Below are 70,198 nucleotides of genomic sequence, written 5' to 3'. Positions count from 1 at the left end.
CCCACTTCTTACCACTTACCCTCTATCACTAAACCAGCAAACCACCTTGGGTTTTTGGCTCCATAAACATAATAAGCTCAGAACTCAAGGCCTTTGTATTGTCTCCCACCACGGCCAGTCCTTTTTTGGCCTAGATGACACTCTCTTTTTTATTCATGCCTTACCTTCCCTAACTACTTAAGCCTATCTTAGCATCAATCCTTCAATCCTCATCTTCAAACAATTCTATCTATAGCTCTTACCCCTACGTGTTTGGGGACGCTATTTGTCTAGTTCTTTATTATATCCTCTTAGCCTTGAATATAATCTCGTGGTATAAATTCTTGATCAATGAAAGATCCATGAATAAATAGCCAAAGTTAAGAATAAAAAGGTGACAGGAGCCCAGGCGCACGCCTGTAATCCCAACTACTCAGGAGGCAGAGATCTGAGGATCAAGTTCAAAGCCAGCCAGGGAACAAAAGAAACTAAGACTCTTATCTCCAATTAACCTCCATAAAATGGTAAGTGGGGCTTGTGTCAAGAGCTGAAGAGCTCAGAGACAGACAGCACCCAGGCTGAGTTCAAGTTCCATGACCCACCAAAAAAAAAAAAAAAAAGGATAATAAACATATACCAGACAGAATGAGGACTGTCATTAGTTAGGAAAGATCAAAAAGTCAGAAGATTACAGGTTTTCCCATTTCAGGATAAAACATGAACATGGCTTTTAGCACCTTCCAAACACTCTTGCCTCATTTCCTAGCATCTCTTGTCACTAATCCCATTTCAAACGCCAACCATGCTAACTGTGGTTCTCTAACAGAAAACAGACTTCTTTTCCCTGTTACCCTCTTATGCGTTCCTGCCCAGTCCACCTAGAATCCCTTCTTCCCTAAATTCCTTTCTAGCAAGTTTCTATCATTATCCTTTTAGGTTTCAGCTTCTGTACTGGTTCCTACAAGAAGCTTCCCAGACTTAAGACCACCTGCCTCCAAATGTCATAACATGCTACATCCTAACTGCCTGTTAACTTCTAGGTCTCTCAACTGATAAGGCCTAGAAACTGCCTCATTACTGCTGTATCCCTAACACTTACCGTAGTATCAGATACACAGTAGTCAAAAATTGCGTTGATGAATAAATAGAATTGATAAATGAGTCACTGGATACTACACTGCAGTTTTGAGAAAGTGTTTAAAAAGTACCTTATCTTTGAAAAAAGGGACAAAATCATATAACAAGCTAAATGCCTAGCTACGTCAAGTTCCTCAGTACTCACTAAAGATGCACAAGATGTATGCTACTTCACTTTGGCCTAATTTTTTTTTTTACATGTATACCAAGTCCTAAACTTTAAAAATGTATAGAGGTATTAATACTCTTACGATTTGTATGACATACCATTATGCTTTCACCATTCCTAAAGGAGCTATTTACCAAGAATCACCTGAAGATAACAGTATCATGAAAATGACCAGATAAAAACATCAGCAGGGAAGCTTGCTTTGCCTTGACAAATAAAACTTGTTTATCAGCCAAACTGAAATGAGTAAGTCAACACAACACTCTCCTTAACAGAATAGCTTGAGGCATAAAATAAAGTTGAAAATGATAATTAACTCAAATATCTCAAAATGATAAAAACATCATGCTAACAGACAGCACTGGTAACTGGGAAGATCTTACCTCTGTTATCATTTTACAGCTTTTACAGGGTCCAATCTGACTGAACAACTGAAGTATAAGGACTTCCGTTACATCCCTGGAGAGGTTACCTACGTATCTAAACAAGAAAAAAAATATTATCAGCAACTTTTCTTAGCCATGCCTTTAATAATATCTTTTAATTCATTATCTTCTATTTCATCTTAATAAAATTCCTCCAAGTATAAAGTTAATCCTATGACGGTAAGATTAACCCTTATTTGAGAAAGCAAAACTTGTTTTTACACCATTAAAATATTTCAAAAGGCATTTTAAACAAACCAGTATAACCTTGATATCCCAAAGGTATATTATCTCATACCCCATATAGCATATTTTTATCTTACTTTAGTGTTTAAAAATTCAAATAAGTCTTATTTTAAAATAATTTATAACACAGAAATTTGACAAATTCTGGTTCACTAAAATACCTGTTCACAAAAGGATTAGACACTAAATATTAGTGGGCTTGTCCTAGGACTCCCAACTAAAGCAATTACATAAGCAAGGAACAGAATCAAAGTTGTAACAAAACACACAGAAGGTGGTGGGTGGGTTTTATTTTATTTTGGCCTAAATAATACCATTAGCAATGACATGCCTTTATTACTTTTTTTTAAGGAGAACAGAGCAAAATCATAAAATTTCAGCCGGGCATGGTGGCACACTCCTGTAATCCTAGCTATTCAGGAGGTTGAGAGCTGAGGATTGAAGTTCAAAGCCACCCAGGGCACTAAAGTCCATGAGCCTCTTATCTCCAATTAACCACCAGAAAACTGGAAGCAGTGCTGTGGCTCAAGCAAGGTGTAGGGTAGTAGCCTTGAGCTGAAGAGCTCAGAGACAATGTCCAGGCCCAGAGTTCGAGTCCCGTGACTGACAAAAAAAATAAAATAAAAATTTAAAAACTTCTTAGTAAAAAATATATATATATAACTTTATGTAGATTTTTTAATAAAAGGATTTCTTTAGGAATTTAAGAGAAAACAGACAATTTCAAATATATTTCTATGGGTATTTAAATAAAACTAGGATTTTTTTCCTTGTAATTACAAATGTGTGTGTGCGCGTGTGTGCACGTGTATGTTATAAGAAGTTTCAAGAAATAAAAATTACTATGTCACTGTCAAGAGTTGACCCCTTTGGTTTATATTATACCATGGTCTTAACTTTTCTCAATAAACTGGGAAACTTTTAAGCTATTGTATTTAACAATAATTCCTTAAACTTGTTATCTGTCATGAACACCTGATAAACCAAACAGTACTTGTAAAATTTAACACAATTTCTTCTGGAAAGTAAAAGGACCTAAGTATTATTTTTCTGACTATAATAAATAACATCTGGAAACAGAGACAAAAAAAAAAAGCCTTGCAACATAGTTGCCACATTAGATACATTAAATGTTTAAAGATGGAGCATGCTGAAAGAGAAAGACTGAAAAAGCTAAGATTAAGCTAAAAACCAAAAAGACAATTTAAATAGTAGGAGGTAAGGATGAGTAACAATTTTCCAGTTTAGTTAGAAATTTCATTGTAACGGTTATTAATAACCTTAGGATACATGTTCTAAACTTGAAATACAAGTCCAATGTTATTAAAAGATAAGATTAAACTAGCTGACAAACTGGTTTAGGTATTACCATCTTTTCCTTACATTTAAGTTGAGCTAGCCTATACATAAGTCAGTGAAAGTTATATAGGATTATGAACTATCCATAGCCAACAACTTGCCTCTTTTTAACTTGTAGGTTTGTGTGCCTGTATCCATACAATAATTTGTTTTGTTCAAGGAAAATGAACAGATGATCTTGATATCCTAAATATTGTGCTGATCCAACCTAAAATTAAGCTAATAATTAGCTCAGAGAAAAGGACAATGGATAAGATTTTCACATGCTGAAAGCTAGCTAGTAACAAAACTGAAGTAGAATTACGTTAGTGAAAGACAGTTTACATGATTTTCACTCCTTCTTAAACATTCATCTGTTCAAGAAAAACTGCATGGGCATTAAAATCTAGGTTCCACAAAAGAAGAGGCCGCTATTTAATAGGACTTGCATTTAAAGTCAACTTATTTCCAATCAGTTAAAAATTCTGAAGAATTTCTAGGGGCCTTCACATATATTGTTAATCTGTATTTCTAACACTAGTGTCAGATAAAAACGTTTAGAATGCCATGCTATACTTAAGGCCTTCCACAACATGTAGAACATCTTAGTTTACTGGGATATAAAGAATACAATCAACTATATAATTTCACCCAAATTTCAGATTGTCCTTTCTTGATTTTTTTTCTTTTCCTTTGTCAAGTCCTGGGGCTTAAACTCTGGACCTAGGCACTGTCCTTGAGCATTTGTGCTCCAAGCTAACACTCTACCACTTGAGCCACAGCTCAACTTCTGGGCACATCTGGGCTGGCTTCTAACTGCAATCCTCAGATCTCAGCTTCCTCAGTAGCTAGGATTACATAGATGAGCCATTGGCACCCAGCTAGACTGCCCTTTCTTTTACCCGTAGATCTGTAATTCATGTATTTAAATCAATACTGTCTGGTTTATCAAAATAGCTTTTCCCTTTTGCAAGTGAGTGTTCAATTTCTTTCTGATGTGGTTATGAAGTAGTCAACATATTCTAAAATCCCATGATTTTAAATATATAATTTCTACCTGAAGAACATACACAAAATAACAGAAAACATCATATGACTTGAGTTTTTATATTGAAAGGTCAATTAAAAAGAGAAAACACATAGAAAACTCCAAAATGATTTTTAACTAAAGGGAAAAAAAACAGAGGCATACCTTACAGTCTATTTGTCTTCTAAGAACAGGAACTGTAGAAATTGAAGCATTAAAAACTGAAAATGATACCTTTATCCCTAGCATCAGGGTTAAAATCCAATTTGCAACTAGAAACTTGGCAGTTTCACAGTAGGCAGAAGTTCACATTGCTAAACTACTTCCTATGTCCAACTGGGCAGAATTTTTAAGAACATCATGCCTTGCAGAAAACTAATGACAGCTTTTGCACATTGAATGTGCTCTCACTCTAAAAAGGGTAGCCCTATGAAGGTTGAAATTACTGCACTTTTACACAAAACACTATGGCTAAATTTCCACAAACCTAACATTTTTGCTTTTGTTCTTGACAAGTTCTTAGACAAGAGATTTTGCAATAATATTCCTTAATAAAGTTCTAAAGAATTGTTCGATTTTCCAGTGTTTGATTTTAGGAAGGAGGTATGGTGAGGGAGAAATGCAAGTAATAGAACTAAACTGACCATCTATAAGGAATATTGACACACACATTTCAAAGAAAGAGAATGACTGAATTGCATGTGAGACTTGATTATAGCCACAATATAACCAAATCCATAGTATAGCTAGTCAACATTATAGTGAGATTTTTTCCATTATTTTATTCTGCTTTGTTCTTACATGTTCAGATTATACTCTAAATAATTGGTTTATTTCTTCCTTTTGATTAGCCTTAAAGTATGACAATGCATAGCATGGTCATTATTACCCAGGAATCCCAATTTCTACTGATTTTGGTGCATAAAAAGGATGAAAAAAAAAAAAACTTCAACAGAACACTGGTCTAATTAGTGCCATACCGTAGATTCAGATATACCATGGATCAAATCACTGCACTACAAAGACACATACAACACAAGCCTGAAACATGTGTCCTGCAAGGCTGGTCCACTTTCGACACCAGCGTGATCTCATTTGTTTGGTCTTTAGGTCACAAGTTGCCCACTACATGAAATACATTATACCCCCAAACAAATGTCAAGTGCGAATGGATAACATCAGAAAACAGACCTTACAGCAACTGTATAACAAATAGAACTTTAGTCTCAATATAAAAGCAATTCTATACCACTTTAAATACCATCAAATAAATTAGTAATACTATAGATAATGAATATTTAAAGACCTACCTAGGCTATAAACACCATATTGTTTTCTGAAGATAGAACCATATGTCTTAGCTTGTGTGTGTCTGCGGGAAAAAAACCTCACTAGTAACACACAGGCATTTTACAGAAACAGGTTAAGATAAGCTTTAAGAGTACATTCTTTTAAAGCATACTATCCACTTGAAAACCTAATCCATAGATCACAATGCAAAGTACAGGCTCTCTATGAACAAAACAAAATCTCAAATAATGTTCAAAGTTTGGATCTTAAAAAGCCATTTGAGAAGAAACATGTAAAATTTATACCTTTAAAAACCACTATGCATTATTTTCATTAAAATCTCAATTGTGAAATATTCACTTTTATCTCAAACTTTTATATTAAAGAGTTTTAAAAACTATATAAAAGTCAACAAACTTTATCAGATATGACAATGTCTGCCTGTAATTTAAATCACTCAGGATTTTTTTTTTTTAAAGACTTAGTGAAAGTATAATCATTGTTAAATAGTTACTGAGTACCTCTATGGTCCAGGCAGTGAACTAAGTGCCGGAGGGTTAAAACCTAGGAAGATGTAGCAGTCTTTGTCTAAAAAAAAAACAAGCAAACAAACAAACAAAAAACCCTTTCCCATGGACAACAGTGTGAGAAGACAGTTCCAGAAAGAAAAATGGAAGACAGAATAGTAAACATATACTGACATACAAGAATAACAGCTTATGATGTTTATTTACTCATCTACATATGCTTTATATTTTTAGACAATGGTAAACACAAACAACTCAAGTGTTTCAGAGAAAAGAGGCCGAAGAGAGATATAATAAAATAAATAACAATGAATTAGCTCATTAACCTACTGAAGAAGATCTCAGAGATGAAGACAAGCAGGATGTAAAGAGAGTTATAGGAAAAGATACTAAAAAAGCATATTACTTAGCACGACAAAACCAGTAATTCCTCTTCAAAGGAACAAATAGATACAGTTAATGAGACATGTGCCAGGAGAATTTACCAATTATTCAGTAGCTATTATGATGCAATGATGACACCTCGGACACTTTAGATAGAATGTAATTGTTTCCTTAAATACATGCTAGCTAGGCCCTAAGTCTAGCTTTTCCCAGATACTTCCAACAAAGTACGCATTAGGAGCAGAATGTCAAGTTTTGGCCAAAAAGATTTCGAAAGGCAAAATTTAAATTTGTCTCCATTCTCTCTTTCCTGGGAAGAGAAGGCAGAAAAGAAAGGCAACATGAAAGTTCATAGATGTACTTTTTGGCCTCGAACTCCCCAAACAGGATGGCAAATACTTTTAAGATGTTGGCAAAAAAAAAAAAAAAAGAAAAGAAGAGCACAAGTCTGAAAAAAAAAATCAAAATCAAGTACTGAATATAGAGATCTATCTTCCTTACTAAGCACACTGCCTGAGAGAATTAAATCTTTGAGGAGCTAGTCAAACTCCCTGAGTGCCCATCCACCTTTAATCCCCAAAAAGTACTTTCCCCATCAAATAACCTAGCCAAGTGAACTCTGATCTTATCAATACTGGCAGAGGCAAAAGAAAAACCCTGCACTTCTACAGATAGAAGTAGTGGGCCTCCTGGCGCTGGGGAAAGCCAAAGGCGTGTGAAGACGTAAAAACTCTTTGAGAAAGTACTCTGGCTTCTAAAAAGGATGGGGTGGGGGGGGAGAGAAAAGTGTCACCCTATTTAGAAAAGAAAAAAGGAGCACTCGCGTGCTGACTCATCACTCTTCATTAGGAAACTGGACTTAGACGGTCGGGAGGTGACATTCATTCATTGAGCTCAAGCTTCAGGTAAAAACGCCACAGCAAGACTGCGGAAGAACTCCCCCAGAGACACACAGCAAATAGCGGATGGAGACAGCGCTTATCCACCTCCGAGGGCCTCGACGCACACACACATCGAGAAGCGGCAACACCGACAGAGCGGGAGGAGTCTAACAACTGGTTGTCAGTTTGGCCGTCGTGAGCGCTCAAAGTAAACTCCGAGAGCCAGGGAGGGAGACGGGCTGCGGCGGCCCGGCCCGGGGGCCTCCCTTGGGCTCTTCAAAAGTAGCGGGCGGGCGCTGGGCGCTGGGCGTGCGTCTCTGACAGCGGGGGCGGGGGCACGTGGGGGCAGAGCGAGGCCGAAGGGGCTCCGGCGGCGGCGGCGGCGCGGAGTCCCGCCTTCTCCGGACGAGAACCGGAGCCGGAGCGGAGCACCGGGAGGGCGGGCGGCAGCGCCAACTCCTCCGGGTCCGCGGGAGCTGCAGAGGGGGTCCCAGCCCCAGGCAGGCCCGGTCCCCGAGGCGGGGGGGCCCCACGGCCACAGGGGAGCAGGAGCTCTCCGAGCCTGACAGCTTCAGCCGTGCAGAGACCCAGCCTGGGAAGGGGGCGCCAAGGAGGGTGCGAGAGAAAGGGGTCGAGCCAAGCCCCGGACCCCAGGAAGTGACTGCGCTGGGGCGGAGGGAAGGCTTCTTCCTTTCCCAAAGGAAAAGGGGACGAAGGAGGAATGCTCTCTGCGTCCGCGCCACCGCGGCCGAGGAGCCGCCGAGAGTCCCGGCTCGGCCCCGGTCTCCAGCTCCCTCCCCTCCGCGTCCCGCGGTGCCCGGGCCTCTCGGCGCCTGGCACCCCCGGTTTCGGGTACTCACAGAGTCCGGGGCTGTCCGTCGTCTTCCATCATGGTGGGTGCGACGGAGCGATCCCGGGACAAGGGGGAGGGCAGGGCTGGGGAGGGGAGGGGGCGGGGAGGAAGGGGAGGGGGGCTCCGGGCGCCGGCTGGGGACAGAGGAGAAGGTACCGAACCCTGCTCTCCGGCTCTCTCCCCCCAGCCCGCTCCGGACACTGCGCTCCAACCAGGAGGAGCTGGAGGAGGAGGAGGAGGATGAACAAAATGGCCGCCGCCACCAGCCAGGCAGGAAACGGGGCAGGGCGCAGGCGCGGCCCTCCAGGTCACCGCTCAGGCCAGCGGCGACGGCCTGGCTGGGGAGAGCAGAGGGGGCAGAGAGTCGGGCCGCGGGGAGAACCCTGCGCCGGGTCGCGACGGGCCACGTCGTCCCTGTGGGCCTGCTGACCGGCCTAGGCCCAGCCAGCTCCAGAAGTGGTCCGACAGAAAGAGAGCCGCCGCGCAGCAAAGTCCCTGGGAACTGTGGTCCAGAGAAGGAGCGAGGGAAGCACTTCTTCTCCAGGGGCCTTCTGGGAACTGTAGTCCGAAGAAGGGTCTTCTGGGTATTGTAGTCTTATGAGAGAATGCGAGGCGAACAGGAAGTTGGCGTGTCGGGAAGGAGGGAGGGAAGAATAAAAGCGACGTTAACAAGTCGGCGCGCAAAGTGGAGAAGGCGCTCTCCGGGAAGTAAACTACAAGTCCCAGAGTTCCTCGCGCCCGGGGCTGTCTCAGGATCGCTTCAGGCATCCTGAAGCTCTTCTGTTGGCGCACCGTGTGCTTCTGCTCCGCCTCCGTCCAGACGGAGAGCGGTTTCTTCAACTGCGGCTCGGGCTGTGCGCCGGCTCCGCGTGGTGTCCCGCCCAGCGGCTTGGCTAGTGCGCCGGCTCCGCGTGGTGTCCTGTCCTGGGGATGGGAGGGGTGGCCTCGCTGGTGCGCCGGCTCCGCGTGGTGTCCCTGCCCGCAGTCCCGGCTGGTGCGCCGGCTCCGCGTGGTGTCCCTGCCCGCAGTCCCGGCTGGGGCGCCGGCTCCGCGTGGTTTCCTGCCCGGCGGGCCTCGCTGGTGCGCGGTGTCCCGCCCGGCGAGCCTGCTGGCTCCTCTGTCGATCCGACAGCTGGTCCGTGGTCAGCAACCGCCGCCTCACGCGACGGGCTGGAGAGAGGTAGCCTCCCGCATCCCGAGGGGTGTGGCTGACTTTGTGCTCCCCTGGTGCCCAGGCAAGTCTGCGGGGCGCGTCTTCCTAGCCTTGGTATTCTGTTGGCAAATTGATTTATCCATTTTCTCGTCGAATTAGGGGGTTAAGGAGCAGTCAGGGGGCTGGGAGTTTTGCCTAGTGGTCAGAGTGCTTGCTTAGAATGCACGAAGACTCAGGTTCGATTCCTTGGTGCCACATACATAGAAAAGGCCAGAATTGGTGGTGTGGCTCATGTGGTATCGCTCTCGCCTGGAGAAAGTCCAAAGACGGAAGCCGCCGAGGTGGCTCACACCTGTAAGCTTCTCCGGAGGCGGAGATTTGAGGATTAAGGTTCAAAGCCAGCCCAGGCACAGAAGGACCTGAGATTCTTATCTCCAATTAACCTCCAGAAATGGGGAGTGAGCTTGGCTTTGGGGTAGAGGTGAAGAGCTCAGGGACAGCTCCCAGGCCTAGTTCAAGACTAATGACAAGGGAAAAAAAAGCCAAAGACGGTGCTCAGGCACTGAGTTCAAGCCCTGGGACCAGCAAAACAAAACACAACAGGAATGGTGGCTCACGCCTGTAATCCTAGCTACTCAGGAGGCTGAGATCTGAGGATCAAGGTTCAAAGCTAACCCAGGGACAGCACCCAGGCCCAGAGTTAAAGCCCCGTGACCCCCCCCTAAAAAAAAAAAAAAAGAGCAGTCACTTGCTGCCCTGGTAACTTGACCTGGGTTGAGACGTGGCTAAGTGGTCAGGCACCTGCCTGATAAGCACAGAGGCCCTGAGTTCAAACCCTAGCACCAAAACGCCTTCATTCTTGCACATGGGGAAAAAGGAAGAAAAAAACTTGACCAGAGATACATATAAGGTGGTGTACAGCCATCAAGTTATGTGAGACAGACAAAGATGTAGGAAGCCACATTTAAACTAACCCTGCAGCTGGGCTTCAGGATTTCACTCAGAGACAGAGCACTTGCCAGGCTTGTACTGAGTTTGAGAGACTAGGGCTGGAGGGACCGGGACTGGAAACACTAGCTCTGCATTCTTGAATTCTTTTCCTTTCTCTTTCTTTTTGGTCTTTTTATTAGTTGTAGGGCTTGAACTTGGGGCTGGGGCTGTCCCTTAACTCTTTGTTTCAAGCCTAGTGCTCTGCCACTTTGAGTCACAGCACCCTCTTCTGGTTTTCTGATTCATTGGAGGTAAAGAGTTTCACAGATTTTTCCTTTCCGGACTGGGTTTGAACGATGCTCTTTAGAGCTCAGCCTCATGAGTAGTTTGGATTACAGGTGTGAGCTACCAGCGCCCAATTTTTTTTTTTATCATGTGCATTCCACGCCCCAATATCTTCATGAAAAAGTTGCCTTCTCATTTCAGGAAAAGGTAATAGTGAAAAAAGATCTGAACTTAGCATTCCTGTTGTTAGGTACCACTATTTTTGTAGGTATGTCAGTCACTATGAAGGAAGGCATGATAATGTCGATAGGAAAAGAAATTTCAAATTGACTTTACAAAGACTGAGACAAAGGATGACGCCTGGTAACAGTAAATAATATGCCTGAAGGTCCAGGCATGGTATTTTAGCCTCTGCACTCAGGAGGATCCTGAATTTGAGGCTAGCTTGAGCCACATACCAAAACCCTGTCTTAAGGAAAAAAGAAAAATAGGAACAGCAAAGGGGCTCAGAGGCCAGGATACAAGGCTAACTGTAATGTATGGATCTGAGATGTACTCTTGGTGCAGCTCTGAGAGCTGGAGCTGGAGAGACACTCATGGGCTTTGAGAAACATCATTTTGTCAAGGATCTTTTACCAAGCTGAGGAGCTGGAGCTCTACCACACAGCAAGAAGTCATTCAAAGGATTTACCTTTTTTCTTGTTTACTTAGACTAATGTGTAGACTTGAGTAAATCATAATACAATTCATTGACCCATATCTGCCCAACATGTTTCCTATGACTGTTACAAAAATTACTGCAAGGGATAGGAATGTGGCTTAGTGGTAGAGTGCTTGCCTAGCATGCATGAAACCCTGTGTTCAATTCCTCAGTACCACACAAACAGAAAGAAAGAAAAAAATAAGCTGGAAGTGACACTGTGGCTCAAGTGGTAGAGTGCTATCCTTGAGCAAAAGTAGCTCGGTATACTGCAAACTAGAAGCCTTAATATGAAATTATATTATAGTTCTAGGTGTCAGAAGCCCAACTGCAATGCAGTATTCTTTAGCTCCTGCCATTCTGTACTGTGCTCAGTGATCCAGGATACATCTTTGCTTTACATGCCCTTTGCTTCATAGTAAGTTTTCCCAATTCAGGACATTTGAAAAAAAAAAAAAAAGAGAGAGAGACATGAGAAGGAGCATACTCTTTCCTGCTTTTGTGTGTGTTTGGAGGGGGAGGGGTGTGTAATGGGGCTTGAATCTGGGCCTGAGCACTGTCCCTGAGCTCTTCAGCCCAAGGCTACCACTCTATCCCTGGAACCACAACCCCACTCCTGTATTCTAGAGGTTAATTAGTACCTAGGCTGACCGTTTAACCATGTTCCTTAGATCTCAGCCTCCTGAGTAGCTAGGATTACAGGCATGAGCCACTGCGCCTGGCCCTCCTTGCTTTTTTTTTTTTTTTTTTTGGTCAGTCCTGGGCTTGAGCTCAGGGCCAGAGCACTGCCCTTGGACTTTCTTGAGGCTAGATCTCTACCACTTGAGCCTTAGCACCACTTCTGGCTTTTTTCTATGTATGTGGACCGAGGAATCAAACCTGGGTCTTCATGCATGCTAGGCAAGCACTCTACCACTAGGCCAAACTCCAGGCCCCCTCTTTGCTTTTTTAGCTCCCCAGACATCAGATGTAGTTTCTGTCATCCCCACTGAAACCTGCTGAAACATTTTTACATTCACTGTACAGATGGAAGAACTGAGCCTCAGATATTAAATAGTATACCACAAGTCACCTAGGAGCCTAGATTGCTCCAGATCCCTTACTATACTTGTTATTGAAACTATATTAATCTGCAGCAACTGACAGTTTTCCTAGGTTAACAAGACTATGCTGTGGATTATCATGGCAGTTACTTGAAGTTTATGTCTCCTTAGGAAAGGCCAGTCCCACATTCTGCATGCTCCTGCTTGTGAGCCAGCAGGGGGAGCTCTGGCCCCAAGGAGGCAGGCTAATCCTTAGGCTGACCCAGGAGGGAATAAAGGAAAAGGTAATACCAGTCAGTGTGGCTAGACGAGCCAGCGTGTCATTTCAGGCAGTTTCCTTGAAGGGAAGTGAAAGCAAGCCTAAGCCCAATATTATCTTCATTAATTTATACAGTAGAGGACTAGATCTGCTTTCCTGGGAGCTGGTTGTCTTCCAGGAAAAGAAAGTCACAATCCCTTCCTGTCCTCCTATCCTGAACCTGATCATCCACAAGGCCAAAGGGAGTTTCTCTGGAGTGCCAGAGCACAGAATACTAAGTAACAGGGAAGCATAATTTGTTTTTAATTTGCATCTCTGGTAATATCCTTTGAACATAATAATGCTAACCATGATTATATTTATCCTCTTACATAGATAGTTTTTCAGTAGTTCAGTTCCCCAATTTAGATTCATCTTACTGTTTCCTCATGGTTAGATTCAGGTTAAGTCCTTTTGGTAGTAATACTGGAGGATGTTCTGCTCATCCATTACAGATGATACTGTTTGGTTATTTGATGTGATGGTTAATCTTGAAAATGAACTTGATTTGATTGGGAAATACCTAGGAGTTTAGTAACACATCTCTGAGTATATAAGAATTTTTTCACAAATTTATCAAAGGGAGTACTGCCTACCCTGAATGCAAGCGCTGACATCCCAGAGGCTTCAGGCCAGACCAGGTAAAAGGTGACCAGGGCCGGGTGGTAAAGGCTTTTATGATGTGAACTGCTTTTCTCCACTACTTCCACATGGTAGGCTGCAATCATGTGCAAAATAAGTCTTTCTTCCCTTAAGTCATTTTTCTCAGGTATTTGTCACAATGATGAAAGTCTAACGCTTGCTTGATATAACATCCACCAGATTGCCCCTTTGGTAAGATGCCTTTTACTCTTTGTAGTTAGTAATCTATAATCATTGAAGGGCTGGGAGTTTGGCCTAGTGGTAGAGTGCTTGCCTAGCATGCATGAAGACCCGGGTTCAATTCCTTGGTACCACACACATAGTGAAAAGCTGGAAGTGGTGCTGAGGCTCAAGAGGTAGAGCTCTATCTAGCCTTGAGAAAGTCCAAGGACAGTGCTCAGGCCCTGAGTTCAAGCCCAGGACTGGCAAAAAAAAAAAAGATAATCATTGAGTCTATGTAAATATCTTTTTTTCTCCACACCATTTCATTGGTGTTTTTAGTAATGTTTTAATTATTCCTGCCTCAATCACTATACCCATGTTATAAATTTTGCTCTCTTTTTCACCAGCCCTCATCCCTCAGTATTGACTTGAATATCCCTTTTATTTTTTGCTAAAAAGCAATCGCAAAGCTTATTTTTAATTTATATTTTTCTTTCTCCCCCACATTTTGAAGTCATTGTCTACTTCTTTCTACCTTCTTTCTTTCTCTCTTTCTCTTGTTTTTGTTTTTGTTGTTGTTGTTGGTCATGGAACTTTAACTCTGGTTGTGGGCACTGTCTCTGAGCTCTTCAGCTCAAGGCTACCACCCTATCCCTCGAGCCACAATGCCACTTCTAGTTTTCTGGAGGTTAATTGGAGAAGAGTCTCACAGACCTTAGGGCCCTGGCTGGCTTTGAACCACAATCCTCAAATCTCAGCCTCCTGAGTAGCTAATAGGACAGGCGTGAGCCACCGCGCCCAACTTACCTTCTCTTATTAGTAGTGAGAATTGTTAGTAATCCTCATACCTTATAAGGGATCCAAGTTGTATCTGGAAATGGAAGACTCACCCTGGGAAAGCTGAGGCAAGAGGATCTTGAGTTTGAGTCAAGAGAAGGCTATAGGGAGACACTTTTTTTCTTCAAAAGACTAAAAAAGGGGCCGGGAGTTTGGCCTAGTGGTAAAGTGCTTGGCTAGCATGCATGAAGACCCGGGTTCGATTCCTCGGTACCACATACATAGAAAAAAAAAAGCTGGAAATGGTGCTGAGGCTCAAGTGGTAGAGCTCTAGCCTTGAGAAAGTCCAAGGATAGTGTTCAGGCCCTGAGCTCAAGCCCAGGACTGGCAAAAAAAAAAAAAAAAGACTAAAAAAGAATTAGAAGAAATGAAAGGAAAGTATAAATATGGAAACAAGTGAAACTTTGTCAGTGAAAAGTATAATTGTTTAAATAAAGGTAATGGGTAAGTCAAAGTCAATTTGACAAATTTAGTAACTAAAAGATCTGAAGAAATTACTGAGTGTGCAACTCAGAAGGAAAGAAGGGAAATATGAAACAGCCCATAGGATATGGATAAAATTAAAAAAAAAAAAGTGGTGTGTGTGTGTGTGAGAGAGAGAGAAAGAGAGTATGAGAGAGAGAGAGATCAAGTTGAAATCAGAATAGTAAAATAGAACAAAAAACAAGTTCTTTCTAGAACATTGGAATGTTCTAGAATTTTACTAGAATTTAAAAAGTACATTTATTTGCTAGTAGTAGTCTTAAAAAAAAATATCACAAGGCTGGGAGTGTAGCCTAGTGGTAGATTGCTTGCCTAGCATATGCATGAAGACCCAGGTCCGATTCCTCAGTACCAAATGCATAGAAAAAAGCCAGAAATAGTACTGTGGCTTACGTGGTAGAGCTCTAGCCTTGAGAAAGTCCAAGGACAGTGCTCAGGCCCCGAGTTCAAGGCCCAGGACTGGCAAAAAAAAAAAAAAAAAAAAAAAAACCACAGCATAGCTTAAGTAATGAAAATTTCTTTCTTTTTTAAATCATGGTTTTGGAGGATAGAAGTCTGAAATCCAGATATTGGTGTGGTTATTTTTCTCTTGAACTTTTCTCCTAGGCTGGTAGGTAGCTTTTTTTCACTCTTTCCTCACAGGGTCTTTCTTCTGTTTCACTATGTGCCTGTGTCCTGATCTCCCCTCTTTATTAGCAGCAGTTGTTTTGGATTAGGATTCACCATACTGTCATTTAAAATAATAACCTCTTTAAAGACCTTATCATCAGATGCACCCACATTTTAACTCATTGGGAGTTAGGACTTCAACATAGAAATTGATAGATAGATACAACTCAAACCATTACAATGGAAATGTGTACTTCAACACAAGAGAGTGAAATTGCAGAACAGCAGAATCAAAGAGAAGGTCTTAAACACAACCAAAGAAAAGCTGCACCTCTCTTAACAGAAAAGAGTATTTATTTCAAATGTTCACACTGGTATTTTGATTTGTTTCCATGGCATAGCCCCACTCATTTCCCTTCGTGGAAAACACAGACTTGTACTCCATCTAAGTTGAGCCAACATTTTCCCTGAGCACTCCTCTTTTCTCCTGTATTTTACATCCTCAAAAAACAGCCTGTAAAAGCCATCCAAGCTTTGTCCAAGGCTTGTCTCTACAAGTCTGGCCCTGAGGCTTGTTTTATCTGAATGTATAGAACACTTATTAAGCTCAAAGCCTGTAACATGTGTGATATATTCACCAGTAGCAGAGCTTTGCTGTCAGAGAGACAGACCCTGAGTTCAAGGATATGTGGGACTGGGTGCAACTCAGGAAGTAAATGCTTGCCTGACATGTGACAAGGCCCTAGGTCCCATAGATTAGACACAGGTAATAGGGACATGCAAAGGTAACAAAGTGGAGGATCCTTTAAGGTCTTGCGCGCGCGTACGTGTGCGTGTGCGTGTGCATGTGCGTGTGTGTGTGTGTGTGTGTGTGTGTGTGTGTGTGTGTGTGTGTTGGGGGATTGGGGGGGAGCAGGACAGTGGGAGGTGTTGGGTAGCAAGCAGAGGTAAGCAGTGAGCCAAGGAAACACAAAATAGTGTTTGGTACATGCCTACAGCATATTGATTTCCAAGGCTAAAACAATCAGCTACACAAGCTACATGTATCATCCTGTTCAGTTATAGAAGAGATTTACCAAGGCTTACTTGTTGAGCTCCAGCTCAAACTGGTTAGAGTGACCAAGAGTTACCTTTGCATCATTTTAATCTAATTGTAATTGTAGGTTTTCTCCCTGCTTTCCCTTCCTCTCCCCAATCTACAATGGTGGGTTTTTCTTAGATGATCTTGGGTAATTGCAAACACAGAGTGATTCTTAAGACATGCTATAATTCTTTCATAACTGTCATGTCACTCCCTTTCCGTAGGCCTGTCCTGAGAAGTTGGAGTACTAAACTTTCAATAAGAACCTGATGAATTTTGGGGTGTGGGTTATGTAACAGTGTGGGAGATAGTTCAGCCAGCATCCCTGACAGGGGAAAGGAAAAGAGCATTTACAGCTCACAGTTCATAGCTTTGTCTAGGGTCCCAAAAGGCAGGTGTGTGGGATGCCAACCAAGTTGTCCTTTCTTCCTTCCTTTCTCTTTATTTCCTTCTTTCTTTCTTTCTTTTTTCCCTTGGTCTGTCCCGGGAATTGGACTCTGGTCTTGGATGCTGTCCCTGAGCTCTTCAGCCACCCCTTGAGCCACAGCTCCACTTCTGGTTTTCTAGTGATTAGTTGGAGATAAGAGCCTCATGGTCAGTTGGTTGGGAATCTGGAGATGTTTGTGTTCTGAGCCTGCACAGGGGTCTGTCCTGATGGAGGGGATTTATACCATGCTGTTCATCCACGGCTCCAGCAGCTGCTACCCCAGCATCATCTGCAGCCTCCTCTACTGGTCCTTCTATTTCAAAGGTGTCTTCACACAGTAGCCAGACCATTCCATTGTTTGCTTAAAATCTGTGGTCTCAAGCTGGTGTGGTGGCACACAGCTGTAATCCTAGCTACATGGGAGGCTGAGATCTGAGGGTCAAGGTCCAAAGCCAGCCAAGGCACTAAAAAGCCATGAAATTCTTATCTCCAATTAACCACTAGAAAACAGGGAATGGAACTGTGACTCAGGGGGTAGGGTGGTAGTCTTGTGCTGAAGAGCTCAGGGACAGTGCCCACGCCCAGAATTCAAGCCCCATGACCAGGAAGAAAAAAAGAAAAAAGAAAGAAAACAAAGCAGTGGCAAAGTGGCTCATGCCTATATACCTAACTGTGCAGGAGGCTGAGATCTGAGGACTGCATTCAAAGCCAGCCCAGGCAGAAAAGTCATCTTGAGATATCTCCAATTAACCACTCAAAAAGCCAGAAGTGGTACAGTGGCTCAAATAGTAAATTTCTAGGCTTGAGCACAGAGAGGTTCAGGGACAGTACCCAGACCCTGAGTTAAAGCCCCACAATGGACAAAAAAAAAAAGAATACAAAACATCCTACCCTTCTTAAACACTTGTTTGTTAAACTTATCATTTGAAATATGATGTAAAAATGTTAATAAATTCTTTAATAAAAAAAATCCTAATCAAGTCCCTGCTCTTACCTGGAATGTTCTTTTCAGCTCTCCACAGAGATGGAGCCTTTTCTGTCATAGAACACATATCTACTCTGTCTGTGGTTTCTGTGGTTTAAAAATAAAGTTTGTAGGATGGGCGTGGTGGCTCACACCTGTGATACTAGCTACTCAGAAGGCTGAGATTTGAGGATCAAGGTTCAAAGCCAGCCAGAGCACAAAAGTGCCTGAGACTCTTATTTCCAAGTAACCTCTAGAAAAGGGAAGTGGGGCTTGGCTCAAGGGTAGGGTGGTAGCCTTTAGCTGAAGGGCTCAGGGACAACACCCAGACCCAGGGGTAGGGTGGTAGCCTTGAGCTAAAGGGCCTCAAGGAGTTGCCTAGGCTGAGTTCAAATCCCATGACCCACAAAATAAATGCATAAATAAAAATAAAGTTTGTGCTGGGCGCAGTGGCTCACACCTATAATCCTAGCTACTCAGGAGGCTGAGATCTGAGGATCGAGGTTCAAAGCCAGCCCAGGTACTAAAGTCCATAAGACTCTTATCTCCAATTGATCAAAACTGGAAGTGGTGCTGTGGCTCAAGAGTAGGGCAGTAGGCTTGAGCTGAAGAGCTCAGGGACAACGCCCAGGCCCAGAGTTCAAGCTCCTCCTCCCCCAACTGAAAAAATAAAGTTTGTGTGCATAATCTCAAAGGTTAATGTACTAGATACTTGTACCTCCTTATGGTGGTGTTGACAGTAGTGTCTTTAAGAGGCGGGGCCTAGTAGAAGGTAACTAGGTGATGGGCCCCACCTTCTTAAGGGATTACAATAGGTCTCGGGGCTGGATTAGTTCCTGCAGTAATGGATTGTGGTGGTAGGTGACTATAATATCCATACTTGGAGACTAAGGCAGGAGAATTTTGAGTTTGAGGCCAGCCTGAGCTAGTGAGATTCTTGTCTCCAAAATTCTGAAGAAAAGCAGAACAAGAGAAAGAATGAGTTGTTAAGAAACAAATGATAGCTGGCACTGGTGACTCTGCCCTGTAATCCTAGCTACTCAGGAGGCTTAGGTCTAGAATCATGGGTCAAAGCCAGCCCAGGCACAAAAGTCCTTGAAACTCTTATCTCCAGTTAACCACCAGAAAACTGGAAATGGTGCTATAGCTTAAAGTAGTAAAGCACTACCTGTGATATGAAAAGTTCAGGGACAGTGCCCAGGCAGAGTTCAAGCCCCATGTCCGCCAAAAAAAAAAAAAGAAAGGAAAGAAAAGAAACAAATGAACCTGGTTCCTTCCCAGTCTCTTGTTTTATGTCTTGCCATACATCTCTCCCTTTTATATATATTACACCATGATGTTATTCATCATGAAGACCTCACCAGAGACAAGTAGCCACTGATGCAAGGTTCTTGAACCTCTAGAACTGTGAGCGAAATAAAAATTTTTCTCTATAAAGTTCCCAGCATTAAGTATTTGTTATCTTGACAGAAAATGGACCAATGCAATAAATTCTTGTGCTATTCTGTATATCATCACTTAGTATTTTTCTTTCATGATGTTAATTAAAAGTTGTATGTGGTTTACTTGCTCTTATTTATGCCAATATCCTCAACTAAAATGGAAGCCTTGTGAGAATGGATTCCAAGTCTCATCCTGTTGTCCGTTTTATATCAGATTCCTGGCACTGGGTCTACTATACTCTATGAGCTTTGTAATTATTGATGGAAGCCATGCCAGGTGCCCTCTGACCTAGGCCCTGGAACTTGTAACATAACACTTAATTCCACAGCAGAATCAGTTGAGCCACATCTCTGACCTTGTCTAATTTAGTCTTTTACCATCTAGTCAGAATGTAAACTGGCCCCAGGAGCAAGAAAGAGTTGAAATGCAGAGCCAGCAACAGTTTACCTTCATAAATTTGACTCCCTGTTGCTCTGGTTTTAGGTACTTCTGTTTCAATTAAGACTTGGCAGATTTCAAAATACTTCTGAACAGCAGGACACTGATTGAATTTGAGGTGCTGGGAAACCAATTGGAAAATATAATACTAAAACCACTGGATCTTTTCTGTTTTAGTTGAAGGCCTGAACAAACTATCACAGCTCCTTTAACACTCTTTTCTGTTCCAAATTAATCTGGAGTAAATTTAGTAATTTATAGTGGTTTAAACTTTTCCCATTAGACATGTCCATTCTAGTCCATCATGCTTTTAATTTGACATTGTAGTTTGTCTCTCAGTAGCATTGTTTATCAGATTTATGAATGCTGAAAATTATCTTTGAATTATTCTGATGATTGTGCATGTGCATTTTTAAATATGAACTCTCCAGATAAATATGTAATTATATATTTTAAATCTCCCCCTTTGTGCATATAAAATATCGTAATGAAATGCTGGTTAATCATTAAAAGAGAATGTGTGGCCTGGTGCTGGTGGTTCACGCCTGTAATCCTAGCCTACCCAGGAGGCTGAGATCTGAGGACTGATGTTCAAAACCAGCCCAGGCATGAAAGTCCATGGAACTCTTACCCTCAGTTAACCGCTAGAAAACCAGAAGTGGTAGAGCACTAACCTTGAGTGGAAGAGCTCAGAGATAGTGTCCAGACCCAGAGTTCAAGCCCCAGGACTGGCAAAAAAAAAAAGATGTGAGGAAATGCCTGGACATGACCTGGTAGTTTGTCTCCTCCCTCAGCTCACAAGTCTTTAAGGAGGAGTCCAGGTGTGGCTCCCTGTGGTTGCTTGAATCTCTGGATGTCTGTCTTCTCTCCAGTGTTCCTTGTAAATGGATCACCCTTCCCTGCACTGACTAGCAATTGTAGTTTCAGCCTCTAGGTGGCGTCTTGCTGGGGTCATGGCCAGCTTCTCTTCCTGACAACTCATTACATAAGATTTTAAGTTTGCTGCTTACCCAAGGTTCATCTGCAAGATACTGTAATTGAAACAGCATTCAAGATGGAGGAATCACTTCCAGAATTTAATTTCCAAGCTTGTAACTTAGATTGTTCAAGCTGATTACAGGAACTAGTTGGAGCACTAATGCTCTCTGTGATAAATCCAGATGGATGTTATTTACTAGGCTGAGAAATGTTAATCCTGTCTTTGGCCCCAGAAATATCTGGCACTGACTTTGGAGGAAAATAGAAAAATAGGGTATTATGGCCAGCTGGGCTGTTATATGATACATAAAGATTTTTTTTTTCAAAACAGTACCGTTGATAGACTTTTGCTAGGCAGGAGACAGAATTCCCTTGTCATTCTGAAAATTGAAGAAAAAAAATTGAGTATTTGGCCTGCCTGCCTGCCTCCCTCCCTCCTCCCCTCTCTCCCTCCTCCCTTCCCTCCCTTCCTTCTTGAACAAATTGAACTCAGGGCCTCAAACTTTTTGCTCAGCTTTCTTGCTCAAGGCTAGTGTTCTAACACTTTAGCCACACTTCCAGTATGGCTAGTTGATTGAAGAGTATTGCAGACTTTTCTTCCCTGGCTGTCTTTGAATCACAGTCCTCCAGATCTCAGTCCCCCGAGTAGCTAGATTACAGATGTGAGCCACTGGCACCTGGAGAGTAGTTGCTTGTAAGTATTATCACAAGACTAGAGATCTGAACATGAGATCTGAGCCCTGACTGAGCTGCATGCTAGGAAAGGAGCATTGTTCTCTGAAGACCACTTATGGAAGGTTATGTGAGCAGTTGCACAACAATAAAAATAGCAAACTTTATATTGCTATGGCATTGGAGGCATTTATTCTTAGCATTACCTACCCCCATTGTAGTTGAACAAACTTAAGATTCAAGTGGCTTGTCCAAAGCTTCAGGACATCTATACGCTTTGCAACTGAATATGTACTTTTTTTTTTTCAGTTATGGGGCTTGAACTCAGGACCTGATTTATCCCTGAGCTTTTTGTTTGTTTGTTTTGTTTCAGGCTAATGGCTCTACCACGTTGAGTCACTTCCAGACTTTCCTGCCAGGGATAGCTTTGAATTGTGATCTTCTCTTAGCCTTCTGAGTAGCTAGGATTACATGGGTGAGCTATCAGTTCCTGGCTTAAACCAATTTTTAAAATCCAGAACTCTTATCTTCAGTTAACCAGCAAAAGGCCGGAAGTAGAGGTGGCTCAAGTAGCAGAGAACCAGTCTTGAACAAAAAAGCCAAGTGAGGAGAGGCCCCAAATTCAAGCATCAGTATAGATACACACACATCACACACACACACACACACACACACACACACACACACACACGCCACCTTGTGATACTGGCACCAGAAGAGACATGAATACCCCTCTGGCCCTGAGCTCATCCCAGTGAGTCATCCCCACAACCCCTGCCTTGCTGGAAGCTTTATTTGTGGGTTCTGTAATTAGTTAATGAACTATCTGAATGATATTCCTCTGTAGTCATTCAACCAGACTCATCTTCTGGATGGTAATTGTATTGTAGGTTGTTTTAGGACATTAATGTATCCAAATAGAGTTTTCATCAGCAGATAGCCTGATTAGTAATCTTGCTATCTCTGGTGTTTCCAAGTTGTGATATAAACTATCTCATGAATTGTGCAGAAATTGTGGCACCAAAAGCCAGTCTATCTCCCCCACCCCAGGAGAGCTTGTGTGTCAGAAACCGCTAACCCTTTCAAGAGGGAAAGTAGTAAAAGCTACTTGTGGCAAGGATCCCATTGGCCTCAGGTTAGAACAAACTGTTTTCAAGAGACTGGATCATCATCTTTATATGCAAGCAAATTTTTCCTTATCTTTACAAGAAAGTGCTCTGATCTCGGACTGCTTTTTTTTTTTTTTACCACCTTTTTCAAAGATAGGGTGAAAAAAATCAGTGGTGTATGGATGGGAGTGTAGCTCAGCAGAAGAGCCCCCCCTAAAATCCATCCTGGGTTGGATCCCCTGCAGCCTGGTTTAGAGAACATCTCCAAGCCTCCATTTCTTTGTCTATGAAATGGGGCAATAAGAATCGTTGGATTGACAGTATTCGTGTCTAACATGTGTCCAACTCTGCGCCAAGTGTGCTACATAAATTATGATATCCTCATGATAATTCTATATTATTTAGTGTGTAACTAGGTACTGTTATTATCATACTCATCATGCTAAGAAACTGAGTCACAGAAACAGTAACTTCTCCATGATCACTTCTCAACAAGTAATGGAGCCAAGATCCAAATCCAGGAAACTGAGTCTAGATCTAAACACTAAGTAACTCTCATAAGGTTATTATAAGGACACAGTGCAATTTGCTAATAAGTATTTCATTGTGTGCCAAGTATAACGCAATGTACTGAGTACAGCTCTGGGATGTTGGAGTTATGGACACATTCTTGCTCTCATGGAGATGATATTCTAACAGGGAAGATTATTTACTTAAAGCTTTTGGTACAGCACCCAGGATAAGGTTACTGCCCAGACCCATGTATAGGACTTCAGAAACTGCTGCATATTATGTGTGTATATATATATATATGTATTTGGGGTGGGGGGGGGTCATGGGGATTGAACTCTGGCCTGGGAGCTGTCCCTGAGCTCTTCAGCTCAAGGCTATGGTTCTGCCCTGCCCCTTGAGCCACAGCCCCTTTTCTAGTGATTAATTGGAGATGAGTCTCATGGTCTTTAGTGCAAGGGCTGGCTTTGAATCACAATCTTCAGATCTCAGCCTCTGAGTAGATAGGATTTCAGGTGTGAGCCACTAGGCCTGGCTTTTTTTTTTTTTTTTTTTTTTTTTGCCAGGCCTGGGTTGAGCTCAGGGCCTAAGCACTCTCTTTGGACTTTCTCAAGGCTAGAGCTCTACCACTTGAGCCTCAGCACCACTTCCAGCTTTTTTCTATGTATATACTACTAGGCCAAACTCCCAGCCCCTAGGCCTGGCTTTTAATATTTTATTTTTTTATGTGTTTGAAGATTCCTAAGAGATTAATAAATTATCTGAAGGCAAGATTAATTTCAGCAATAAACATCTGATTTTCAGCAAAGACTTTAGGGTCACAAACTGCTGGGTTTTGTTTTGTTTTTTCCTTGCTGGTCCTGGGGCTTGAATTCAGAGCCTGAGCACTGTCCTGTGGGCTTTTTCATGGCTAGAGCTCTACCACTTGAGCAATAGCACCACTTCCAGCTTTTTCTGTGTATGTGGTACTGAGAATCCAACTTGGATCTTTGTGTGCACTAGGCAAGCACTCCACCACTAGGCCAAACTCCTAGCCCTCTTTTTCTGTCTGCTTTCCATGTTTCTTAGCTCACACTCCTAGAAGTAGGGCCTAGTAGCTCAATCCATTTTTTTTTTTTTCAGGTCACCCCAAGTCACATGATATGTTAGCTTCTAAAGAACTATGCCTAGGGGCCGGGAGTTTGGCCTAGTGGTTAAAGTGCTTGCCTAGCATGCATGAAGACCCAGGTTCAATTCCTCGGTACCACATACATAGAAAAAAGCCGGAAGTGGTGCTGAGGCTCAAGTGGTAGAGCTCTAGCCTTGAGAATGTCCAAGGACAGTGCTCAGGCCCTGAGCTCAAGCCCAGGACTGGCAAAAAAACAACAACAAAAAAAAAAACAGGATAATCCTGAGTCAATGAGATGTTCATTTAACGTAAATGAAACAAAAACTATTAAAAAAAAAAAAAGAACCATGCCTAGCCTAGACATAGGGATTCATAAGGTCAAAAACATAGGCACCTTAACTATAGCTAAAGCTGTAGCCAAGATAATCCAGTTGAAATGAGATAGACAGATGGGACCAAGTCAGGACAGATTCCCAGCCTGCCCAACATGGTCACTGCTTCATAGGCATTGTGCCAGATAATAGGGCCAGAGGCTGGAATGAGAAAGAAAACAAAGGCAATAAACAGATCCTTAGCCTTATTATTTAGAGAGGAAGATACTCAGCAAAATGATTTGAACATAATCAGGCTATTCTAGAAGCATCTCATGACTCTGTAGTGAGGATGACCATTCTGTGGCAGATGGGGAAGACTCCCAAGAAGAGTCTGAGTTTTGAAGGATGAGATGAAGTTTACGAGATGAAGAGAAGTGAGAACTACATTTCTGGAAGGAAGGAGGCTGCAGAAGATATTCTGGCAGAAGGTGAGGTGCTGATGTGATGGGACGAAGACTGGCTTGGGCCGTTGAGGATGGGTAACTGGGATGGGTTTGGTGGCTTTGTGTGAGCAGTAGAAGTCTTTAAAGGACTCTGCAACAGGAATGAAGACTGGTCACTCTGGGGGCTCACCTGACAACAACCTAAAAAAGACTGGATCCAAACTAAGATGTAGGTGAGCATCTTTCCCTTTTGAGTGTTATTTTCAAGGGATAGGTGTGAGCTTTTTTCCTTTGGAAAGATATATTCTCTATTATAGAAAGACATCCAAGCTCATGAGATTTAGTGACTACTCCTCCACTGGTTTCTGTTAATCCCATGAGCACCAAATTAAGCAAACTTTTATTAAATATTGGAAGCCTGGGAAGTGTCTCTTTGGTTATCAGATAACTCCTCAGGCTCCCACAAACATCCAGCCAATTCAGAAAACAGTATTTGGGAGCCAGCAGTTTAGCCTAGTGGTAGAGTGCTTGCCTAGCATGCATGAAGACCCAGGTTTGATTCCTTGGCACCACATACATAGAAAAAATAGTGCTGAGGGCCGGGAGTTTGGCCTAGTGGTTAAAGTGCTTGCCTAGCATGCATGAAGACCCGGGTTCGATACTTCGGTACCACATATAGAAAAAAAAAAAGCCGGAAGTGGTGCTGAGGCTCAAGTGGTAGAGCTCTAGCCTTGAGAAAGTCCAAGGACAGTGCTCAGGCCCTGAGCTCAAGCCCAGGACTGGCAAAAAAAAAAAAAAAAATAGTGCTGAGGCTCAAGTGGTAGAGCTCTAGCCTTGAGGAAAGTCCAAGGACTTTGAACTCAAGCCCAGGACTGGCAAGAAAGCAAGAAAGAAAAGAAAGAAAGAAAGAAAGAAAGAAAGAAAGAAAGAAAGAAAGAAAGAAAGAAAGAAAGAAAGGGCCCCCTTTTCACGGTTAAGGCCAAATCAACAAGAAGCATAGAGCAGATGTGGGGTGGGAGAATGTTTCCACATGAGGAAGTGAAGTCTGAGTACACCAGCCTGAAGCCTTATTGTTCAAATGTTCTAGGGTCGATTTATTTTTCACTGATTACATTTATAGAATGACCCCAGAGACAAAAGTGTGCTCCTGGGCTTTTTCACTCAGAGACATAGATTGCTTTGGTGAGGCTGGCCTCGTGGAGATCCACTTTGACATTTCCTGCATCCCTGGAAGGGGCTCAGAGGCCTCATTCTACCACCAGCCTGCATCCTTCTGTCACTCACTTCCTACTGAATGATTATGGGCAAGTTCCTTGAGTGCTCAATGCCTGTGCATGGTAAGAACAGCACCTGTGTCTTGGGCTCCCTGTGAGGATTTAGCATATCTGTCTTCTAAGGATTACATTCTGAAAGAAGTTTTAGGTGACTTTAATGGTAGAGTGCTTGCTGAGCACGCACAAGACCCTGGGCTGGATCTTCAGCAAGAAGGAGGGGAGAAAAGGGAGTGGGGAAAGAAGAAGAAGAGGAGGAGAGAAGAGAGAAGGGAAGTAACGGGAAGACAGGTGAGCTTTATGTGACATAGATTCATGTAAGTGCTTGCTGTTATTTGATGTAACTTAATCTACAACTTTTCTCTTATTATAACTATATAACATACTTGGACCTAAGTATATAACTGAGCTCACAGAAGAATCTCCTATGCAGCACCAAATGCTTCTTATTTACTTCAAGGTATATTCGAGTCTTCTGTGTTGTTTTCTGTGGTATAGATAGAAAGCCCTGAGTTGAAACCTTGGACATGTTTCTTAACCTCTCTGAGTCTTCATGCTATCTGTTAGTCAACACTATAAAGGAGATGTATTGCACAGGTGTTTGTGAGGACTGGATGAGATTATGGTGTATAAGAGAATAGCTAAGGGGAAAAAAAAAGAATAGCTAAGGGTCTTTTTGCTATTTTCAGATGGAAATAGGCAAGAAGGAGCTTGCTCCCTTACAATAGGCAGCCATGAGCTCTTCAAATTTTTGATGCTTATAGGTTAAGCATATAAAACCAGAAGTTTATAACTCTAAACCCTGAGAGGTAGAGGTTTATAGGTTTAGGTTTTAAAATGCAGAGGCTTGGACGTGGTACTGTGGCTCAAGGGATAGGGCAATAGCCTTGAGCTAAAGAGCTCAGGGACAATGCCCAGGCCCAGAGTTCAAGTCCCATGACAAAAAAAAAAAAATCCGGAGGCCTGTAGATGTAGGTTCTTAGAGCAAAGAAAACTGGGCTTTAAAGACCAGTGGTTTGGGCCAGGAGTCTGGCCTAGTGGTGGAGTGCTTGCCTAACATACACGAAGATCCAAATTTGATTCCTCGGTACAACATACACAGAAAAAGCTGGAAGTGGTGTTATGGCTCAAGTGGAAGAGCTCTAACCTTGAAAAGCCCAAAGGGCAGTACTCAGGCCCTGAATTTAAGCCCCAGGACTAGCAAAGAAAAAAAAATAACCAGCAGTTTGTGACCCTAGGGTCTATGCTGAAAAGCAGGTGTTTATTGCCCCAAGATTTGATAGAGTTTACATCTCTAGGTGCTCAGGTCAGAAGTTTATTGCACTTGGCTATGAGTGCCAATAGCCCAGCAACCATTGTTACAGCTCCTAAGCTTCAGAGACCTTTAGCTCTTAAACCCTGGAGGTTCTTAGGTACTCTTTCAGCAGCCTGGCTTGCAGCTCTTGGCTTCATTGCTCCACAGCCTGCACCTTCGCTAGTCTTATCTCTCCACCATTTCCAGTCCCAGCAGCTCTGGAATTCTCTGGCAGTTTTTTCTTGGTGGCTGGGTGGGGCTGGGATTAAAAGCCCCAGAGCTCTTCTGCTCTTAATGCAACAAGTTCAGTCCACTCTACCTGTGATGAAGATCTTAAATGGAAATAAAAAGACAATGTGCAATGGAAGACTTCTTGTCTATTAAGGCCTAATGTCAGAGTACAAAGGATATGCCTCCCAGAATATCTCAGCAAGACTGAGAAATGACTTACAAGCTCCCACACAAAGACTAGAGGGAGGAACCATCTCTTCAGGAGTTGTAAGGAGTCTTTAGGAAAGGAGACAGGGCTAGAAAGCTGCTACAGGGGTGTGAGAGCTAATCCCTTATATAATTAACTGTGCTTGGGTTTGTGTCTTTAGGAACTCTTGGCTACCTTGTAGTCAATGCTTTCCAATGATAAGACAGAAAGCAGAATGAGGATTTCTCTGTAAGGTCAGGGCTAACAAGTGCTTCTCCCTACTTTACCAGCATGGTGGACTGTATCTGGAATTAGCATAGTCCTATTATTTTAGTTCTGTGCAAGAGGTACAGCTGCCTCAACAGGTTCCATAGCCCTTAAAAGCCAAGATCACCTACTCCATAGTATACTATGGCCAATGAATAGTAGAGTAGCTTATAGGTCTCTGATAAAATTCATCAGAGAAACTTAGAAAATCTGATAACTTTTCTTGTTTGCAACAATATTACTGGACCAGTAAGAACAATGCCAAAGAATGCAAAGAAATGAACTGGGAATATAGCTTAGTGGTAGAACCTGGGCAGCATGCCAAAGGCCCTGGATCTGGTCCCTAGTACTGCTTTGAAAAATCAAAACAACAAAAAAAAAACAAAGTCGGGCATGGTATCTCACTCATGTAATCCTAGTTACTCAGGAGGCTGAAATCTGAGGATCAAGGTTCAAAGCCAGCCAGGGCACAAAAGGACCTGAGACTCTTATCTCCAATTAACCTCTAGAAAAACAGGAAGTGGGGCTTGGCTCAAAGGTTAGGGCAGTTGCCTTAGTAGGATAGCTCAGTATCCCTGAGCTGAAGAGCTCAGGAATAGCACAAGCCCCACGATGTACCCTTCCCCTCTCCCCCCCCAATCCACAACAACAACAACAACAAAAATAACAGCAAGGAAAGTTCAGATTAAGACTTGTTAGATGAAAAGTTGTTTTCATATAACCATTTAAATCTCTAAATGTTTTCAAATAATGATGGATTTATAAGTTCATGTACTTTAAAGTTAACATTAACTATGCAAACATGAAGAAAAGAAAATAGTGCTAAATGTTCTTTTAAACTTACTAAGAACAATGCTTCTTTTTATTTGTGAAAAGGGATCAAACAAAACCAGTTTGGCCTGTCAGGATAAATAGCTGTTCCCCAGCAGAAGAATGAATCTTCAGACTGAAACAACCAGAAGAAGGAGGAGGAGGAGCAGGAGGAGGAGGAGGAGCAGGAGCAGGAGAAGAGGAGGAGGAGGAGGAGGAGGAGGAGGAGGAGGAGCAGGAGGAGAAGAGGAGGAGAAGGAGGGAGAGGAGAAAGAGGAAAAAGAAGAAGAAGAAAGAAAAAGCCGGTGAAGTGGCTCACACCTGTAATTCTAGCTACTCAGGAGGCTGAGAGCTGAGGATCTAGGTTCAGAGCCAGCCTGGCCCAAGAGGACCTAAGACTCTTATCTCCAATTAACCTTTAGAAAATGGAAAATGGGGCTTGGCTCAAGGGTAGGGTGGTAGCCTTGTGCTGAAGAGCTCAGGGTCAATGCCCACTCCCAGGGGAAGGGTGGTAGCCTTGAGCTGAAGAGCTTAGGGACAGCGCCCAGGCGGAGTTCAAGCCCTATGACCCATAAAAAAAAATGAAAGAAAGAAAGAAAAACTCATTAAACTAAGGAGTGCAAGTTTCTAGAGGAACCTAAAGGAAGTCAAGAAAAGGGCCCTTCAAAATTTGTCTAGAAAATGGAAATAACTTTGCAGAGATATATTCTGAAAAGTTTCTTATCACACTTTGGAGGAAAATGCATTTGGGCAGGGGTTGCTTTAAATAATATATTTTTTTAAAGCTTTCAATTATAAAATCAAAGAGTATGTATCCATCAGCTTAGAGGTGGTACAAGACCACTAAAACCCAGAGCCCATAAAAGCTTCGATTCTAGAAAACTCTCCTGGCGGGCAGGACTACCCTATGGCTGCCTTGTTCACCTTTGTATTTCAGGGCTTATCCTCTCAGCAGCACGTAATAGGCACTCGTAAGAACAATGTTCTTGATTCATGAACAAGGAAAGATCCAATAACATGGCAATAATAGTGTGTCATTTTACAGCCAATGGTGATTTCATTTCTGGGCAATGACACCACAAATGTTCAATTTTTTTAGTTTTATGCATTGTCTGTATTGTTTACAAATGTGTAATTTGGAACAGAGAATCATAAAATTATCTCTTATAGGAAAAAAGGGAGTCTTGTAACCGTTATTGCCAAGGACTTGACACCATTTGGAACGGTGTAGGGAACTAATAGATTATAAGTCACCAGGACAAAGTGAATTCAGTAATTCCGCAGTACTTCTTCAACATCTAGTTGAGAGTGGAACTAAGTAGGCCTGGGGAATGTTCTTGTGAAGAGCTTGTCCTAAAGGTGGTGGTGGTGGTGGTGGTGGTAGTGGTAGAAGGGGAAGTAGTAGCACCACATGCTCCCACCAATACCACATGCTTCCACTGATGAGATTCCAGAGTCCAGTTGCAACTGTGCAGCTGTGGCAGTTGCCACAAGGAAGTTGCTAGTTCCAGAGGCACCTAGGACCCTGCAATTGGTCCCTTTTCCAGCCCTACTCTACACATTTGCTCTTCTGTGTTTCCCACCCAAAATCTTCTTCACCTTTTTTGTTTGCTTGTTTTTGTAGATCATAGGGTTTGAACTCTGGGCCTGGGCGCTGTCCCTGAGCTCTTCAGCTCAAAGCTATTGCTCTATCCTTGAGCCACAGCACCACTTCCTTCTTCACCTTTTCAAACTAGACTTTGATTCTAAATTCTGCTCAAGACTCCCGTTTCTTAACAAACTCTCCCTCAGTGGAGGTGTCCCTGCTGCTGGCATCCACCATGCCGATACTGTCATGTGTCATCTTGAGGGTCACACAAATCATCAGTATTTGTATTAGCTAGAGTTCCCCAGAGAACTAGAATCAGATATGTATGTATATATGATATATATATATATATATATATAGCCTGTGTGTACCTATCCTGTTTTGTTAAAATATAAATAGATTTGGTTTCATTTTTTATACTTATATATATATATTCTATATATATATATATTCCTATATTTTTATTTATTTATTTTTTGTGTGGGTCATGGAGCTTGTGAACTTGGCTAGGTGCTGTCCCTGAGCTTTTCAGCTCAAGGCTACTGCCCAACCTCTGGGTCTGGGTGTTGTCCCTGAGTTCTTCAGCTCAAGGCTATTGCCTTACCCTGAACCAAGCCCCACTTTTTTTTTTTTTCTAGAGGTTAATTGGAGATAGGAGTCTCAGGTCCTTTTGTGTCTGGGCTGACTTTGAACCTTGATCCTCTCAGATCTCAGCCCCCTGAGTAGCTAGGATTACAGGTGTGAGCCACCACACCTGGCATATGTTCCTATATTTCTATTTATTATACATACAAAGACAGGATGGTATGAAATTGTGGAAGTACAGCTCCAAAATCTATATGGTAGGGTGGCTGGCTAGAAACCCAAGGAAAAGATTCTGCAGGCAATCTGTGTGGGCAGAGATGTCAGTCTTAGTCCTATTAAAGGCCTTCAACCAGTTGAATGGGACTTGTATTATGGAAGGTGATCTGCTTTCCTCAAATTCCACAAAGTTAAATATCATCTCATCCAAAAAAACCTTCAGCAGAGAGACTCAGTGGTTCTAGATAATGCACATTCCAAGTGCAAAACTGTGTGTCTAAACCCAGAATTTGATTTTTCCCCTTAGTTCTAGGCTGGTTGTTGCTTGTGTAGGAGTGGGAAGGGAATCCTGGATAAGAAATCCCAGGCAACGGGCACAGAGGTTAAAAGACTGCAGGCCACTTTTCAGTGTCAGTCCTCATCTTTGTGCGCTCACAAGTACCTGGTAGTCTTGTTTCATTCCTTCTGCATGTGAAAAATCCTTTTCATTCCCACCCAGTCTTAAACAAAAATGGCAAAGGACAGGTACAAAGTGTTCACAGCAAAAGAATCACAAATGCCTGTTGAGCACATGAAAAAAATGCCCAATTATACTCGTAATGATGGAAATGCTGATTAAAAGCACAAGGGGGAAGATATCAGATTGGCAAACATCAGGATGTTGGCTAGTACAATCCACTGAATCCTTGGTGTGGCTCTCCTTCCCTGACCTCCTTGGAAGGAGTAATTTAGCAAAATAGCTCAAGTTCTAAAATCTACTGCCTGAGGAACATGTACTTCTACTGCCAGGTACTAATACCTCTATTTGTACATTCATGCAGAATGGCATGTGCCTAACACTATATACTGCAGCAGTATTTGTAAGAGTGGACTGGAACTATCTAATTGTCTATTGAGAGGTGACCATTAAATAAATATAGAATACAGCCACTTTAAGGAGTAAAAAAAGTTTGAAAAAAAATTTTTTAGGGATCTTGTTAAGTAAAAAGGTGGATGCCAAAGCACATTGTGTGCTATCATTGGTGAGAGGGAAGAATGAGCAACACGAGCGGATGAGCCCTGGAAGAACACCCAGTAACCTGGAGACGAGGTCTGCTGCTAGGGCAGAGAACTGGAAAGCTGAGGAACATCAGAAGAAAGGACACTTATTATTTACTGAATACCTATTATGAGTTGAATTGTGCCCCCCACATTCCTACACAAAGTTCCAGTACCCGGAATTGTGACCGTATTTAGCTCCAGTGAGTGAAGCCAATGCTGTGGTTCGTGCCTGTAACCCTTGAGATGCAGGAGGCGAGATCTAAGGATCTTCCATTTGAAGCTAGCCCAGGCGGACAAATTTGAAAGATTCTTTTCTTTTAAATTAATTTTATTGTCGGGATGATATACAGAGGGGTTACAATTACATACCTAATGTGGTGAGTACATTTCTTGTCAAGCATTGTTACTCACTCCCAAGTTCTTCAATTTACCAGCCAAAGTGGGAAGTAGAGATGTGGCTCTCATGGTACAGCTGCTACTTGAATAAAATAAGCCTTGAATGAAAAAACCAAGAGAAATCGGGGGGGGGGGTGGCTCACACCTGAAATCTCAGCTGCTCAGGAGGCTGGGATCTGAGGATCACAATTCAGTGTGCAAAAGCAAGAAAAGCCATGAGATTCATCTCCTATTAAAAGCTGGAAGTAGAGTTGTGGCTCAAAGTGGTTAAGGGCTAGCCTTGAGCAAAAAAGGCCCAGCAGTCAGGCCCTGAGTTCAAGCCCCACAACCAACAAAAAAGTAAAAGCTGAGAGTACAAGGCACTGAGTTCAAGCCCCAGTAACAGCACCCCCCTCCCCCACAATATAATTAGTTAAGGTGAAGATGTACTGGATTATAGTGGCAATTTCAAAAAGAAAATTTTCAGACAGGCAGACAGAATGTCACATAAAGATGAAGGCAGAGATGAGTGGTGCCACCAGATGCTAAAGAGAAAGGTCTGGGTCTTTCCCTCTAGGCCCTTATTAGGTACCAACCTTGCTGATAACCTAGGACATCTTGATCTTAGATTTCTGTCTTTCAGTACTATAAGACAATGTATTCCCATTATGCTAAGTCACCAGTTTGTGGTACTGTGTTATAACAGTTTTATTAGTGAACAAATACAAAAAGGACCCTTTGGTAACTTTTGAGTTTTGTATCATATATGTTTGTGAATTATTGATTAGAACAATTTTTTTTGTCGTTTTTTTGCTTTTCCCAACAGAAGCATCATTTCTTCCAGAAGGCTTCCTAGGCTCACCAGGCTGTGCTGGCCATTCTGTCTTTTGGGCTCTAAAGGCTATTGTAGCTATGTCCACTACAATATCTTTCAGGTTGTAAATGTAGTTGAACTACTCACAGGTCCTTACCTCTACAAAATCCTCACTCCTAAGAGCACATTAATATCCCATAACCAGCTGCCATTGTTTGCTGAAGTAAACAGATAAATTAGTATCTAGAGAGTTTTCACTTCCTTTCTGTATTTTTTAATTGTTTGCTTATGTGTTTTGTTTTGTTCTGTTTGATAAGCTGGAAATTCATTTATTATTAGTCAGGATGACAAGTAAATCCTGATCCTAAGATTAGGAGTTGTGTGTCCTTGGGGTGGGTGTGTGTGTGTGTGTGTGTGTGTGTGTGTGTGTGTGTGTGTGTGTATCCTGGGGGCTGACTCAGGGCCTGAGTGCTGTCCCTGAGCTTTTGTACTCAAGGATAGTGCTCTACCACTTAAGCCACAGCTTCACTCTTGGCTTTTTTGGTGGTTAACTGGAGATAAGCATTTCAGGAGCCGAGCACAATGGCTCACACCTATAATCCTAGCTACTCAGAAGGCTGAGATCTGAGGATCACAGTTCAAAGCCAGCCTGAGCACTAAAGACAGTGAGACTCTTATCTCCAATTAATCACTAGAAAACAGGAAGTGGGTCTCAAGGGACAGCGCCCAGGCTGAGTTCAAGCACCATGACCTAAAAAAAAAAATTAAAATAAAAAAATTAAAAAAAAGAATTTTAGGGACTTTCCTGCCCAGGCTATTTTTCAATCTTGATCCTCAGTCTCAGTCTGAAGAGTAGCTAGGATTATAGGCATGAGCCACCAGAGCCTAGCTAAGATTAGGAGATTCTTTTTTTTTTTTTTTTTTTTTTTTTGCCAGTCATGGGCTTGAGCACTGTCCTTGGACTTTCTCAAGGCTAGAGCTCTAGCCCTTGAGCCTCAGCACCATTTCTGGCTTTTTTCTATGTATGTGGTACCGAGGAATCGAACCCGGGTCTTCATGCATGCTAGGCAAGCACTTTAACCACTAGGCCAAACTCCCAGCCCGATTAGGAGATTCTTAACAGGTAGGAGGGAAAGAAAGATCTGTTACAAGATTTTTTTTTGTCAGTCCTGGGCCTTGAACTCAGGGCCTGAGCACTGTCCTTGGGCTTTCTTAGGTCTAGAGCTTGAGCCACAGCACCACTTCTGGCTTCTTTCTATGTATATGTTACCAAGGAATTGAACCCGGGTCTTCATGCATGCTAGGCAAGCACTTTACCACTAGGCCAAACTCCCAGCCCTGTTACAAGATTTAAGAGTCACCCTTCAAATGACTTAAGAATTTAGTGCAATTTGCATGCACGGTGGCTCACACCTGTAACTCTAGCTACTACTCAGGAGGCTGAGATCTGAGAATCATGGTTCAAAGCCAGTCCAGCACTAAAAACCATGAGACTAGGAAATGGAAAGACTAGAAAATGGGAAGTGGGGCGGTAGCTCCATGGTTAGGGCTATAATCTTGAGCTGAAGAGCTCAGGGCCAGAATTCAAGCACAGAGTTCAAGCCTAGGACCAGAGTTCATGCCCCATGACCCCCCAAAAAGAGTTTAGTACAATTTAAGAGGAGATATTCTCAGGCAGGAAGAGCTGGAGAATAGGATGAAGAAACTTCCTCACTGGACTACCATATTAAATGAAGAACAAATAAGGAAAAGTATCTGTCATGCTGGGAAGGGGGTGTGTAGGGGGTGGAGTGGGGAGGAGGGATGGGGCATTTCTGATGTGATAACAGATGTGACAGCTGGGCTGAGCAATATAGCTCTATGGTGTAGCTGCAGCTTTCATTTTCTAACCAAGGTTCACAGACTGACTGGCTTAAAGCAACAGAAATTTATTATCTCACGGTTCTGAAGGTAAATTGGAAATGCAGGTGTCTCCAGGGCCATGCTCTCACGGACCTCTAGGGGAGGAACCTATCTACCCCTTCTATCTTCTGATGGTTAGGAAATCTTGTGATGACTCCAGTCACACAGCCTTTTCCCTGTGTGTCTATGTCTGTCTACAGCTCCCCCTTCTCATAAGGAGATCAGTCATCAAAGAGTACCTACTGTAATCTAGTATAATCTTGTCTTGATTTGATCACAAGTGCAAAGTAAGATGTCACTCTGAAGTTCCAGGTAGGCATGAATTTGGCAGGAATACTGCTTAACCCAATGCAGTCTCAGCTAGGACTTTGATTGGAAGAAAAATCTGCCATAAAAGGCAAGAGGCTGGTTTAGCCTTGTGAAGTACAGGTCATGGAGGCAGACAGGCCTGCTTCCAGATCCTGGCTCTTCAACTACATGAACTTGAGCAAGTTGCTCCATAGCTCTTCAGTCACACAGTGGATCTAATCGCAGTCATGGCTCCTCAGGCTGCTGGGCAATGAGAATGGTATAGACAGTCTTAAGTGCCTCATTTTTCCCCCTTTATGTTGGGAGATGAAAGTGAGGGAAATAGACTGGGTCTGAGACCTGGAAAGGGGGTAAGCAGCTATTCTCATTGGATGTATCTATTTTATTTTATTTATTTTTTTGCCAGTCCTGGGCTTGAGCTCAGGGCCTGAGCACTCTACCACTTGAGCCTCAGCACCACTTCTGGCTTTTTTCTATGTATGTGGTACCGAGGAATTGAACCCGGGTCTTCGTGCATGCTAGGTAAGCACTGAACCACTAGGCCAAACTCCCGGCCCTATTTATTTATTTATTTATTTATTGAGACAGAGTCTATGTTGCCTAGGCTCGCCTTGAATTTGTGATCATTCTCTCTCCAGAGTGACTAGAATTACAGAAGTATGTCATCAACACTGGGTTTTCACCAATGGTGAAAGCCAGTTGGGCTATCTTCCCCTATCCTAAAATTGTCTAGGACGGCAGTGAGGAGCAAGGGTAGTGTTTCCATGTTCAAGTGCTCCTGCCCACACCTTGGACAGCCTTCACTTTTCCATCCTCCCCAGTCACACCTGATGAGATCTATTCTATCCTACCCCTGAACGCTCAGCTCTTTCCTACTAGCCCCAGCCGTGCCTGGAGCCACCCTGCAACTCCTAATGTGATTTCCCGTGGGGCTTGGTCTCCTCTAGACCCCCCTGGCCCTGTTCCTGTGCCTCTGACTTTCTTCTGGCCAGTGCAGGACCTCAAGTCTCAGTGCCCCTCGCTCCTATCCCTCCTTTCATCAGAAAAACTTAGCTTTACCAAGTGCCAATGGTTCACACTGTAATCCTAGCTTTCTCAGGAGGCTGAGTTTTGAGGATCATGATTGGACATTAGCCTGGGCAGAAAAGTTTATGAGACCAATACCTCCAATTAACTATCAAAAAGCCAAAAGTGGAAGTATGGCTCAAGCATAGAGCAGTAGAGTACCAGCCCTGAGCATAAAAGCTTGTGTTCAAGTCCCAGGACATCCCCCCTCCCACCACGCACCTCTTAGCCCCAGGTTGCACAGCTCCTGCCATTCTTTCAGGGAAGAATGCAGACAATTAAATAGCAAAACAGGAGAGTTTATGATTATGTTACAGGATGTACCAGCCACATGAGTTCAAAGAGCACAGGTCGGCTGAGTGTGAGCACACAGACTTTAAATTTTAATGACAAACAGATGCAAAGTTAGTGCTGCAATCTGAAACACTGCAGCTAAGCCATAATGATTTCCCCCTCCCCCTCCACCAGGATGTATTTATAGAACCTATTACCAGAGTCTCCATAGCATAACCAGACTAGACATCGCCCTCCCCTTCTCCACACTAACACCTACTGCCTGTGGCCCCTCTGATCCCATGTACCTGCCCATCCACTTACTGCTCCAGAGACCCTGGCTTTGAACAGCCTCTGGGGAGGGGAAGGCTGGGGAAAGCATGCTTGCCTGTGCTAATCTCTGATAACATCCAAACAAAACAATGATTTGGGATGATCAAGGTTTATGCATAATTTGGGGAGAACTGGCTGTTCTTTGATGCCAGCTCATGTTCCCTTAGAAATGGATTAGATCATCCAGACATTGATATCATTTGAGCCTCTCTCACCCTCATAGTGGGACTTGAGTCTTCCTGTCTGCGACCCATGCTATGAGTCAGCCCAGCTCCAGCACATCATTGATAGTCCAATTTATCGTCTTCCCTAGCTGCTGGCTGCTGCTCTTATTTCTTCAGCATTGAGGAACTTTGTGTGCACAAGCTTTGCTTCTCAATTCCTGCTTCAAATCCTCCCCCACACATATTCCCCTTGGTGATTAGTGGGACTAAGCCATTGAGTCACTTAACATACACGATTAATAGTGTGGGCTCAAGTCAACTGAGTCAATTCAAATTCCACTTTCATCAATTAAAGCCTTATGTGAGCATTACTAAACTTTAGTTGCTTCCGCTTTAAAAAAAAATCTCAGTTATGCCTAGCCAGAAAACTACTGAGCATTGTTCTACTTCAGGCTCCTTGGGAAACAAACTGTGAGATGGATGTTAGTAAGCAGAAAGTAGGAATTCTCTGAAAAGCAACACAAGCCCAGGGTGAAGTGTGATACAGACAATAGCAGCCTATCAGAGAGGGGCCCTAGAGATCGGATGGCCTATTAGCCCTGTGCTGAGTTGGGCCAAGGGTTGGGCCATGCTTCTTAGTGGACCAATCTCTGGAGCAGGTGACCCAGAAGGGAGTGTGACCTTGGACAAAGGCAGTTGTCTGCACCCAAAGCACAGCTAAGATTGGTCTAGGTGAACTTCAGCATATTACTAAATGTCTCCATGCCTGTTTCCTCAACCACACTACGGGTTTAACAAAACCTCAGATCTCCTAAATTGCTGGCAGAGAAATAAGATGGGTCCTGACCTTACCTTTTCCTGCAGCATTCTTGGCAGCAGGTAAAGTGCCCCATTCCTGGGAGGAGGTCTGGGTAGCACATTACAACCTCCACCACAAGGACTACAATACTCATGTAATTGTTCAATAAATGGTAGCTATTGCAATTACTTTGCTTTAATTATTATTTGCATTATGGTAGCAGATGGGGACACAGTGATAATCAAGATTCTGTTCTGGGCCAGATGCCAGGGGCTCACACCTATGATCTTAATTACTGAGGAGGCTGAGATTTGGAGGATCACAGTTTGAAGCCAGCCTGGCTAGAAATATCTATGAGAATTCTGGTCTCCAAAATAACTAGCAAAAGGAGGGTTAGAGATCTCCCAAGTGGTAGCTAGCACACCAGCTCAGCAAGTAAGCTGAGTTCAAAAGCTGCCAAACAAATAAAAAGGATTCTATTCCTGTCCTCAAGAAACTTAGTCCCGGCTGGGAGTTTGGCCTAGTGATAGAGTGCTTGCCTAGCATGCACTCAGTACTATATTCATAGAAACAGCCAGAAGTGATGCTGTGGCTCAAGAGGTAATGCTCTAGCCTTAAGAAAAGCCAAGGACAGTGCCCAGGAACTGAATTCAAGCCTCAGGACTGGCAAAAACAAAAACAACAAATAACAACCCCAGTCTAGGAGTAACTCAGGCAATTGAAGAAGCAATCAGAATGTAGTGAACTATTGATGGGATGGTCTAGGATATGGAAGAGAGCATCTGTAAGAAATACATGGCACGCCTGGTGGTATGTGGTAGCTCACACATAATTCTAGCTACTCAGGAGATTGAAATCTGAGGATCGAGGTTCAAAGCCAGCTTGGGCACTAAAGAACCCGAGACTCATTTCCAATTAATCACTAGAAAATGGGAAGTGGGGCTGTGGCTCCAGGGGTAGGGTGGTAGCCTTGAGCTGAAGAGTTCAGGGACAAACCCAGGGCCAGAGTTCAGGCCCCAAGACAGAAAAAAAAAAAAAAAAAAAAAAAAAAAAAAAAAAAAAAAAAAAAAAAAGAAGATACATGGCAAAGTTGAATGGAGAAAGTGATGTTAGAGATACCAGAGGATGAAGAGAAACCAAGCCTGGGAGGAGGTGGGAGGGGGGAGGTAGGAGGATGTGGGAGATGTGGGAGCAGATGCCTAATCAGGAGGAACAGTTCAGTGGGGCCAGCCAATGTATACGAGGTGAAGGAGAAAGGGAGGGCTCTGACTCTGTCCACAGCCAGCTGAGGAGAGTGAGTTTGAATACATAGCATGTAATGGAAGGGGTTACAGGACTCTAACCAGAGAAAGGGCAAGGTCCACTTTGGGCTTAAAAGGCTCACTCTAGTTGACATGTAGCTGGAATATCCATTAGGAGGTGGTGCCATCCATTGGGCCCAGATTAGAAACATAGGTGAAATGGACAAGTTGGCACTGGAGACCTGCAGGAGTGCAGAGAGTCAAGGAATATTTAGGGAAACCGAAGTTATCCTTGAGTTTCTGACCTTGTCAAGGCCTTTAGCAAGGCTCACAGGAGCTTCTTCCAGATAGCTCTCCAAGTCTTACAGCTCTGTTTTAGAGAAATCCAAAGTCCCAAAGAAGCGCAGTACAGCCATCAAAACAGCTGTTAATCCCTGAGAAACTTGCTTCCTCCCTGAATAGTTCACTTTGGAGCCAAACTACAATAAACAAACTTTTATTGAATATGGACTCTGGGCCTAGCCCTGTGTTCAGTGCTATAGACAATAGCTGGTGAATTTGAGATCTAGGTTTAAGGTTTTTTTTTTTTTTTTTTTTTGGCCAGTCCTGGGGCTTGGGCTCAGGGCCTGAGCACTATCTTTGGACTTTCCTCAAGGTTAGTGCTCTCTACCAAGTGAGCCACAGCACCACTTCCAACTTTTCTATGTATGTGGTACCGAGGAATTGAATCCGGGTCTTCGTGCACGCTAGGCAAGCACTCTACCACTAGGCCAAACTCCCAATACCCCCAAGTATTACTTCTTATAAACTAGTTTGTTGGCATTTGGATTTATCCACCTAACGTACTTAGTGACCCCAGTTAGTTCCTGGGGCCTAATCACCTCTATACTTTTACAAAACTGAAAAGTGGAACTTCAAAGCTGTTCAAAAACATTCCATTAGAGATGACTGGCAGCCTTTCTAGAATTGCTCAGGAAGGAATAATTGGAGGGTAGGAAAAGCTCAGTGGTACTGTCTCTGAGGGTTCCAGAACATTTTCTGAAGCTGAGCTGGGACACTGGACCCACGGTATTTCTGAGGAAAGGAATGAGTATGTTTCAGGATCTAAATTGGATCCCCTAAACATCTTCTCCCTGAAGCACACTGGAAAATGGGATGCTTAACGAGGTAAGGAGTACAATCCCTAACCAATCAGCCAGACGCCCTCCACATTCGTAGTTTTAACTCAGTCCCTTCTTTTCCAGATTTAAGACAGCACCCATCTCTATCAAGAGAAAGATCCAAACCTCAAAGAGTACAACTTAAAGTCGGTCCCTGCGATGAAAGCACTCTATGGGTGATGGAAGGAATGAGGAATCCAAAGGCATCGGCTGGTGAGTCCTTTCCTTCGGGTCTCCACCACTCCCATTTCCCCCTGGCGTCGCAGGGCTCCCGGGACAGCCTCCAGCCCTTCAGGGAAAGGGATGAAAACGTATCCCGGGATGCCAGTGTCCCCGTGTGTCTGCCTCTCCCCTCACTTCAAGATGACTTTCTTCTCCTACAGGCGCGGCACAAACACCCCGTGCGGCGACTGAGGGCGCGGAGGCGTGGCGGCGAAGCCAGAGACCGAAACCCGCCGGGCGCACGGAGCGGAGAAGGTGCCGGGCCCGGCCGGCCGGCGGAGGAGGAAGGGGTGGGGCCCGAAGCCACGCCCAGGCCACGCCCTCACCCGGCCACGCCCCTCGGCCGGCCGCGCCCCGCCCCGCCGCGCCACGGTTCTGGGAGGTGACTCAGGGCGGAGCTCCGCATCCAACCCGAGGCGTCCGCCAACTTCTCTGGATGGGGCTAGAAGTTTCTAGTCGGCCAGTTGCTCCCTCCCTTGATCTCCTCCTTCCCCTTTGGCAGCGCCGAGGCTATTTCCAGACACTTCCACTCCTCTCCGGCCACGTCACCGCCTCCTTTAATTCATAAAGGTGCTCGGCGCCGGCTTCCCGGACACGTCGGCGGCGCGCAGGACTCCCGCTCCTCCGGCCGCGGAGAGGTGCCCGCACCCCGAGACCCGAGACTCCCCACCTGTGCCCCGGCCGCTCCGGGCGGACCCGACCCAGCATGAGCGCTGCCACCCACTCCCCCATGGTGCAGATGACGTCCGGCGCCGGCGACCGCGACCCCCTGCCTCCGGGCTGGGAGATCAAGATCGACCCGCAGACCGGCTGGCCCTTCTTCGTGGACCACAACAGCCGCACCACGACGTGGAACGACCCGCGCGTGTCCCCCGAGGGCCCCAAGGTGAGTGCGGCCTCGACGGCGAGCGGGCCTTGGGAAGGGGCGCCCTGGGACGTCCGAGGTTTGTGACGCCCGCGGCGGGCGCGGGGCGACGGCGGCCCCCACGCGGGGACTCGCGCAGCTCGGCGAGCGCCCTCCCCCCACCCGCCCTTGACCGGCGTCCGGTCGAGGGAAGGCCTCGGGAGGGGCGGCCAGCGAAGCGAGACCCGCCGGTCCCCTCGCCGGCCGGATCCCGAGGGTGGAGGGCCGGTGGCCGGGACCTGCGGCGTCCCGGCCCCCCGGGAGGGGCGGCCGGGCCCGGTCAGTAACTCAGGCCCGCGCCAGGCCCCGCCGCGGGCCCGGTCAGTAGCTCAGGCCCCGCCGCGGCCTCCGTCCGCGGGCCTCGAGTCCAGTGGCCCTCGGCTGTCCCTGCAGATCGCCTCACCGCCGAGCGCGAGGGGCGCCACCAGGGAGGGTGGGGATCCTTGGAGAATTCACCTTCCAGTTCCAGAACTGGGTTGAGAGTGATCTTGGCTTTGCTGTCTGGGCTCAGGCAAGAGTGACTCAGGAGGCTGCTGTAAATACTCCCCCCATCCCCCCATAAACGAAGTTAAAATTGTCTTATTGAACCTGCTGGGGGCAAGAAAATATTCTGGGGTGGCTTGTTATCCCAATACGGTGGTCTTCCTCCAGATAGTTTGTAAATTGGAGACTCTCATGCTTGGCCATTGCTCTGAGACATTGCCCCACACTGGAGAAGAAGAGAATGTGTGTTTTTCTAATGACGTCCATTCCTTGTTGTATTGAAATACTTTAGGAATTGTTTCTGTGTTCCACAACTGAGTAGGGGCACTCTTGCAAGGACAGCAGATATCTGCCTATTTACATATGGGCAATATATATATATATATATATATATATATATTTTCACCTTCTAGAAGTTGAGAATGTGCGATTGGAATAAAGCCAAGCTGAGCAGTGTTCTCTTGTACTCCTGACTTGGGAAGGAGGCTGAAGCAGGCAGTTTGCCACGTTCAAGGCCAGCATGGGCTCCATAAGCTCATGACTGCTTCCCCAGGGAAACAAAATACATTTTGGATCATGAATATTTGGAAATATAAGTTTAGATTGAACCTGTTCATTTAAAAATGAATAAAAAGTTACGATTGCTATATTAATTTTGTTAATTTCTATGAAGTTTGAGCTGTAATCCTTTAATCCTAGCAACTCAGGAGGCTAAGAACTAAGAATTGTGTTTTGAAACCAGCTGGACAGGAAAGTTCATAACACTCTTATCGCCAATTAAACCACCACTACCCACCCTCATCCCAAATTAAAAAAAACAAAAACAAAAACAAAAAAACTGGAAGTGGAGCTGTGGCTCAAGTGGTAGAGCAAAAGCCTTGAACAAAAGAAGCCCTGAGTTCAAGGCCTAGGGTGGCACAAAAAATTGCTTTATGAACATTAGTTTAGAAAAACTATCCATATACTTTCATTTTTACAAGTCTTACCCCTTTTTTTAAATTTAATTCTTGTGCTAGGATTGAATCCAGGGCCTTCAGAACGGTAGTTAAACACCACTGAACTGCTCGTCAGTCTGCACCATTTTTTCCTTAAGATTAAAACTGGTCCCAAGCAATAAGATAGTGTATATTCAGCAGTTCAGAAGAAGTTAATTGTATATTTATTTCTGGAAATTATCACAAGGGTCTATAATTAGCTGGGATGGGCACAATTGCACATATCTTTTTGTGTCTGTTTCCATCCATTATTGTGCTCCTTTCAAACCAGTCCTCTTACTGTGGGCAGTATGGGTGTAGAAAAATCACTAATGTGGTGTGCCTATTTCTTTTTGAGGCTTCCTTCCTATAGATACCTGACCGTGTGAATCAAGTTTGAGCACTGCCAGCACTATGTTTTCCATGTGCAATTTATCCAGCAAGTTGGGATCTTATTAACCCAGAGTGGTTTTTAACATCTGTTTAAAGTGGGTGGGAAACCCAGGTAGGAGTTACTGTTTTTCTCAACAGAAAATATTAAGCACTAAATCATGACAAAGTTGACATGAAATTTTCACTGTCAGTACTTCAGTTCAACCTCTTCATTTTAATTGATAAACAACAGTAGAATCTGAGTTGTTTCCAAAGGTCTTTAGCCAGTACCAAGAGCAAGAAAGCTGTAGCAGGTCAGTCTATCCAGATGTCAGAAGTGGCTCCACTTCTGGCTTTTTGGTGGTTAATTCAGGATCAGAGTCTCATGGACTTTGCTATCCCGGAAGGCTTCAAACCTCAAATCTCAGGTTCTTGAGTAGCTAGGATTACAGGTTTGAGCCACTGATGCCTGGATTAAACCATGCTTTGGATATCACAGAATATCGGGGTGACAAATGCAGCTTCATTTATATGAATCACATTATATACCATAGAAAAAAATGTCAATATTGTTTTATATTAGCAATTGGTTTCTTAATGTTGGCAACCAGTAAAGAGCTGTTTGAAAACATGAGAAAGCTTTTGTGGCAGACTCAACCTCAGAATGTTTATGATCAAACCATGTTGGTAAAGAAATGGCTTTCATGGAAAGAAGAAAAAGTTTAGTCCTTCATGTTTTTTATGTTATTTTTGTCTTTTCTTTAGAGTGAGTCTTGAGGTTAAACCTGGAGCCTGGGCACTGTCCTTGAACTTTTTTTGCTCAAGGCTAGTGCTCTACCACTTGAGACACAGCTCCAGTTCCAGCTCTGAGTGTGTGTGTGTGTGTTGGGAGATAAGAGTTTCATGGACCTTTCTGCGTGGGCTTTCCTCAGATCTCAGCCTCCTGAAAAGCTAAGATTTTGAGCATCACTGGTGCTTGGCTTAGCATTTTCTGTTTCATTTAGTCTTAAACTCTGTCCTTTCAGAACTGACCTTGGGTGTTCTAATTAAGTGGCAAGTGGTTAGAAAGTTGTTAGGACTTTTTTTTTTTTTTTTTAAAGAACAAGTCCTGTTTTTATAGGGGTTCAAATGAAAGTATCCTGTCATTCTGTGTTGAATGGAGGCAAAGATGATGTCTTTATTCAACCCCTTTCGAATTCCCTACCTACAGTCTTGCTGGGTTTTGATTTTCTGCATGGTTGACCTTACTGCTAATCTCCTGGCAAGTTTGTACCAGCCCAGGTCCCCTTCCCTGAAGAGTATAGCAGGAGCTGTATGAATCCCTGCAATCACTTGCTGATGTTCCTGTCTGAATAAACAGAGGAGTGCGGTACCTCACCTATTTCCATAGGAGAGACAGACAACATCTTGGAACAGTGCTATCTCACTTTGTGGATTTTAGGGATGGTCACCATTTTGGCAGCTTCCAGGGAAACCTTTAAAGAATTCAAATTCCCCTCCGCCTACCCCATGTTGAATCTGAATTGCTCAAGAGTTAGGCCCAGAAAAACACTGGCTTAAAAAGCTTTCTGGTGATTCTGACTGACAGATTGGTCTTGAGAGCCACACTGGCTGCAGGTCCCATTTAGTAGAGGGAGGCAGCCATGTCCTGCTCCTCTCCTTGCGCTCTGCAGTCTCTCAAGCCACACCTGCTTCATATCTGACATGTACAGCTTTGTTTAGCTTACTCTTTCCTTCTTGGGAAAGTTCTTCAGTGCCTCCTGGGGTAGAGGGGTTGTGGAGAGTAGGCCAAGACATCTCTGCACAAGGTCTGACAGGGTGGCAGAGCCAGAGTGGGGAGACCCCCTCCTCAGAAGGAAGAAAGCAAGACCTGTCTCTCTTTCCTGTCTTGCCCACCCACAGAATCTGGTCGGCATCATTTGACAGATTACACTCAAATGCTGTGAGAGGTAGAAACATTCTTTCAGAACAAATATTCCTGGTTATGATTAAAAGTGGAGAGACTCATTTGTTCTATTTGAGCTTCAGAATTTTCTTGAAGATGAGATCATTTTGCTCTTTGCAGATCGATTACAAGCTGTTATGCCTCTTAGAATCAGACTACCATCAGGAACTAAGTGGCCATTTTCCTTGATCACATTTCAGAGAGCTGCAATCATGGTGGAGTAAAGGCCTCTGTTTGCCGATGGAGATGAAGCACATGGCAATGGGGTAGTCTTAGTGTTTAAGATCCTCCTTTCCCTTCCAAAGCACAGCCTGTGGGGGCTGGGAGTTTGGCCTAGTGGTAGAGTGCTCGCCTAGCATGCACAAAGAACCAGGTTCGATTCCTCGTACCATATATATAGGAAAAGCCAGAAGTGGAGCTCTGGCTCAAGTGGTAGAACTCTAGCCTTGAGAAAGTCCGAGGACAGTGCTCAGGTCCTGAATTCAAGCCTGAGGACTGGTAAAAAAAAGAAAAAGAAAAAGAAAAGGAACAGCCTGTGTTTGAATTGTATAAGAACTGACGGAAACATAGTGGATGTCCTGGTTTGTGTGAAGATTTGCCCTTTATGAGGGCAGAGTACATACACAGGACCCATGGCAGGTTGAGGTTAGCCAGGGCTGAGAAGGCTTAAATGTTGGATGTTGTTGGGGCTGGTGGTGAGTCAGAAGGCTTCATACCACCCATGAGGCTTGATTAGCACTGTCCTTGTTTCTGGAATGACACACAGTTGCCTTATATAAACTACTCTGCATGTTTATTACTTGTTATTGACATTTTAAAATGTTGTTCTGATGTTTGCCATCCAAAATAGGAAACTATAACATAATCCAAACCTGCTTTTTCTCCTTTGAGTGTTGCTGTTTTAATTTGTTCTTAAAATTTTAAGAGACCTTAAGTAAAAAAGCTGGGAATGAAGACAGAGGTCTGCTTATTAGGAGACTCTGAGCCTGACCGATACCAATTAACCCTCTGGCACTACCACTGCTCTCCACTGACTGCCACAAGTCCTTTCACACCTTGCATCTGTTTCAGCCTCATATCTTAGATTCATAGCCAGACTTCTAAGACCAAGCCCCTCACTTAAACGCAGGAGTCAATCCCTGTCCTTTGCCTGGCATGTCTGATACTCCTGTGATATGTGGTGTTACTAAATCTTCACGTATTTCTATGACGTTATCTTTGGGACCTTGGCAGTTTTTCAAGAAGCCAGGCAGCTTATAAAAGCTTTGTCAAAAAGATTTCTTTAGGAAGGAATGAGCGTTATTTATTTTTGGTGCCGGTCCTGAGGCTTGAACTTAGGATTTAGGCATTGTCTCTGAGCTTTTGTGCTCAAAGCTAATGCTATATCACTTGAGCCACAGCTTCCCTTCTGTTTTTTTTTTTTTTGCCAGTCCCTGGGCTTGAGCTCAGGGCCTGAGCACTGTCCTTGGATTTTCTCAAGGCTAGAGCTCTACCACTTGAGCCTCAGCACCACTTCCAGCTTTTTTCTATGTATGTGGTACCGAGGAATCAAACCCAGGTCTTCATGCATGCTAGGCAAGCACTTTAACCACTAGACCAAACTCCCAGCCCTGTTTTTGTTTTTTTTTTTTTTGTAGTTAGTTGGAGATAAGGGTCTCAGGGATTTTCGTGCCCAGCTGGCCTTGAGTGGTGATCCTCAAATCTCAGCCTCCCGAGTAGCTAGGATTACAGGCGTGAACCACCAGGGTCTGGCTGAGCATAATATTTATGGTGTGTCTACACACTCACAGGTACATGTAAGATGCAAGTAGAGGTGTGCCTTTATAATCTTGTCTCTCTAAATACCCAAGCTGGCTCTTGAAGATAGAAACTATTGTATACTTTTATGATGAGGGAATACTCCAAAGAGATGTGCCTGCCTGTGGCACAACAAAAGACTGCCAGAGCCAGTCTTGGGGTCCTTGCAGGAGTGACAGGCACACCTGTCCTTAGTGACTCAGTCACTTCCCATTGTCGCTTCCCGTGCACACCCTAGAGAGTAAACAGCCTGAGTCCCATCTCTGTGTAGTGGATGAGAAATGACAACCCATTTCCTGAGTCTGGTCTGAACTTGGATGGACCCTTATCTTCATGCACACAGTCTGAAAGTCACGTGTGTGTCTGCTGTATTCAGGAGACCATGTGAAACTTGCACATTCTTGGGTGGCTGTATATGGGGGGGGCTTAAACTCAGGGCTTTGTCCCATAGTTTCTTTGCTCGAGGTTGGTGCTCTACCACTTAAGTCACAGCTCCACTTCTCGCTTTAAAAAAAATTTTTTTTGCCAGTCCTGGGCTTGAGCTCAGGGCCTGAGCACTGTCCTTGGACTTTCTCAAGGCTAGAGCTCTACCACTTGAGCCTCAGCACCACTTCCGGCTTTTTTATTTCCTATGTATGTGGTACCAAGGAATCGAACCCTGGTCTTCGTGCATGTTAGGCAAGCACTCTACCACTAGGCCAAACTCCCGGCCCTATTTCTGGCTTTTTGCTAGTTAATTGGAGATGTCTCATGAACTTTTTTTTGCCTGGGCCAGCTTCAGACCTCAGTCCTTAGTCCTCAGCTAGATTAGGTGTGAGTCACCTGTGCCTAACAGAGGGTTTTTTTTTCTTTTTTTTTTGGCCAGTCCTGGGCTTGAGCTCAGGGCCTGAGCACTGTCCCTGGACTTTCTCAAGGCCAGAGCTCTGCCACTTGAGCCCCAGCACCACTTCCGGCTTTTTTCTCTGTATGTGGTACTGAGGAATTGGACCCGGGTCTTCATGCATGCTGGGCAAGCACTCTACCACGAGGACAAACTCCCCACCCCAGAGGATTTTTTTTTTTCTTTTTCTACAGGTAGGCTCTCCCCTGCTTTGCCAAGAATTCCAGACAGTGTTTCATCTCTGCCTCTCCATGCCTGGCAGAGACTACAGCCTTGGGAGCAATTAAACAAATGACAGTGTAGGCCCATATGGGCTGGTGAAAGAAAAGCTGCCTGAAAATGGAGAAAGGATATGTCACAGGAAGCCCTTTGTCAGCTTCTTAGCTCTGCAGTGCTGTCCTGTGCTCCCAGTTTCCCCTGAGGCCTGTCCCTTTAATCACTTTCTGAATGGCCTTTTCTGTACTAGTATGTCCGTGTCCATACTTTCAGGCCAGGAGGAGTTCTGTTCTGTTCCCACCAGTGACAACCGCTTCCAGCAGGCCTGCGGGAGTGGCTGGGAGCCCACAGCAGCCTATGCAGACAGCAGCCCGGCTCTGGGAAAGGACTTTTTAATTCGTTTTTCTGGTGGTTGACAGTAAGATCAGACACCAAGCACAGACGGCTTCTTCATTGTCAATTCTGAAAAGCCCACTACTTGCTTACATCAAGGGCCTTTGAACACCTCAGCTGCTCCCAGCTCCCAGCACAGAGCTATGTCCTTGTGATCTGATTCCACCAATCATTTCTTAGCATCCTGTTGATGATATCAGACATTTCCTATTTCCTACTTCAGTGTTCACTGGAGTAGAAGTATTTGGTTGGAGGAAGGATTTTTTTTTGGCCAGTCCTGGGGCTTGGGCTCAGGGCCTGAGCACTGTCCTTGGGCTTTTTCAAGGCTGGAACTCTTACCACTTGAGCAACAGTACCGCTTCCAGCTTGTTTTTATAGAAAAAAAAATTCTTAGTACGTGGTACTGAGGAATCGAACCCGGATCTTCGTGTATGCTAGGCAAGCACTCCACCATTAGGCCAAACTCCCGGTCCAGTCCGTTTTTTTTGTTGTTGTTGTTGTTGTTTTGCCAGTCCTGGGCTTACGCTCAGGGCTTGAGCACTGTCCTTGGATTTTTCTCAAGGATAGAACTCTACCACTTGAGCCTCAGCACCACTTCTGGCTTTTTCTAAGTATGTGGTACTGAGGAATCAAACCCGGATCTTCGTGTATGCTAGGCAAGCACTCTACCACTAGGCCAAACTCCCGGTCCAGTCAGTTATTTTTTAAACTCTTCTTGAACCCTTAAATAAACGGCAGTTTTAGAAATCCAAGCGGTGGGAGGAAAGGAAGCTTCAGAGTGTACAGAGGTCAAGGCAGCTCCACAGATTGGTTGGAATTTGGAATCAGTGCTGCAGGCCCTTAGTGTGAGAGGGGGGTCTCACTCTCCAGCACCCCCTGACGACAATGGCACCATGCCATGTTCAGGGCTATGGTGACTCACAGCGGGGCTGAGTGTCTTCACTCTCGCTCGTCCTTCCTCTGCCAGGCCGATGACTCAGCACGGAACGGTGGCTTGCTGACCCAGAGCAGAGTCGGACTGAATGTTCCAGGTCTGAGCCTCAGCCAGAAGTGAAATACTTTCCCTCCTCTTGCGCTTTACCCAGAGCAGATAAAGGGGTCAGAGACACAAATCACACATGAACATTGACACACAGTATACAGGTATGAAAGGAAGCCGGTAGCGAAAGGATGAGTATGGCCCGGCTTTACCATTAGGTAGACCTGGGTTTTAAAGGTCTTAGGTAAATTGCTTGCCCTCTCCAAGCCTCAGTCTTTACTTTCTGTGAAATGGGTCCAGCAGGTTTGGAAAATTGAAGAGGATGTTTTATTGAAGGATGCTTAGACCAAAGCCTGGACTGTGGCCTGTGTGTGCCTCTGCTGTGGGCTGGCAGGGCATTTGCAGAAGGGCATTTGACTGCCCCACATAGCAGACCTATCTGTGCTTGTGTCTGTCAGCTCTTAAGCCTAGAACATTGATTCTCAAAAGCTAGGCCTCTTTCTTCTCTCTCCGTACCATGTACCAAGTTTAGCTGATGTCCTTAGAAACCTGCTCTGGGCTTCCTGTGCCCCCAGTCAAGGGAGTAGGCAGATAGGTAGAAAATGGAATACAGCAGAGGATTAGCTGAAGACTTTCAGCTTTCTGAAGCCTTCACTAGCTCCCCCCTGAGGCCCATGAGCCAGTGACTTGTTCTGAGTCCACTGCCCTGCCAGGCTGGGAGGAGGTGACTCCTGTTCTGCTGCTGGAGCCCTGCATTCGGATGCCTGAGGGAGGCTCCCAGATATCCCTACGCTACCCTGAGCACAAAGCCAGACAGGAACAAGGTGCTGAGCTGGGGAGCACTTTAATGATGGCCCCGCGGGCCTGTCATCTGAGCCCAGCGCTAATGGATGGTAAATACCACAAACTGGAAGGCAAAAAAAGAAGGGGTTTTCTGATCACCACCATCTTAGGTGGGGGTGTGATTATTGTGGAAAACTGCTTTAAAAAGCTACCTGGGATAAGGAGAAGGGTCCTCCAGGAATCTACCCAGGAGTCTTACCAGCGGAGTGCCCCTGTTCAGCTTCCATGAAGAAACTGGTGAGTTATGTTTTGTACAAAACGTGTATCTACCAATAGTGGATGAAATAGCCCTGTGATGGCCACTGACTTCACTCTGTATGTGAGATAAGTCCTTGAAGTCAGTGAAAATGTAGCAGATAATTCGGGCTTAGAGTGCTTCCTGGTGTAGAGGTTCAGGTGATTTCCCACCCATAATTCCTAGCTTTGGGTGGATTAGAAGTAGATGGCATGGGCCCCACCCCTTAAGAGGAAGTAGATCAGTATGTTATTTTCCCTGAAGTTGTGAGTTCAGGGGTTCCCTGTACCTTGGCGAGGTGTCTCAGTGTGGTTGTGCACCAGTTTTTCCTTGTGACATTGATTGGGCTTTGTCCACCCCAACATGCTGGGTGGAATCCTTGGGGAGGCACCAGGGAGGTTGTTGAGAACATGTCAGCAGCCATTCTGTTCCAGTGCAAACCTTCTGATCTCTTTTTCTCCCTCTCTGGAAGAGCAAGGGGTCTCAGGTAGTGCAGCAAGGGTCGGCGTCCAGTGGTGGTTCTGTCTGTGTTCAGACCTCTTTCCCAGAGCAGCTGACCATCCTGTTAGGGAGAAGGCAGTTCTAGTAGATTTTCTTATTTATTTATTTTTTTGCCAGTCCTGGGCTTGAGCTCAGGGCCTGAGCACTGTCCTTGGACTTTCTCAGGGCCAGAGCTCTACCACTTGAGCCTCAGCACCACTTCCGGCTTTTTTTCATGTATGTGGTACCGAGGAATCAAACCTGGGTCTTCGTGCATGCTAGGCAAGCACTCTACCACTAGGCCAAACTCCCTGGCCCCATCTAGTAGATTTTTTGTTGTTCTCCTAAGTTCTCAACAGACATGGTGGCATCCTTGCTAAGTAGCATTCTCGAGGCTCTGAGATAAAGAGGCTGCCACCTTTTACAGGCTTCTTATCAGCTGGGTGAAAACCACCCTTGCAGAACTTCCTAAACAAGAGACCCAAGCAAGTGCTGTGGAGAATACTAGTTTCTTCAGTAACTTTGGACTATGGGAATATGACTGTATAGTGGAGAGAGTGGAGTGGCTTTGAGTTTGTGGACCTCCTCATACCTTACTTCACTTAAAACCTGGCAGAAACCTTGCAGTATGGGAATTTTTACAGCTGGGGAAACTGAGTCTTGGCATCAGGGAGCTCTGTTGGAAGCCACCAGCTGGTCAGCAGTAGGGATGGATTGAAGGCCAGACTGGCAGCTTGCAGACCAGGACTCCTGCTGGTTCATTCCTATTTCTTTGGACATAGCTGTGAAAAGGAGCAATGCTGATTTTTACTAAAAGTTTGTGGTTTTTTTCTGGTAGAAACACACAGGATAAATTAATCTCAGGATAAGGGATTTATTAATTCCAGGATGAAATGTTTAGGAATAACAGGAGAACATCAGGACAAACCTCCAGTCACCTCTGACTTGGTGGAGACCCACAGAGCTCCTACTTTATCAGCAGTCCCAGGACAAAGCCTCCATCTTCGGAGGACTTTGGTGGAAGGTGAGCCTGGATTTCCCCTACATCTATTAAGAGCCCTAAACAGTACAGAAATATAATACCACAATCCAGTGGGATCTGCAGGAATTTAGAGTTAGACCATAAATATTGATTTACAGACTATAAATGGCTTTTTGTATATCAAATTATCAATAATATTTTGCATATTCCTATGGCCTGCCATTCCAGACAAGAGATTGTAATAGAAGGTACGTGCTCAGCTCTCTACACTTGGATGAAAGTGCTTTGTGTGTCTCCTGCCTCATAGAGGTGAGCCAAGCCACTTAATTTCCACCCAAGTCCTAGCTGTGTGACACATTCCATGATTGCTCTTTTCCTCCATCTTTTTTTCCCTTTATTTTAGAAATTCAGAAATGCTTTCAGTTAAATTCAAGACATGACCCCTGTGAAAGCCTCTGTTGGCCTAAAAACCCAATTAATAGACTTGGTGTCCTACTTCGCACTCCAGGCAGTGGGGCTGCCCTGTGAGCTGCTCTTGCCCTTAGCTCAGACCATGGTGATAAGCATGGTGGTTTGTAGGTGTCAAGTCAACTCTCAAGAGCACTGTTCTCTGTAGCCAGGTTGAGGCCGTGTATGGCCACTTGCTGTTTAAGGTACCAGGTGTGGATGTGTGCAAGCCAGCCCTTCTCCATGCTGTTCTGTGAATGCACGTGTGCTCAGTTTACATGCCAGTGGGCATGCACAGCACCTGCCCAGGAGCCTTTCGTGCCTGCCTGTCTAAGGTACAAGACTTGGGGTGGGGGACCATCTAACCTCCTCTTCATTTGGAACACGAAAAATGCCTTGACTTCCAGCAATTTCTGATGGGAACTTCAGAGTCCTGTTTCTCAGGGTCCTCACATACCTGTTGAAGCATACTTGCTTGGTTTGAGCTTAGGATCCGCATTTTTTGTGTTTTGTTTGCATTTTCTGACTGACCTGTCACTCCCTACAGCTTGAGAAGCATGGCTGGGGAGAGTATTTCTGGGACTCACATTTACAGTTCGGAAAACTACGGTGCAGGGGAGATGCAGGCTTCTCCTGTAACACATTTTGGGGCACAGTAAGATGTGGGATCATTGCTGTGCCTTTTTACTGTACATGTATTAAGCTGCAGTCAGTGGACAAAGAGCACTGACCAGACTGAGAACCCGACCTGGGCTTTCTCCAGTAATAATGCCTTATGCTTAATAGCGCTCATCTGGAGTAGCTTTTTCTGTTTTTCATCATGGCTATCTCATGAAGTTGTTTAATGCCCCAAGAGGGACCTGAGAGGAATTTAAATCAGTGTGCAAACAACAGAAAGGAATTAACTAATTTGTCTTAGAAATTAACATGGTGAGATAAGCATTGAAAGTAGGGCCCAGGGGCTCCTATTTCCTAATTGGATTTTGATGTCTACTGGAAAGATAAGGATGATGAGCTGCAGATCTTGAGGAGGAAGGGAAATCAGTCTCTGTAGCCCTCTGTCTGATGACTCTGCTTGTGCCCATGTCACGTGATCACACAGCTTAAACCACCACCACCTCAGGAAGCAGAATGCCAATCCCTTTTGTAGCCAGGATATAGCAGGTAGGGAAACTTAGCTGAAAGATGACAGTGTAATCAAGAGAGACTGGACATGTGCTGGAACTTGAGAACACTATATATACATATTTTAAGTTAAACAGAGTTTTATTCCACACCTAGCATGGAGAATCTTACTGACCGGTCAGGGCCATCTCTAAGATGTGAGTGAGAGAGCCACCCCGCCTAAGCTTACAGGCTACTTTTATAGGCCACCAACCATGTGGTTGGGCGTGGCCATACGCAGATGGCCAATGGAATCTCAACATACTTGAGTGATGGCTGGGGCAACCACTGACACCTCTGCTATTTGAGCTGACCTATCATCTTGGCTGGCTAATGATGCAGTGCTCTGATGACAAAGGAAAGGGGAAGGGTCTTTCCTTACCCTGGCAGACAAAGGGGGTGGAGTGGAGGAGGAGCTCTGGTAGCTCCACCTGAGAACACTAATTTTTATTTATTTATTTGTACCAGTACTGGCACTTGAACTCAGGGCTCTCACTCTTGCTCTCCCCCCGCTCCCCATTCACAGCCAGTGTTCTACCACTTGAATCATGAATCCAATTCCAGCTTTTTGCAGGTTAATCAGAAATAAGAGTTGAGGATTTGTCTGTCCGGGGTGGCTTCAAACCTTGATCTTCATATCTCATTCTCCTGAGTAGCTAGGATGATGGGTGTGTGCCACCAGCATCTGGAACAGGCTTTCTTTCTCTCTAGATCCGCACTTGTCACTTGTGGGAAGACCCAGAGCACATGTTGGCTCCAGCAAGCAGCCTGTGCTCTCACAGTCCCTACTGTGTGGGGTCTTCTTCCTCTCTTCCTTGTCTTCCTCAGTTGAGGTATAGAGTTGAATATAACAGGGTAGGATCAAGTGCCTTTGGATCCAGGGTCTTCCTCCAGAAGGAGCTGCCTCAGCCAGCTCCGCCAAGGAGGACTTAGTGTGGGAGAATCTGGCTATGAGGGGTGTGACACTGGCAGCCATCACCTGTGAAATCAAGTGACATGGGTGGGATGTGGCAGCTGAGGCAGATTTCTACATAGGGGTACACGCCTTGGTGCCACTACCACAAGTTTGTTTCTACGGCATTCCCAGCCACTGCCATCTTCTCTAGAGGTGACAACAATCTAATTTCTGCCATTATCATTAGCTTTGTCCTTTCCTTTGGGTCTTTTGGAGTGTGAAGGGAACTTAATTTACCATGGTCTCAACAGGCATCCCTCTTTGTATGTCTGATGAGATCACCATAGGTCTGCAGGGTTGGTATTTTCTAGAAAAAGAAATGAAGACTAAGACGATTATCCAAGCTCAGGGACCTGCTACAAAGGGATGCAAGAATGAACTGGGTTCTGTCAAGGCTAGCCTTCTTCCTGGAAGGGCCTTGTGGTTCCCTCACATTCAGCCTTGCCTGCTTTACAAGTGGATTTTTGCCTCTTGCCTGTCCATGCACCTACACTCTGTCAGCCCCATTCAGGAGATCACATCTCACTGGCTCCGTGACCCCTTGAGGCCATGGGGAGCACTGGAGGGGGGAGCTCAGGTTTGCAGGTGCTTGGCTCTGCAGAGTATGCAATGGCTGAGAACCATTGAGCCCCAAAGACAATATCCCAGAGTTTCTGTAGGCCCCCATTTCCTCAGGAGGAGAGTTGGCTCTGTGTGCACTTAGTGATGGGGACCGGAAGTCTGTTACCCCTGCACCTCTGGACTACTCCCTGAGGTGCCCTCATAGCAAGAATTGAGTTCAGAGTCTGAAGTCGGGATCTGCTCCCTGCTCTTAGGTGACCTGAGTGTTGAGCAGACAAAAATAATGCCACGGCCCTGAACACGTGGGTATTCTAATCTGAGAGTGCCAAGTGCCTGTCTGCCTGTGTCCCCAAGGACAAAGTGACACCCTTGCCTTTCCTGTGTTTTGGAGGCTCTTCCAAGGGGTGCAGTCTCAAGAAGGAGGCAGGCAGTGGATGATCCAAAAGGACTGAAATCCAGGGCCAACCACCCGGTGCCCATATTTACACATAGTTAGAGATGCCACAGTTATTGCTCTTAGCATTCAAGTCAGATCAGCCCTCGAGATCTGTCCTGACTTTTGGCCAGTATTGCAGCATGGGAAATTACAGCCTGTAGGCTCACAGATTCTCGGCCTTGTTTCTGTTCATGATGTCTTTCTAAAGGAGACTCCTCTTTAACACTGATGGGTGGGAGCAGAGTTATCTAGCTCCAGGTTGGTAAGAGACGATACTGTCCAATGCGTGGCTGGCCAGCCTGTTGTCTGAAATAAAATCTTTCCTTATGTTACACCTGGAACTTGGCCTTCTCAAGGGTCCCAAAATAGCAAGGCCACCAAAGGGAGAACCTCATGAGAGGACATAAGAGAAGGACTCCAACTGCTCCTTGCCCAAGCAAGAAAAAAAAATTAGACCCTGGTATTTGTTAAAGCACACACAGCAAGGAAAACTTTATTTGGAACCACTGTGACAGGTGTATGGACCACTGCAGTGGGTCTTTCCATGGAGAGACAGATGGAGCTTGACTCCCAGTATGACAAAGAGACATTTATAGCTAAGGAGCATGGTGACAGCCATTATTCAGATGATGAAACCACCAAGGGGAAGAGGCTTCTGGATTCTTGATAAAGACAGGCCAGGGAGATGAGTCATCTTCTGGGGATGAGGAGTGGATACCAGGTCAGGCATCCATGGTCATCAGCTAGATACACAGGATGTAGAGATTCCAGCTAATCGGACAGAGCAATTCTAACACAGGATTTTACCAGGAAGTGCATAGAGGGGCATAGAGGTTATGGAGCCTGCGTTTGACCAGCCAGTCTCTTGTTAGTAGGTTTCCTAGTACTAGCACAGTTGATTCTTGCGGTTTGTGCCCTTTCTGTGTGTCTTTATCATCTCTCTAGCTCCCTTTCATGCAGTTCTAAAAATATTGCCAAGGAAGCAGCCTCCAGCTCCCTTTCCCCCACTTCTCTGGCTCCCATCTGTAATCCTAGCTACTCAGGAGGCTAAGATCTGAGGATTGTGATTTGAAGCCAACCCCAGGCAGAAAAGTTTATGAGACTCTTCAGTTAAACAAAAAAGCTGGAAGTGGAGCTGTGGCACAAGTGATAGAGAACTAGCATTGGGCACAAAAGCTCAGGATCAGTGCCCAGACCCTGAGTTCAAGCCTCAGCACACACTAAAAAAGATTTCCGTGTTTGAGTTCACTAGACTGTCCATATAGGTGGGTGACTTGAGGGCCTTTTGGGAAACAGAGAAGGTTGCTGTCCTTTAGAAGTCAGAGTTGAATGCCTGGGAGATTCCCTGGTCTGGGTCTCTGAAGATGTGGGGAGCAGTCAGCAACTCCCCTACATATCCACTGGCCCACTGTCACCCAGTGGTCTTGTTCGCTCCCCTATTACTTCTGATCTCCAATCACACCGCAGCCTCTAAGAGAGGGGCAAGTTTGACTAAGCGCTGGGCAGTGGGGTCCAGTACGTGGCCATCCTGGCTAAGCAGTGTCATGTCTTCCCCAAGGCCCTGGAAGGTCAGAGCAGTTAATACCAAGCTGTTTGCTTTCAAGGGTGTTTTCTTCAGTTTCTAATCAGTCTGTGTTTCTCCTTGATTTATTTTAGGAAGCTCCGTCCTCTGCCAACGGCCCCTCCCGGGACAGCTCCAGGCCTCTGCCCACTAGGGAAGGCCACTCTGTGTACCCCCAGCTCCGACCAGGCTACATTCCCATTCCTGTCCTCCATGAAGGCTCTGAGCACCGGCAGCCACACACTTTCCATGCCTATCCCCAGCCTGGGGGGCAGCGATTCCGAACCGAGGCAGCTGCGGCTGCTCCTCAGAGATCCCAGTCACCTCTGCGCAGCATGGCAGAAACCGTCCAGCCAGAGAGGCAGTGTGCACAGGGGGCAGCGGCTGCCTCTGCTCAGCCCCCCACCTCTCATGGACCCGAGGTAAGGAGAGGCCTCTGAACCTAGCTGCAGCATCAGAGGTCCTGCGGTTAACAGCTCCGTGTTGTCCCTGTGTTTCATACCTGTGTAGGTGGCCAGGACAGAAGTTACACAGCTTATTTTTGTAGTTATAAGAGAGGCTAGAGTGCCTGCCTGGCAAAAGTGCAAGATCCTGCCAGCCTCAGTGGCTCACGCATGTAATCCTAGCTACTCAGGAGGCTGAGGTCTGAGGATCAAGGTTCAAAGCCAGCCCAGGCACAAAAGGACCTGAGACTCTTATCTCCAATTAATCTCTAGAAAAGGGAAGTGGGGCTTGGCTCAATGGTAGGGCAGTAGCCTTGAGCTGAAGAGCTCAGGGACAGCGCCCAGGCAGAATTCAAGCCCCATGACCCACCAAAAAAAAAAAAAAATGCAAGGTCCTGAGTTCAGTCCTCAGTAGTACCCCCCACCCCAAACTGTAGTTATAACATTGTGAAAATCATCTTCTCACACATAAAGGTAGAAGCTAGGCCTACCAATTCCTGATGGATTTTTTGGGTCTGGGTTTAGTCCTCAAGAATAAGTACCTTGTGTAATTTTGTTGGTAAAGAAAGTAAGCCACATCCCTGCCTTCAGAGTGCCCCACAATTTAAAAGGAAACCCTAATAAGTAAATTTTTTTAAAGGGCTTTTTAGGGACTGGGAGTTTGGCCTAGTGGTAAGAATGCTTGCTTAGCATGCATGGAGACCGGGGGTTCGATTCCTTGGTACCATATACATAGAAAAAAGCTAGAAGTGGTGCTATGGCTCAAGTGGTAGAGTTCTAGCCTTGAGAAAGCCCAAGGACAGTGTTTATGCCCTGAGTTCAGTCCCCACAACTGGCCAAAAAAAAAAGGCTTTTTAGGATAGAATTTGTGCCCTGAATATCAATACTTTAAAGTGCATTGTTAGGTTCAGTGCATTAATAGATAAAGAACAGTTAAGCTGGCCAAGTAGTTCATGCCTGTAATCCTAGCTTTAAGCGAGGCTGAGATCAGGAGGAGCAAGGCCTGCCTGGACAAAAATGTGTAAGACCTCTTTATCAACCAATGAAAAGCTGGGTGTGATGTTTATCTAGTATCCTAGCCACATGGCAGGTATAAATAGGAGGATCACAGTTCAGGACAATCTGAGGAAAAAGTGACCCTGTTTTTAAAAAAAAGTAAAAAGGGCTGGCAGTGTAGTTCAGTGGTATAATACCTGCCTCACAATCTGAGTTCAAATCCCATTACCAGGGGGGAAAAATTCATCTGGTTCTTAGCTGAGATTTGTGGGCAGTGGCCCTAACAGGATTGTGAGTAATGAGTACTCTTAATTTTCCTGTTTCTGACATTGTTTCTTAAGCATAGGTCTTCACTTCCTTTCTGCACCAGAGTCTGAGTGCCCTCAGCTCAGTTCTGAATGGTTCAGCTCCTCTCCTGCTTGTTGGTGAAAGCTGTTTGTGTATGGTGTGAGAGGCTTCTTTTGGAAACACAGTATCTACATTTGTAGTGTTTTTACTGTAAAAATCAAACATATCGATCAGAGGAATCTTAGAAAATTTAAGCTAACAAGGCTCTTAGATGCTAAGTAGCTAAAGACCCTTCTCCTTTTCTAGAATTCCAGACTCCAGTAGAGACCCAGACAGCCTCGGTTGTTCAGCTTCCTTCTGTATAGGCCAGTAGAAAAAGGGTTAAGGATCAGGAAAAAGATGCTCAGTAGCTACAGGTACAGTGGACTGCTTCACGCTGAGATACAGAGCCACGTGATTTTCCAAAGGACCCAGTACATCCTAATACATATTGCCTGTGCTGAAACCCAGGCACACAAGATTTTACCTTAGTTCCAGAACAACCCACTGAGGGAGCAGAGTATTCTTGTTCATGTTTTAAATAAGACTTAGAGAGCTACTGAGAATTTGAAGCCAGGCTTCCTCCAGGACTCTGTCTTAATATCACTGTGTGTGTGTGTGTGTGTGTGTGTGTGTGTGTGTGTGTGTGTGTGTGTGTGTGTGTGTGTGTGTGTGTGAATGCATGTGCCTCTGTGTGTGCATGCATGTGCATGCTAGTACTTGGGCTTGGATTCAGGGCTTGCCTTGGGGGCCCTCCCTTTGCTTTTCCCCTTAAGGCTAATAATCTATAACTTGAGCTACACCTCCACTTCCAGCTTTCTTGTCTTTTGATTGTTTTTGATGGTTGTTTGCAGATAAGAGCCTCAGGGACTTTTCTACCTGGGCTGGCTTTGAACCACAATTCTCAGATCTCAGCCTCCTTAGAAGCTAGAATTATAGACATGAGCCACTGATACTCAGCTTAATATTACTTTTTTGAGAGGTTGCTGGCAGTTAACACAGGGTCTTGTGCGTGTTAACCATGTGTTATTCCTAAGGCCCACCTCCCTACTTTGAAAAACAGTATCGTCTCTAGGTAGGTGAGATGCTTGGGTAAAGTGTTGCCTTAAGCAGATAATCAGTGGAAGGCCAGGTGATGGGTCACTCATGACGCTGTGATCTCTACCCTTTGTGTCTTGCAGAGGTCCCAGTCTCCAGCTGCCTCAGACTGCTCATCCTCATCCTCTTCAGCCAGCCTGCCCTCCTCTGGCAGAAGCAGCCTAGGGGGTCACCAGCTCCCCCGGGGCTATATCCCCATCCCAGTGATCCATGAGCAGAACGCCACCCGGCCAGCAGCCCAGCCCTTCCACCAAACCCAGAAGACCCACTACCCAGCTCCACAGGGTGAATACCAGACTCACCAGCCTGTGTACCACAAGATTCAGGGTGACGAGTGGGAGCCCCGGACCCCAAGGGCAGCGTCCCCTTTCAGATCACCTGTCCGGGGCATGTCCAGCAGGGAAGGCTCGCCAGCCAGAAGCAGCACACCAGTGCACTCCCCGTCACCCATCCGCGTGCAGACTGTGGTGGACAGGACCCAGGTATGGGAAGGTGTTTCAGACATCTGCAGTGATACCTCTAGAGGAGCTGAGGAGCTTCTTGTCAGCCCTGCCTAACTCACATAGTAAAACTGGAGAAAAGGGGGATTCTGGGAATTACTGGTCCCCACAGCATATAGGGCTTAGGGCTGTGGATTCTCAACACTTTTCTGCAGCTTTTGCTCAGTGGATTATTTTTCATTATAGCTGTAAGGGGCATAGGAAACAACTTGATGAACTCACATACCTGTGTTTGCCACATGCTTGGCCACTGTGTAAGAGCTGTCTCCTCATTCTGTCCCCACCTCCACTCAACAAGCCATTCTACTCACTCCCTTAGTATCTTTGATCAGATAGGACCCACTTGCTATAAGGCCAGCATGGCCCAGACCTCCTGCCTTTCAGGGCACCAGCCAGTCTTTGTGGAACCTCCTTGTCTTTCTCTTGGTGCTCTGCCTGGTCCCTTGTGATTGCAATATGATTTTTGTGTTTCAGAGTGTTTATCTTCTGTCTTCAGCTCTGAGCCTGATGACAAAGAACCATGTCTGATAACCTTTCTCAGGTCCCTTTGCAATAGGACATGTGGTCCCTGGCTGCTGTTGGCTGGTGGTGGTGGTAGGAAGCCATCCTGGCCTGCTGAAGGTCATGGGCACAGGCCTGTCGTCCTGCTGTGGAGAGAGGTTGGGTGCTGGTTCCTGGAGGAGGAGTGCTGCATCTGACTAGCTTACACAAATAACGTCATTACAGTCCAATGGCCCCGGCCCCTCTGGCTGCAACTTGAGCAACAGAATTCCTCTTTTACCCAGTTGTTAGAAGGAAAACCGCTCTTTAACTCAAGGCTAGCATTCTATTGTACTTATGTCTCAACACAGCACCACTTCTCAGCTTTTTTTTTTTTTTTTGCCAGTCCTGGGCTTGAGCTCAGGGCCTGAGCACTGTCCTTGGGCTTTCTCAAGGCTACAGCTCTACCACTTGAGCCTTAGCACCACTTCTGGCTTTTTTCTGTGTAATGTGGTACCGAGGAATTGAACCCAGGTCTTTGTGCATGCTAGGCAAGCACTCTACCACTAAGCCAAACTCCCAGCCCCCCCCACTTCTTTTTTAAATTTGGAAATAACTTCAGTCTTTCAGATTTTTTTTTTTTTGCCAGACCTAGGGCTTGAACTCAGGGCCTGAGCACCATCCTTGGGCCTTCTCAAGGCTAGAGCTCTACCCACTTGAGCCACTGCACCATTTCCAACTTTTTTTTGTGTGTGTGGGTTATAGTTCTTGAACTTGGCCTGGGCACTGTCCTTGAGCTCTTCAGCTTAAGGCTACCCACCCTACTCTTGAGTCTAGACCCACTTCCCGTTTTCTAGAGTTTAATTAAGGTATATGTCTTGCCTCCTTTGGTGCTTGGGCTGGCTTTGAACTCAGATCTCAGCCTCCTAAGTAGCTAGGATTACAGGGATGAGCCACTGTGTCTGACTTAGAGCTACTACTTTTTTTTTGCCAATCCTGGGCTTGAGCTCAGGGCCTGAGCACTGTCCTTGGACTTTCTCAAGGCTAGAGCTCTACTTCTTGAGCCTCAGCACCACTTCCAGATTTTTTCTATGTATGTGGTATCGAGGAATCGAACCCGGGTCTTCATGCATGCTAGGCAAGCACTCTACCACTAGGCCAAACTCTCAGCCCTAGAGCTACTTCTTAGATGCAGCCTTCATTGCTTCTATAAGCCAAAGAGGGGTTGTGATGGGTTGGTAAATAGTAAGGCTAAAACTTAGCAAAGGCAGTTTGGTGGGAAAGGAGGTTGCTGGTGTTCAGACAGCTTTCCCTAGGTGTACTTCAGACTTAGTAATCCTGGGAAAGAAGTGCACGTTAGAGATTTTCCCACACCTTTCCCATGTTCCTCATAATTGGTAGAACAATATTTAATATTTTCACCCTTATTAACCTTGATAGTAGCTGTTCTTTTATAGCTGTTCAAAGAACCAATTTTGGAGGCATCCAATCATTTGATTTAATTGACTATGAAATTAGAATTCATATATTTACTTTAGAAATATTATAGTTCAGCTTTTATTTCCGAGTTGATGAAACTGGGCAAAGTTTTACAGGTACATGTATGTGGGAGGGTGGGGATTGTGTGTTTGTGCAAATGTGCTATTTCCAGGGCATCAACTCAGGGCCTAGGAGCTGTCCCAAAGCTTTTTTGTTCAAAGCTGGTGCTCTGCTACAGCTGCAGCTCCACTTCTGGCTTTATGGTGGCTTTAACTGGAGATAAGAGTTTCAGTGTGGTGGGAAGTGGGGACAAAAACACGAGAGGGGGTATCAATGTGTGAGAAGTAATGCACCTGCTACCTGATCAATGTAACTGTAACCCCTTATCCCAACAATAAAAAAAAAAGAGTTTTAGTAACTTTCCTGCCTAGCCAGATCTTCAGATCTGAGCCTCCCACGTAGCTATGATTACAGGCCTGAGCCACTAGTGCCTAGCAGTTTACAGGTTTAAAGTCCTGTTTTGAGCATGTCTCATTTTATAATGACAATGGCCTCAAGGCACATGCAAAATGGCACAGATAGAAGTGAGTGTGGAGGTGCTGCATCATGAGTGTGTTGGGCTCTGGCACACGTACGCTCATGTAGAATTCCTCTGGGGTTAACTATTTGGAGCATCTCGCTGTTTTCAAAGATACTGCAGTCTAGGCAGAAACCACTAGACTGTCACAGGTTTTATAACGAAGATGGTCTTCTTTCAGAACAGGAGATGTAAAGGTTACCGCTGAGCTGAGGCTCCACAGCAAGAACGGAGGGCCTGGCCCAGGGACTCTGGCTGCATGCCGAGGCAGAATCCCTCAGGATGCAGCTCAGCGCCAGCCCCGATCAGCAGCCAGCATGAGCTTTGACTGTTTTCATTTTTGAAAATTATATCAGCTTTCATTTCCTTACCACAAAAAAATGTCTATAATCTTAGCTACTCATCTGGCTGAGATCTGAGGATCAAAGTTCAAAGCCAGCCTATGCAGACAAATTATTTCCATGTAATCAGCTGAGCCATAGAATAAGGCTCTGAGTTCAAACCCCAATATTGGCACACAAAAAAGGAGTAAGAATGACATGTGCAAAGCTAGGCATGGAGACTGAGGCAGAAGGGTCATGAGCTCAAGGCCAAGTCAGGCTATATAGTGAGATCCTGTCTCAAGAAACCATGAAAAAAAATTCTTGGGCCGGGAGCCACTCTAGTGGTAGAGTACTCTCCTAGCATGCATGAAGTCCTGGGCTCAATTCCTTGGTACCACATATACAGAAAAAGCCACCGCTGTGGTTCAAGTGGCAGAGTGCTAGCCTTGAGCAATAAGTGTCCAAGGACAGTGCCCCGGTCCTGGTTCAAGCCCCAGGACTGGAAAAAACATTCTTATACATATAATGTCTAGTAGGTGTCCAGGAAGCATCGCCACTGCAGTCATTAGAGGCTTAACAGTTTGGTCTGTTATATACTTGAGTATTCTCTTTTTTTCTCAGCAGCCTATGGCCCATCGAGAATCTCCACCCGTGGTGCAGCCTGAGAATAAACCAGAAAGCAAGGCAGGCCCGGCCGGGCCAGACCTCCTTCCTGGACACATCCCCATTCAGGTGATCCGCAAGGAGGTGGATCCCAAACCCGCTGCTCAGAAGCCAGCGGCCCCTCCTGCTGAGAAGGCTGAAGTGAAGGTCCCCTCGCCTCCCATTCCTTGTCCTTCTCCCAGTCCCACCCCACCTGCTGCTGTTCCTACATCTCCCAAGAATGTGGCTGCACAAGAGAGGGCCGCCCCCAGCCCTGCCCCTGCAGAAGCTACACCCCCCAAATCAGGAGAGGCCGAGGCCCTCCCGAAACATCCAGGTGTGCTGAAAGTGGAAGCCATCCTGGAGAAGGTGCAAGGGCTAGAGCAGGCGGTGGACAGCTTCGAAGGCAAGAAGACTGACAAGAAGTACCTGATGATCGAGGAGTATCTGACCAAGGAGCTGCTGGCTCTGGACTCTGTGGACCCGGAAGGACGAGCTGATGTGCGCCAGGCCAGGAGAGATGGGGTCAGGAAGGTTCAGACCATCTTGGAGAAACTTGAGCAGAAAGCCATTGATGTCCCCGGTCAAGTCCAGGTCTATGAACTCCAGCCCAGCAACCTTGAAACCGACCAGCCACTGCAGGAAATCATAGGGATGGATTCCACGGCAGCAGACAAGAAAAGTGATGGAAACAAAGCCCTACAAGCTGAAACCCAGCAGCCAGAAGCTGCTGCAGTAGCAGCAGCAGCTCCAAATCCAGGCAGTACAGTGGACTCAGCTGGCACGGAATGAGTGCAGACCCAGAGACAGGGACTGCTGGTGTGCTCTAGGGATCTTAGGTTGCATGCATTTCAGGGGCTGTCTGTCGGTTTTTGTTCATAGCTGCTTGGTACACAGTAATTTGGGTGGAGGCAAAGCACTGATAAAAGGGCTGAAAGGGAAGTGATGCCTTGTGTCTATATTCTTACTTTGTATAAATAAAGCAGTTGCTGCAGAAGTTTAACCCATTGCTTGTGTGCAGCCCTGTATGGGCCTGGGCACTGAATGTTAGCCATGCCCGTGTGCTGTCTTCCTGTAGCTCTGGACCGAATGTTAGCTGTGCCTGTGAGCTGTCTTCCTGTAGCCCTGGACTGAAGGAAGTCTTGAAGGGGATACACAGGGAGTTGATTTCTCATCACAGAAATATGAAACCCATTTTTCAGAAATGTTACTACTTTAATGAGATGATTTTCATCTCATTCAAATACCTGACTTTAGATAGAGTAAGATGTATACAGAGCCATAGGAATCTCTGTATGTTGAATAACTTTAATGTTATGTTTGGGGGAAAAAAGGAAAAATAAAGTAGTTATATAACTCAAAAATGATTCTGTTTTTTTTTTTGTTTTTTTGGTTTTTTGGAGGGGGAACTGCAGGTAGAATTCAAGGGCTTGTGCTTATCAGGCTGGGCTGAGTCAAGATCCTCCTTAGCAGGGTTGGCAAGCACAAGCCACCATGCCAAATATTGGTTAACAGGTGAACTTTTCACCGAGGCTACCCTCAAACTGTGATCTTCCAGAGTTCATCCTCCAGAGCAGCTAGGATTGCATATATGAACTGCCACGTAGCTGTTTTTTGTGGTTTCTGAAATGTTGATTACTCAAATGAAGAACACATTTCTTAGTCAGCTGTGAATTGAGTCCTGAGAGAATGAGTTTTGGTCACTTTCCAGATGTAGGAACAACTGAATTCTATGGGAAGACTGTGGGCTGTGGACTCAGATGATAAAGGTGCTTTTCCTATGCCTTTGGACTGCCCCAGCCAGCATCCACAGTGCTTTGGACAGTATTTTTGCCTTCTACACCGTCGCCAAAGTGTCCTGTGGTGTCCAAGTCACCAGGGGCTGGAAATGTGCTCTGTGAGACTTATGGGCATCTTTATTGGACTCTGAGTCACCAAGCTGGTGGGATGAGGTTTCTTTTCTCAGGTTGGGTTCCTAGAAGCCTCTGGGCTTAGGGGTCAGATGTAGGATGCCACTGGGTAATTGTTTTTTTGTTTTTTTTTTCTCCCTACTACCGAGGCTTGGACTCAGTGCCTGAACATTGTCCTTTATTAGCTTTTTGCTCAAGGCTAGCACTCTTCTACTTGAGCCACACCTTCACTTCTGGCTTTCTGCTAGTTAACTGGAGATAGGAGGCTCATGGATTTTCCTGCCCAGGCTGGCCTGGAACTTTGATCCTCCAATCTCAGCTGCCTGAGGAGCTAGGATTACAAGCATGAGCCACCTGTGCTTGACAGAGGATGATTTCTTAAAACTTGAAAAAGACCACCTCAGAACATGTATATGTGCTAATTTTTAAACAAATTTAATGACTTGCTAAGTGAAGTTGAAAAGGAAGATTTGAGGCACTGAGTTCTGTATGAGCCCTCAGATGAGTCTCAAATGACTGTACAGAGTTTAATATTGGTGCCTGACGATGCTGCACAAAAATACCTGCTGCTCTACTTGCTACTCAGCGTGCTGAGAAAGGCTGAAGTCATTTAGATGGGAAGCTGCCAGCATCATTCCTGAGTGAACTCATTTGGGAAGGACAAGCCAACAACATGCCACTGCATCTGCAGACTCCAGCATGGAAACCGAAAAAGAAACGGGGCTCTTTTTTTTAAAAAATGAAGTAAAGATAAACACTGTGACGGGCTGGGAATTTGGCCTGGTGGTAAGAGTGCTTGCCTAGCATGCACGAAGACCCAGGCTTGATTCCTTGGTTCTACATACACCACTTCCAGCTTTTTTTATGTATGTAAGCTCAGGGCCTGGGCACTGTCCCCGAGCTCTTCAGCTCAAGGCTACCACCCTACCCTTGAGCCAAGCCCCACTTCCTGTTTTCTAGAGGTTAATTGGAGATAAGAGTCTCAGGTCCTTTGGTGCCCAGGCTTTGAACCTTGATCCTCAGTAGCTCCTGAGTAGCTAGGATTGTAGGAGTGAGCCACTGTCCCCCGGCTCTCATTCTGTTCTTGGGTTCCTCATTTATTAGAGGAAGATGAGTCTGGCAGATGGTAAGAATTATTATTAACATCCTCATTTAATACAAGGAAGCAAAGTGACATGCCCACCTGTATGGCTAGGAGCAGAGGCAAGATTTGAATCCAGGCCCACAGTGTTCCAGTCTTTGGCACCCAAGTGGACTATGGTGGCCAAGAAAGGACTACCAGAGTGCCATAGAAATAGGAGAATAAACTCTGTGAGATCATTTGATTTTTTAAAATATATTGTTCCAGATCTTGTAGAATCCTTTGTCTCAGGGATGAAGCAAATCATTCGGAACTGCTACAGATGGGGTCCTCCTATAAATGCTTTGACTTAGGAAGAAAGAAATATTGCATTGAGTAGAGCCATTTCCTGGGGTAGTGATATACAGTTCAAACCTCACACGCAAAGGTGGCCCCATGGGAAACAGATGAGCCTGTGGTGCAGTGTGCCGGTCTGCTGGGCTGTTCAGTAGGGTGAGTGTTGGAAGTACATTTCTATTTATGCTACTCAGTTCCTGATGGGTTTAGTGGAATGGAACTGGTTGAGCATGTTAGCGATTGAAAGCCACATGGTAGCCTCAACACATGCAGCCTGCATCCCTGGGTGTGGTTGCCAAGCTTTCTGTTGCACCTTCTTCTGCCATAGCCCCACCTATGACACCTACACCCCCTTCCTCCTTTCCCAGATTTTACCCATCCTGATAACCAGCTTGGTTGTTTTTCTCAATGTTTAAACATCTTTTTTTTTTTTTTTTTTTTGCCAGTCCTGGGGCTTGAACTCAGGGCTTGAGCACTGTCCTTGGACACTTTTTGCTCAAGGCTAGCACTCTGCCACTTGAGCCACAGCGCCACTTCTGGCTTTTTCTGTGTATTGGTTCTGGGGAATCGAACTCAGGGCTTCATGCATGCTAGGCAAGCACATTACTACTAAGCCATGCTCCCCACCCTGTTGAAACATCTTTAGTCACATCACTGGAAAGACTGTGAATCCGGGAAAGTGGTGACACTGATCTGAATCCTCCATATTCCCACAGCACTGGCCAGATCTAGGTAGGTAAGTAGCTTGCATGGCTAAGAACCTCTTGAGAGTCCCATTGATGGGCTAGGGACATAGCTCAGAGGTAGAGCCCCTGTGTTAGCACACACAAAGCCCTGGGTTCAATTTGTAGTAACACACACAGTGCCTTCAGCTTAGAGCTTTTGATTCCAAAGTTAGGATTTACATCTTCTGAAGTAAACCCCATTATCAGGAGATAGGAGTTTAGGGACAGCTTTCCTACCAATTTGTCAGATAATTCCTCCACCACCTAGTCAGGGGATTCTGGCAGTTCCACACGCATTACTATTGTGATCTCTGTCTTTATTTATCTCCCTTTTGACCAAGGAAGCCTAGCCTGGACCTATGTTGTGGGCTGCGCATTTCCACGCCCCCGATGTACGCATGGTCAGGCTGCCCGCTGCTCCGTAACACAATACAAATGTAATCAGATGCCAATGGCCACCATTCAGGACTGCAGTTATTTTGGGATGTGCAGGAGCCTGTGGGAAAATGCTGCAACATGTCTTAGTCACTTGGGAAAATACCTTCCTTTCTGTGTTCCTGCGTGTTTTGAACTTTGAGGCCATGTGAGTGCAAATATACACACACACACACACATACACACACCAGGAGGCCACACACCCTTTGTGGTTCCATGCACTCCCTTGCCCTGCTCTCCCTGCCTCTCAGTCCATACTCATCTCTGACCTGCATTTAAACCTGGTAGGCCCTACATGTGGAGAAACTTGGTATCCCTTGGATGTGCAACTCAAACTAAACACAACAATCCACCATAGGAGCATAAGAAGATCTTGATCTCCTAGGTTATCTTTTGGGTTTTTCTAAATTAAAAATTAAATTCCTCCAGAGGGGTGTATGTGTGTGTGTGTGTGTGTGTGTGTGCGCGCACGTGTGCGTGTGTGTGTATGTGTGTCTATGTTAGGGCAAGCCCCAGGAGTGCCGGACTGGCCAATAAATAAGTAAATAAATCAGAGAGGTAACCATGAAGGAGACCAATTGGATTCCACAGCAGGGCACAAGCAGATGCCCTTTACATAGGAATAAATAAAATATAAGCAAATTCCATAGCAGATGGTAAGATGGGGCTAGAAAGAGCAGATAGGATGGCAAGCCCTTACTGGAGAGCCATAGAGGAGGCCTCACAAATCCCAGATTCCCCAGAGCCTTCCTTCCATTCTCCCTCTGTTGCAGGAAGTGTGTGACAAAGTCACAGGATCCATGCTTAGATAAACTCACAGCAGCAAGACTGGGAATCAGTCCTGTGGAAATTCACAGTGGACAAGTTCCAGGAATAGACATTGGCTCTGTGTGTGTGTATGTGTGTGCTGGGGCTTAAACTCAGGGGCTGGACACTGTCCCTGGGGCTGGACACTGTCCCTGAGTTTATTTTTGCTCAAGGCTACCACTCTCCCACTTGAGTCACATCTCCACTTCTGCCTTTTTGCTGGTTAACTGGAGATAAGAGTCTCACTGCCTTATCTGCCTAAGCTGGCTTTGTACCACAACCCTTAGACCTCAGTCTCCTGATTAGGTAGCTAGGATTACAGGTATGAACTACAGGTATCTGGCTAGACCATAACTCTTGAGGAATTACAGATTCTAATAACTGTATAGCTTCAAATGAC

At 45.0% G+C, this 70,198-nt stretch overlaps 3 protein-coding genes across 10 annotated transcripts in view; 2 read left to right on the top strand and 1 right to left on the bottom strand.

The window, feature by feature from the left end:
* Tial1 (TIA1 cytotoxic granule associated RNA binding protein like 1) overlaps positions 1-9,080 on the bottom strand; it is a 23,381-nt gene extending 14,301 nt beyond the window's left edge. For 2 of the 7 annotated variants that reach the window (XM_090345752.1, XM_090345753.1), the window contains exons 1-5: positions 8,264-9,079; positions 5,632-5,693; positions 4,487-4,518; positions 3,417-3,523; positions 1,669-1,765 (exon numbers count right to left, since the gene is read on the bottom strand). In XM_090345752.1, coding sequence (XP_090201878.1) covers positions 1,669-1,765; positions 3,417-3,523; positions 4,487-4,518; positions 5,632-5,693; positions 8,264-8,295 — 330 coding nt within the window. In that variant the 5' untranslated portion in view covers positions 8,296-9,079. Of the gene's footprint in view, positions 1-1,668; positions 1,766-3,416; positions 3,524-4,486; positions 4,519-5,631; positions 5,694-6,544; positions 6,748-8,263 lie in introns of those variants that run through there. The other 5 variants (XM_090345751.1, XM_090345754.1, XM_090345755.1 and 2 more) reach the window with 5 other exon arrangements.
* A 12,600-nt stretch (positions 9,081-21,680) lies between these two features.
* Positions 21,681-41,600, top strand: LOC150053762 (uncharacterized). 2 transcript variants are annotated; one of them, XM_090345748.1, is made up of 4 exons: positions 21,681-21,876; positions 24,810-24,930; positions 40,895-41,023; positions 41,194-41,600. In XM_090345748.1, the coding sequence occupies exons 2-4, from the start codon at positions 24,867-24,869 to the stop codon at positions 41,598-41,600; spliced, it is 600 nt and encodes a 199-aa protein (XP_090201874.1). In that variant the 5' UTR covers positions 21,681-21,876; positions 24,810-24,866. The 2 variants fall into 2 exon arrangements, with proteins under 2 accessions (XP_090201874.1, XP_090201875.1); XM_090345749.1 differs by lacking the exon at positions 21,681-21,876 and having other exon boundaries at positions 24,489-24,930.
* Bag3 (BAG cochaperone 3) lies at positions 41,502-65,316 on the top strand. Its single transcript, XM_090345750.1, has 4 exons — positions 41,502-41,918; positions 57,735-58,061; positions 60,587-60,985; positions 64,484-65,316. The coding sequence occupies exons 1-4, from the start codon at positions 41,739-41,741 to the stop codon at positions 65,294-65,296; spliced, it is 1,719 nt and encodes a 572-aa protein (XP_090201876.1). The 5' UTR covers positions 41,502-41,738; the 3' UTR covers positions 65,297-65,316.
* The last annotated feature ends 4,882 nt before the right edge of the window (positions 65,317-70,198 follow it).

The sequence above is a fragment of the Megascapheus bottae genome, chromosome 15 (genome assembly GCF_031878675.1).
Source record: "Megascapheus bottae isolate mThoBot1 chromosome 15, mThoBot2.hap1, whole genome shotgun sequence".
Classification (NCBI taxonomy): Eukaryota; Metazoa; Chordata; class Mammalia; order Rodentia; family Geomyidae; genus Megascapheus; species Megascapheus bottae.
Note: the sequence above shows the minus strand (reverse complement) of the source record. Positions and strands in the feature narration are given on the sequence as shown.

Excerpts from the sequence above, each read along its gene's own strand:
- Bag3 (XM_090345750.1), top strand. The coding sequence starts at position 41,739 with ATGAGCGCTGCCACCCACTCCCCCATGGTGCAGATGACGTCCGGCGCC. Across the intron at positions 41,919-57,734 it reads TGTCCCCCGAGGGCCCCAAG|GAAGCTCCGTCCTCTGCCAA; the intron begins GTGAGTGCGGCC and ends GATTTATTTTAG. Across the intron at positions 60,986-64,483 it reads CTGTGGTGGACAGGACCCAG|CAGCCTATGGCCCATCGAGA; the intron begins GTATGGGAAGGT and ends TTTTTTTCTCAG.
- LOC150053762 (XM_090345748.1), top strand. The coding sequence starts at position 24,867 with ATGAAGAGAAGTGAGAACTACATTTCTGGAAGGAAGGAGGCTGCAGAA. Across the intron at positions 24,931-40,894 it reads AGAAGATATTCTGGCAGAAG|ATTTAAGACAGCACCCATCT; the intron begins GTGAGGTGCTGA and ends CTTCTTTTCCAG. Across the intron at positions 41,024-41,193 it reads GAATCCAAAGGCATCGGCTG|GCGCGGCACAAACACCCCGT; the intron begins GTGAGTCCTTTC and ends CTTCTCCTACAG.